We start from the raw sequence: 53,163 nt of genomic DNA on the forward strand, positions 1-53,163 counted from the left end.
AGATTTTTATGAATGTTTGTTTGTGATGTAATTTAATAGATGGCACTTGTGTTTTTTGGTTAGATACATAGATACCGACATGCAACGCCTATTATTGTAAGATGTATAATTAGAAAATTTTAAAATAATATATGTATTGCATGGCTGCTGTTTGATTAGGAAAAACTAGTGCAATTAATTATATTTGTCGTAAGACGTTACCATTAGGCCTATTATATTTCAAACACTACTTTCTCAAATCTACACATTTAGAGATTTTAAAGAATTAGAAGAATATGGTTAGAATATTGTTATTGTTTGTTTGCTTGAAGTTAAGTACAAAGCTACACAATTTTAGCTTTGTAAGTTTGTAGATATACCACTGTGCCACTGAAGGGGGGGGCAAATACTGTTATTACACTGTCTTATAATTTTTGAAAATCCCTAATGAACTAGATTAAGAATATGTTTTTTAAACATTTAATAACCACAGTACAAATCTTTTATGACAAGTCGAATTACAATCAGTCTTCACTGGCTTGTAAAAGGCGAACACACCACACCAAGTAAAATTATTTTTTTTGTATTTTTACAACGTATATCACACAGTTTGATATGCTAAGTTTTTACTTTCATATCAGTATTTTTTTTTTTATCGTGGCCTATTTGTGACAACTTTGATTACTTTTCGATTCATATGAGCGTCCTAACTGGCCGATAAAGGATACTTCGTTTTCAATCTGACCCGGAATGGGCAGGTGGGTTAAGGCGTTCAACTCGTAAACCTCGTCGCACCAAACATGCTTTAATTTAAAATATTCTTGCTTATAGCAAGTTTAACTTCGTTCTTTTAGTTACAAGTGCTACACTGTTATATTATTGTTATTCACCTAGTTAGAGTTATCTGTATGTTTGTCCTTTGAGTCATATGATCTAAGTTAGTTTAAACATAGTTTCTAATTGCGCCGCGACAGCTACGACTTTAAACAGTCGTTTCTCAGCACATCAGCCTATATGTATTTTTATTACATGGTCAAAAGTATGTGGACATCCTTTCTAATTAGTGGGTTTGGCTATTTTAGCCACACCCATTGCTAATAGGTGCATAAAATCAAACATACAGTCATGCAATTTCCATAGACAAATATTGTCAGAGAATGGGTCATAATGAAGAGATCAGTGACTTTTAACGTGGCACTGTCATTGGATGCCACCTTTCCAACGAGTCAGTTCGTCAATTTTTTGCCCTGCTAGAGCTGACCCGGTCAACTGTAAGTGCTGTTATTGTGAAATGAAAACGTCTAGGAGCAACAACAGTTCAACCATGAAGCGATAGGTCACATAAGCTCACAGAACGTGACCCCAGAGTGCTGAAGCGCGTAAAAATCGTCTGTTCGCAGCTGCAACACTCACTACCGAGTTCCAAACTGCCTCTGGCAGTAACGTCAGCACAAGAACTGTTCGTTGGGGGCTTCATGAAATGGGTTTCCATGGCCGAGCAGCCGCACACAAGATCACCAGGTGCACTGCCAAGCGTCGGCTGGAGTGGTGTAAAGCACACCAACATTGGACTCTGGAGCAGTGGAAATGCGTTCTCTGGAGTGACGAATCACGGTTCACTATCTGGCAGTTTGACGGATGCCAGGAGAACGCTACTTGCCTGAATGCATAGTGCCAACTGTAAAAGTTTGTGGAGGAGAAATAATTGTCTGGGGCTGTTTTTCAAAGTTTTGGCTAGGCTCTTTAGTTCCAGTAAAAGGAAATCTTAATTCTACAGCATACAATGACATTCTAGAGAATTGTGTGCTTCCAACTTTGTGGTAACAATTTGGGGAAGGCCTTTTTTTTTCAGCATGACAATGACCCCGTGCACAAAGCGAGGTTCATAAAGACATAGTTTGCCAAGGTTAGTGTGGAAGAACTTGACTGACCTGCACAGAGCCCTGACTTGAACCCCATTGAACATCTTTGGGATGAATTGGAACGGCGACTGAGAGTCAGGCCTTCTCACCGGACATCAGTGGCCGACCTCACGAATGTTCTTGTGGCTGAATAGGAGCGAATTCCCGCAGCCATGTTACAAAATCTAGTGAAAAGCCTTCCCAGAAGAGTGGAGACTATTGTAACAATAAAGGGGGGACCAATTCCATATTAATGCCTATGGTTTTGGAATGAGATGTTTAACAAGCACATATGGGTGTGATGGTCAGGTATCCACATACTTTTAGCCATGTAGTGTACCATCGGTAAGACACGAGTGATGTTCTCCGAGGATGTCTACTCGTGACGTCAAACAATTTATCAGCTATGATAATAACAATATTTTACAATTCGTCATCTAGATTGTGTCAGTCTAGAGTTTGATATTTTAATGATGTCCTTGAATGTAGTCCACGGAAGTAAAGGAGTGTCTATGTGTGTGTGTATGTGTGTGTACATTGGTTTATTAGTTTTTGAGATACAGGCACGGAAACACAGAATGAATCACTTTGAAGCATTTTGTTTAATGATGTGAAATAGGGCATTCTCGCGGTGTTGGGTTACTAACTCTATAAAGTGTGATCGGATTTTTATCATATTATCATGGGCACATTAAGACTGAGACACCTATCATACAACAACAAATGATCGAGAATAAAGCGCTAATCAATGCTCTACGTCCTTTGTAATCCATTCAGAACTTGTATGAAGTTCAGAGGTGGACCGAATAAAACAGAATACTGATTTTTTAACATACAGTAAAAAAAAATACGTTTTTATGTGTAGAAAGCAAAAAATAAAAAAATAATAATTTTGTTTATACTTTTGATACCACGTAAATAGGTATAAAGTTATTGTGCGTTGCACATTAAAGTTTGTGAATTTAAAAAAGAGTAACATGTGATACAATTTGGACTTAAACGCTTATTTTTGTTATAAGTAGTTGACTAAAATTATATTTACCTTTTCCTTTCCAAACGAGACGAGTTTACAGTGATATTTAACAAATATTTCTTTCTATCGAATCGTATTAAAATATTTATATGTGTATAATTATTTCAAATTTAACTTAATTAAATTAATTTAAATTAATATTAATTTACTCATTCACTTCTTGAGAAATAATGAAATTACAAATTATCATCGGTGTTTAAAATACTGTAATGATAATCTTGAAAACCGAAAGAATAGCCTTCAAGTTTGTTTATCTCTTGAATTTAGCGCAAAGTTATTCTAGGGTTATCTGCGCTAACCAGGGGCGTAGATCCTGGAGGAGATGGGGGATACACCCCCCTTCATTTTAGGTGGGGGTATGGTGCATACAATCATCCCCCCCTATAGTTTGGTTTGTTGAATTGCTTTATTGCATCACAGGCCTACAAATTGTGTGTATGTTCTTGTGATTCTCGTGTTCTTACCAATCGAATTACATAATTAGGCCTATATGTAGGCTTTTTCAGTAGCCGAAATGTACATCTTTAATACAGGCGTGGTTCTAAGCTTTTCGATCTAAGAGATAGTTCGAAAGTATCAGTCAGTAGGCCTAAGTATACATGCAAGGCTTGCAAGCACTAATACAGAATCTACCTACGTCTTGTACGCAGTGTAAGATTAAGTAAAATGTTCATCACAACAGATTGAACAGAGCATGAAATTTGAAAATATTACTCCCAAGAGTAAACTCCTGTGATCTAGATCTGGCAGGCCATTTGTAGCTTGTAGCTGCATTAATCTATGTGTATTTTGTGCGATTTTCCCACACCATTTGTTCTTATGCATGTCTAGCCGGTTTTATTGTCGAACTCCTTACTCTCCTTAGCTGCCAAACCGCTGACCATAGTGTACGTTTAGTGTACAGTTAACGACAGGTTCGGGCCGCTCGGATCCAGACGCGCCCTACATCACCCTCCTCCGCTACATTTATCTGAGCCTCGATTTTACAAGAGGGCTCATCAGACCTGTGTATGTGGCCCTCATTAATCCATGATATTTCAGATTATCACCGCCTTCTAATAAAGTGATGCTGCTTTATGGTAAAATAACAATATATTCTCTTATCATAGATAGTAAAAATATTGTATTTTGTTGTATAATTAGAACACAAAAGGAGCGATTTCAACGGCCTGAAGCCTCTACTCAAATTGTATTGTTAGTTTTTGTTTAGGTGTATTTATTTAATAGACGTGCTTATAGATGTTATATCACAACGTGTTTGCCTTTTGATGAGCTTTAACAGGAATATAATATATTTGTGATTGTTTAAGTATTTTTCGAAAAACTTGCAATTACTTGTGTTGTAACTAGCACACATTATTGTCCCAGCGATGCCCAGGTGGTCAGTCGGCTCGGTAGTCACTGTGAGGTTCGCGCGTTCGACTTAAATATATTGTACAGTTCAGTCCTACTTCCATTCTGTTCTATCTTCGTTCGTTGTACGTTAGACTTTTTTCAATAAAGACTGTATTTTAGCCTGTTGAGTCATCTGGGAAACAGATTCCAATTATGACAAGCAAGCGTCTGAAACTTTCCGATATTAGACAGTTCTGCAAGCCAGTTACTAGTACTACAAGTGACAATGGAGATGTGGATAATCCAACAACCTCAAGCAAAGGAATAGAAACTTGTTATACAGAGGAAATACCATGTTCATCAGAGGACGAGTCTGAAAATGCTTGTGTAACTATTGCACATCATGAACCACCAGATAGTTGTGAAACAAGTTTGTGCAGTAATGAAAAATCTGACACTCCACAGATACAGTGTGGAAAGCCATATCATCCAGACGCACAACTAATACCACGACAGAAAGCAAAATCTCAAAATATCAACTTCCAGGGCAAGTGGTTTGATGAGTTCCCATGGCTTCACTTCGACAATCAGACTCAAAAAGTCATATGCTTTCATTGTGCCAAGGCGGAAAATAGAGGCCTTTTTACAGGGAAATTGGAGAGGACAGTGAAGTATACCTTCATATCCACCGGTTTTTGAAAGTGGAAAAAGGCAAAACAGAAATTCAATCCTCCTCTCAGCACAGATTCGCTATATCTCCAGAAGGTTCACTTGATGTAACTCCAGTGACTGTCCAGCTACATGATGGAAAAAAGAAGCAGCAGGAAGAATGCAAAAGAAGTCTAGCCAAAATATTCAGAAGTTTACGTTTCTTACTGCGTCAAGGTTTAGCATTACATGGACATAGTGATATGGAGGGGAACTTCCTGCAGTCAATGAAGCTCCTGGAAGAGGAAGATCCTGAGCTGACGGCCTACTTGTCAAAGAAAACCACATTCACATCACAACAAGATATTTGATGAAGCTGAGAAAAAGGTAACTTTCCTAGATCTGATGCCTATTGAACTACCATTCATTCGCAGACCCCCCAAAAGGATCACAGGTGATGGCTCAGCACACCATCCCGCAACAGCTAGAGATTACTACAGAAGCCAATATTTTGAATTTGTGGACACAGTCATAGAACATCTGACCACTAAATTCAATGCAGACAACAATGACTTGAGGCAATATCTGGCACTTGAGAACATGATCACATCTGGCAAGATTGACAACTCGGTTATAAACTTCTATCCAAAAATCTCTGCACAACGGATCGAGTTTCAGTTGTCCATGCTCAAAGAAACAACAAAAGCAGTATCTCTGAAAGGTGCGAAGGATGCTTACTGTAAAATGCATGAAACAAGCCAGCAGATGTTCAGTGAAGTGTTTCTTCTCATGAAAAGTTTGCTTGTATGTCCAGTATCCAGCTGCGAATGTGAACGCAGCTTTTCTGCATTAAGATGGTTGAAGACGTGGTTAAGGTCAACTATGTCTCAGTGCCGCCTCAACCATGTGTCATACTCACAAAGAGGAGGTCAACAAGATAAATATAGAAGAGGTTATGAAAGAATTCTTAAACAGATCATCACAAAGGAGGTCTACGTTTGGGAACATGTAGACTAGAGGACTAAATGACTAAATGAGGACTTCAATAAAAAGTATGAATAATTATGTGCTACATTGTATTGATGTGTAATTTTCAAGAGTTCGCAAAGACATTTTAATTATTTTTATCAAACAACATGAACAGTTTTTCAGTAGATATAAACTTATCAAGGATAATTACTAATTTTATTAATATTTGAAAACGTAATTCATGCAATGAAAGTTATTAGTAACCTTGTCAAGTATAATGGTAATCTTTTATACTGTGTAGTGTGCAGGAATAAATTCATGTGGCAATTAATTTATGACACATTTGTCTTTTTTCTATTAACATTTTGAAAACTGTTCACAACACCTCACTTATACAAACCTACATGGAAACCTTGAAGTATCGTGGCAACAAGATTACTCTGTGACTGCATGTTTACAGCTTTCAGGTTCACGTAATCCGAGATTACCAATTTGCAAACTGAACAGTCCACATAAGTGGTTTCATAAATCATCCCCCCCATCGGGTGTAAAAAATCTACGCCCCTGGAGCTAACCATCTCTAATTCAGAAGTGATAGACTAGAGTGAAAGCGGCTGCTTGATACCCCTTGCTACCAACTTTTAGATTACTCTTTTACCACCACCAAGAACAACAAATGGACTGACTTACACTTTATTATGCCCCTACGGCTGAAAGGGAGGGAGAGTTTGTCCGGTAGTAGGTTTCGAACTCTCAAATTGCAAATTGTGATTCAAACACTTTAACTATTAGGCCCTGCCAGGCTTTCTTTGTTTGTTTTTGAATTTCGCACAAAGCTGCTCGAGGGCTATCTGTGCTAGCCGTCCCTAATTTAGCAGTGTAAGACTAGAGGGAAGGCAGCTAGTCATCACCACCCACCGCCGACTCTTGGGTTACTCTTTTACCAACGAATAGTGGGATTGACCGTAACATTATAACGTCCCCACGGCTGAAAGGGCGAGCATGTTTGGCGCGACGGGGTTGCAAACCCGCGACCCTCAGATTACGAGGCGCACACTTCTTACGCAACACGAAATATGTTTTTTTTTTAATGTAGTTGTAATAAATTCCTGTCCACTGCCACTTTGTATGGACTGTGATTATGTTTTATCTTTAATCTATCATATATGAAAGATATTGTGCAAGATCATATATGTGATTTGTTCTGATATCTGAAACTTATTTAATCTTCTAATAATTACCATCTTATCATGCAATGGCGAAATAAAAGTGTTTTACGCCCGGGGGCAAAACATAATTTGGCGCCCTATAAAAGATTAAACTCAGGTGTTAACAAAATTGTTAAATTTTCTTCCGATTATGGGATGTCAGGTACATTTTAATCAATCTAACACCGAAAAGCAATTGATTTTTCTATGGATGATATTTCTAATGATGTACTAATATCTTATGCCAGACACAGCAACGACGTTCTGATGAGACTTAGTTTTATAGTTAAACTGGTTATTAATATGGTGTCCACCGAACCTGCTCACTGTACCAACCACTCTCATGAACATTAACTTTGATTCTTCCGAAACTTTCATTTTTATGTTGCCAAAACAAAGTATTCACTCCTAACACTAAGTTAACCCACATATACTGTGGGGAACGAAGTAGGGTTAGTTTTTCGGTTGTAGTTGAGTTGACAAGGAGCAATACGTATTTTTAAAACTTCTTAATCTCCACTTCTGATGACGTCCTAGCTATTAAGTACTGTTTCCACTTCCCACGGTTTATAAAGGTCGCATTCATGTTTTATTTTATATCATAAAGTGAGTTTGTTTGTTTTTTTTTTGAATTTCGAGGGCTATCTGTGCTAGCCGTCTCTAATTCAGCAGTGTAAGACTAGAGGGAAGGCAGCTAGTCATCACCACCCACCGCCAACTCTTGGTCTACTCTTTTACCAATGAATAGTGGGATTGACCGTAACATTATAACGCACCCACGGCTGAAAGGGTGAGCATGTTTGGCGCGACGGGGATGCGAACCCGCGACCCTCAGATTACGAGTCGCACGTCTTAACACGCTTGGCCATGCCGAGCTCTATAAAGTGAGTGTGTATTTAACATTTAAAAATAAATATAAAAATAAACCAAACACACACGTACATGTTACCCAACTAAAGTAAATATATCTCACGAATCAAAAAATCACGAAACCATATACTGCTGTATACCATATATTAATGACTAACATAAAACAGACAAACAAATAACCAACATTTGGCAAAACTAGTAACAAAATATGACATATCCAGTTAATACCAAATTTATTCAAAACCAGGCACAAAACTGAGGTCTATACGTTTATGTGAAAAACTACATCTGTTCACAAACACCACACAGGCTTCTTTAATTTTGCATTTGTTTATGTTTGTTTCTTTATTTAGTATTTGAGTGTTTTCTATGGTTATGTTGTGTTTAAGATTATTTATAAAATAAAATGTGATAACTGCCACGACTTCTATATTGGAGAAACGAGTAGAAAAATGGAAACCAGATTGAAAGAACATAAAAAGTCACCTTCACACGTTTTCGAACACTGCAAGTCAAATAAACACAACATAACCATAGAAAACACTCAAATACTAAATAAAGAAACAAACATAAACAAACGCAAAATTAAAGAAGCCTTACTTATACAACAACTTAAACCCAAAATAAACCAATATAAAGGAACGCCTTTATATTCATATTAATATAATAAAATAAATAAAATTATATATTCAAACATCTAATACCGCCCTCTACATTCCGACACTCAGTTACACAACCCCTTTCAAACATGTGGTCAGCTTCCGGTCAGTTAACTCTTTCTTTGTGAACTTGACGATGACCGAAGAAGGTCGAAACGTTGTTCGCTCTTCTATGTAAAATATTTTCTCAACCCAAACGAGCCGTTTTTGCATATAAAAGTCTGGATTTATAACGCTAAAATCAGGTATTCGATCCCATTTGTTGGACACAGCAGATAGCTCGATGTGGATTTGCTATAAGAAAAACACACACACATGTTTCCAAGTTTTTCCTCCTGTGTTAAAATACTTGTCTTTATTTCGCTGTTTTTTTTTTAAATAAACGCCCAATTTTTGAAAATTAGCCATATCACAAATCTTTCTAATTATAACGTTGAAAAAACACGTAGGTTCAAGAAACCCTGATATAAATAAATAAAAACCCTTTACCCGAGCGCTTTTCAGAGTTGGACCTTTCTTCTTCAGGGGCAACTGGGTCCACCTTTTGAAAGTGCTAGGGTTATAGGGTTTTTATTCATTTCTACAGCCTTTATAATGCTATCTTGTGTATCACAAAATTCAAATTACCTTAAAATGTAATTAATATTATTATTTCCACAGAACTATATATCCTACTTATATTTTAGAACGTTTGTTCCCTCAAATTCACTTTCAAAATTTAGAATCTTCCAAACATTGATTATTCAATATAAGTTGTTATTTCATTAGCTTTTAAATTGTATTATTTCCATTGTAATAACTTCCACAGCTTAACAAAGTATCTTTCTGAAGTTCCATCGCACTCGGATATTGAAACGGGTATTTTATTTAAAATAACTTATGATTATATCAAGGTATCTTTTAGTTCGTCAGACTTGCAACGCTAAACTTCGGGGTTCAATTTTATGCAGTAGATACAGCAGAAAGATCAACGAGGCTCTGTGCTGAAATAAACTTTTCTAATGTTACTGTTAAACAGAAATATATTAAGTATCAATATCTCCAAGATTTGAGTTCCAAGTTATTGTGAATGCCGTTTTAAAACTGGTTGACCAATTTTATTGAGTTATTATCAACTTTGACACTGGAACTGCTTCTTTCTAAATGAAAACAACTTTCACAGAGCTGTATTAATTTCGTGTTTCATATAAATCCTTATATTAATATGAATCAAACACTTCATCAATAACGAAATTCGTCTATCAAACTCCTGACACACAAATTCAAGAAATGTTCAACATATATTTGTTTTATGTAGAAACATAATATGTTACTAAAAACAACTTACGAAATATCACTACGGCGTGTTATTAGATATATTATTATTTTATAACAATTTTTTGCTTGTTTTGTTTGAAGTTGAGCATAAAGCTACACAATGGGCTATCTAGGCCGTGTGATCTCCGTGTGATCGAAACCCGTGTTTTAGCGTTGTAAGCCCGCAGACATAACGCTGTGCTTCTGGAAGGCAAATATAGCATAATGCTTGTGGCATTCTAAAGTCTGTTTTTTACCGCTGTGGAACTTTCATGTAGAAGCAGGTTTTCCAATAAGCATTAGGTCAGCGGTTCTCAAACTTTAGTAACTTGAGGACTCTTTTTAATTTAATATTTTCGCGGACCTCGAAATCTGTCGATATTTTCTGTTTTGGGAAAAAACATAATCCGTGTTCATGCAAGCTTTATTTTGAAATTAAGTGTCATAATTAATTATTCAATTTAATTGTACAAAAGTAATTTTTATTGTATAAATCGTATTTAAAAATATTTTAATAAAATTTCGAACATGACTCGCGGATTCCTAGGTTCCGCTGACCCAGTTTGAAAAAAGAAAATTCGCTCAAAAAATAATGAAAGTGAAGTGGCTTTGTGGTATGATATCGCTAAAAAGTACAGGTAAAACTTTTAACGCTTAACAACAAATAAACAAAATAATCAGGATAATCAGAATCTGACAACCTGATTGAGTTTCCTAGTCTGTGGTTTGTTTAGAATTAAGCACAAAGCTACACAAAAAGCTGTCTCTGCTCTGCCCACCATGGGTATTAAAACCTGGTTTCGAGCACTGTGGCATTGGTGACTCCTAGTTTGTGTGAAATAATGATACTGGACATGTTTAACAGAATGAATGCAATCGTTATCATATGACACAAAAAGAATATGCAGTTTACACACTTTCGCACAAAAAAAGACACTTACTGCTAAAGAATTGTAATTAGCTCCAGTTCTTTAACTATCTTGCTGTATAGTTTTTTTTTTTTGTCGAACTACACACGCTGTTTAACTTTTTTCATTTTAAACAGCAGTGACAGTCACGTTCCTTGTAAATCCCTTTCGCCGCTAGAGAACGCATACAGTGTTGCTAGGACACCTATGCAAGAATTTTACCGTATTTTATAAGCTAATACTACTTCAAAGAATTTGCCGTAGTAACAAGTTTAATGCGATAATTGGCTTTTTTGACTGATAATCATACGTAGCTTAGACGCGTAACTTAAGTATGGGTTGTGAACGTGATGTCGCCTTAAGACAGAAAGGATTTATTAATAAGTAGCTGAGTACCTGTTTTGTTAACCCTACTACTGGTACTATTAATACAGAAGAAGTAAGTAACACTCAGTCATGTTAAATTTGTATTCTGTTAATGTTATACTAATATTATAATTCGAATACCTAAGTTTACACGTTAATTTTGTTAGATTAGAACTAAGAGTTAAAATTGAGCAGTACCTATGACAGTTTGCAATATACGAATATCAAATTATTACTACTGTTTCTATTATTTATAATCATACGCTATAAATTACGGTTATAAACACTGTAGTCAGTGAAGATAAAAAAGGTGCTTGTCAAAATCAAACTTCGTCATGTAGTAAATTACCAAGAGCTATGTTTACGTTGTAACTTGGCACAGTTATTTACAGTACTAATAATTTTCAACTTAATGATTGCAAGTGTTTAAAAATTGATAGTTTTGAGTAAATCTATCTGTTTTATGTTTGTACATTACCTCGTCAGTTTAGTTTATTTAAAAAAATATTTTTTTTCTATCACTGGAATGATTTAACTACTTGAAATTATAGTAGAGGCCAATAAGAACGATGTATAATGATACTGAATGTACAGTGAAACATTGTGTTACTAGCTTGTATGCAAAAAAACATAAAATTGGTAAATTGCATGACATTGTCCTGATACCCAGTAGTAACATAAAGATCACTTAATGTACGATCAGACAAACAAGATAAACAAAATGTTTAACCTGGCTAATTAAATTTTTAATTACTTGTTCTGCAGATTGGAATTATAAAAAAAGTTTTATTTATGTAACATTTTAAGTGTTCTTGATGATTAGGTAAATCTTTTCTTTTGGAAAAAAGTTATTGTAGAAAACCAATTTTACCAACATTTTTGGTAAAGTAAATGACATTAGGAGTTTGTGAAGATTGTTAATGCTGTTTCTTAAAAACATGAAAACCTTATGAGAGAAAACTATATTGGTTTTTCTTTTAAGTTTCTGTAATGATACACAAAAATATAAGAAGACAGTAGCAAATAGAAATAGGCCTAACTGAAATTTAAAATAGAATTTAAAAAAAATTGTGCTTGTGCCCTGAATTGATCAAAGGACTTTTATTTTCATGTGTTTCCACATGTTCTTAATATATTAGTACTTTAAATGGCTGATATATACAGAAATCTCTGCTACTTTTTTGTCTCAATGTTATAATTTTCAAGGTGATAAACAAATGTGTGATTTTTGTCAGAACAGTTTTAGTACAAGGTGTGTGGTAGAATACTCAAGAATCGTTGAAACAGTTTCAAGAAACTGTGTAAGAAGCTGAGAAAGGCTTAGTAGCCATCTTCTAAACTATTTTGTGGATGCTAAAATGACCTCTGAAAAGTGGTAAATTTTTAATTTATTTATGTAAATTTGTAATTTATTTATGTACGTAAAAAAATTGGGTAAGACTTGTACATTAATCAGGTATGGGCTGTAAGTGATGTTTTAGGTATATGACATTTTTGTGTCTGTTAGTTCATTATTCTGCTGTGCTGTTTAATTAGATTTGGTCTCAGTGATGAATTTAAACTTGCATTTGACATATCTCACCAGGTTTTGTTACTTTTTGAAGACATCTTGATAGTTTGTTTGTTTTAAAGTGAGAACTTAATTACATCAGGAAAATTACTTCCAAAGTGCATTTCTTTCCAAGTGAGAATCTAATTAGTTGGGCAGTTTGGTAATTATAGTTTTTGTTTTTCAAGGTGAGAAATCATACATTGTTGCATATAATTAACATCTTGTTAGAAAGAAATGGTTTTATTTCAATAAAATAATTGTCAAATACATTTTTCAGTTGAGTACAATATACTAAAAATTTTTAACAATCATTGGAAAATACAAATACGTACTTATATGTATAAAAATTATACGAACACAAAATCTATGTGAATTCAGTTCATGTAATGAAAAACTTAGAGCAATTTCCCATAATTAAAACGTTGCTCAAAACACTTGATATTTATAAAAATTAGAGACATTTTGGTTGTTGACTTTGTTTGATCACTGCAGTCAGGTCTTATAATAGTTAACAAAGTATGGATCTTACGCTTTGTCAAAGTAACATCAAATTTTTGTAAAACTCTGAATTTATGAACAGTAATGTGACCTCAAAACTTAGTTTATTTTAAAGTGAGAGTCAGTGATCACCGAGGTGGGTGAAAAATCATCCTGGATTCATTTTACAAACACTTGTATATATATTCTATATATAATTATGCTACAACATACATGTTTTCAAATTGAGTTTTTTTTTTTTTCATTCTTATAAATTTTGTGTATTAAAGCATTATGGCCATTAGGTATGATTTCTTATATTGTAGAAAATGCTATAATGTTTTCATGTAATATGTTGTTTTTCTCACTTATAGTTTTGCAAGAAAAGCTATGGCTTCACATCCTTTTCAGAGTCTACGAGGTTTTGCTGCCACACAACCCCCACTCTTTGTTTTTACTATTTGCCTTATGGCTTTTGGTATAACAACGGTTGTTTTGGCCTACATAGTTGGTGAAAATGAAATGGCCAATCCAGATGTTACCATGGTAAGACAAAATAACTGTGCTAGGTAATTTTTATTCTGTTTAAATCTTTCTAAGAAACAATATAAAGTACAGGAGATGTTTAGAAATAGTAACATCTATTAATGTTAGGAAACAATCTCAGAATACTTAAGTGTAAGCTCTTTATCTGTTAGATATTATATAAAAGTTAAGTGCAGACTGCAGACCTTGTGTACCGTAAAAAAGATATTTAAGATTTTTTATATGTTTTGAAAAATTCAGATTTTATGAGTTATATGTAATTATTAGGAGTATAGATTCAAAGGAGGTATATGTAACTATTTTTTGAGATTTATTTATGTTTACAGACCCCTTTCTAACAAATATTTTTTATGTACCACTCATAATTATAAAGAGAAAGCTAGTACATCAACAAGTTATTAAGATATTGTACATGTATTGTAACCTTGATATATAACTTTGTTTTTCATTGTTCCAAAAATAATATTGTTATTCATTTCTTGTTTTCCTTCTCATACTTTACCATTCCTGGAAAACTGTTCAATAAAATCCTGTTTTTTTACTTTAACTTTGGACTGCTTATATCCAGAATGCTAGTTTTTTTTACTTTGGCTAAGTACGTGTTTGACTGATTGTTAATAGGGGTTATGATTATTTGGTCCTCTTGGCTTAATGTAACAATAAAACTGATTGATTGAAGTACTGTTGGTTAACTACCATGTGTGAGTCACTGCTTGATTATAGATATAATACTTGAAGCTCCAACATTGTGGTCAATATGTTTATGAATATCTAAGATGACACTAAATGTTCTGGAATAAAAAAAAAAAATGCTTTTATCACAAATTTTAGGGTTACAAGAATAACAAATTTGAAATGTGTTTACAGTATTTTGGCAACAAGTAACTTATAACTAAAGAAACTTTTCATTACTTATGAACGTTCAACAATACACAGGCTTAGCTAGTGGTTTAAGGGACATTGAAACACTTAAGTTTGACCTGATAGTAGATATGATAAAATGTTCAGAAGAATTGTAAGTGTATGACATTGGAAAATAGATCCAGTAAAACAAAATCACTAATATCACAAAACTGACCACACCTGTGCTTGGTTGTTGGGTGATAGGCATTATAGGTGATGCATTAATTTGAAAAATTTGCAGTTTTGTGATTTCTATCACAAACATTAGGCATATTTGTTTGTAATGCTTGTTGACTGTAGTATGACATTATTTTTTGATCTTGGAAACTATAATATGTATGGTCATGAAAAGTACATTAAAGCCCTGATTTCACTTGTTAAAATAGCATTTAGACTCTGTTAGCTTGTGGACAGATTGTCTTGTGTCAGAACAGAAGGTAATTCATGTGTCTTGTCTCTTTGACAGAATATTTTAATCCATCGTTTTCTATCATGTAACATTATTTGCACATGACATCTTCATAGTATTTATGTGCTATAAACACTTTATTGGCACTTTGTATACTTTGTATGTTTCTTTAAATCATATCTTGGTGCCATAAGGTATTCCTCCTATCTCAATATGTGTTGTTTCTGTTTTATTTTCTTTACATAAATTTTGAGTTATGTTGTTTTATTACTATTAGTTTCTCTCTCTTAATATTTAATAAAGACTTCTACATTTCACTTAACCAAGCACGAATTTGGGCTGTCTTCCATCCCAGACTATAACCTTTTCTTATTGGTCTCATTAATATTAGACCATAGCATTCCTCTGTTACTTGAAATCCTTCTATGTCGTTCTGGAGCTTCTTTATGTTTCTTTTTAACCCTTAAACGGTGGCTATGATCAATCGATGCTGCTACCTACAACATTTCTGCTGTTTAAGGGTTAAAGGCCATGAACCTTCTTTATGCTTGTATGGTGCAGTTTCAGCACGACTTGTTTATTTTAAGAACCATCCTGTTCATCTCTCAAGGTTGCTGTTCAAGTATCCTCTTTGTTGCAGAATTGTCATTTTTAAATGTATCATTGACTCGCTTCAGGATCCTGTAATTATCGAGGCAATGTTTAACCTATCTAACCTGTCTCACTCAAGAAAGGTATTATTGACCTTTGGACTTAAGGTACTTTAGTATAAAATCTAGGCCTATCCAGGAATATTCTAATACCAGTTCTTTTATCCTGTAATTTGTCTGGAGAAGAGATTCATGACCTGGTTCAAGAAGTGTAAGATGTTTTCATCAAAAGGTGGCCAATCCCAATCCAAACCTTTAATAACATTTCTCTTGGGTTTTCAAGTTATCATGGGTTCAACTAGCTAATTGACTCGATTAAGTGGCATAACCCATTTACCCATGAACGTCTATTAGTAGACGTAAAGTAACTGATGAATGAAATTATTGCCATTATAATATCTCACTATTATTATTAAAGTTTGTTCAGATTAATCTGTTGGTGTTATGACTCGTAAAAATAATTTTATTAATGAAAATTCCTATTTGAGTTGCCACTACTTTCAATTATTTCAACTATTCTAGTAATTTAAATATTGTCAGTATTTAAGTATTTTCATTATTATTAATTTTTTTAATTAAATCAAGTTTTTTGGCATGGTGTTCTGGTTAAGATTGACAGTTACCTCGTGATTCAAGGGTTACAAGCATATTTCTTGTTGCTACTAATTGTGCTTGTATTTTCAGCTGTAGGAGTGTTATATTTGTTTCTGAATTATGCCACTACTAAGGCTGTCTCCCACCATTTCCAGCCTTGAGCTACTGATGGGGAGAGAAAGAATAATTTTATTTTTAATGTTCAAAATAAGTGAAAACTCAACTGGTATAACAGTATGGATAACCAATATTTTTAATGTGGACCACAGCTCTAAAACCATCTTCATGCAATTCTGCCACCAATAGGGTATTCATCCCAATCTTGAGCTCCATCTCAGAGAAGTTGTGTTTCCTGTGATCCTTGAAGCAAAGTTTTTGGGTCTTATCTTTGACCATAAGGTGACCTTTATTCCATGAAGCAGCTATGTTTCAGGTGTACAAAGGCACTTAACATCATCTGTGTCATCTCTTCCGTTTCTCAGGTAGCAGATTGATGTTCTATGCTAAAAATCTATTGTTCACACATTCAGTTAAAACTGGACTGTGGGTCTCTGGTCTATGACTCTGCCAGGACTTTGGCCTTGAAGATGTTGGACCCTGTTCACCATTAGAGGATCTGGCTCTGCATAGGGGATTTCTGCACTTCTACAGTCCAGAGTTTGTACACTGAGTCTCACGAGCTTCCAATACACCTATGCTGTCTGCAGCTGTCTTTACTATTGTGGTAAAACTTTGAACGTTACCACAGCATCCAACCTGAGGTTGTGTTTTCCTTCCTCAGTGGGCCATTTTTTTTCAGAATAGACAGTCTACCATTGTTTCTTTTGGCCTTTGTATCCAGGTGCAGTTGTCTGAATTGGGCCTGTCCTTGGATGACATTGCTGTCTCCACTGGTCAGCCTATCCCACCATGGGTTATTATCATCCCTAAATGTGACCTTTCTTTGAATCATCTGAAGAAGGTGGATACTTCCAATTTGAAGTACTGTCTTCTATTTGGCAAACATCTTTTGAACCATTCTTCAATTTCTATTTATACGGATGGTTCAAAATTAGGTGATTTTTGTGGGTTCTGCCAAAGTTTATTGTGGTCCTGTGGTTGCACATAGGATCCTCTTTACAGCTTCTGTGTTCACTGTAGAAGCTATGCAGTACACTAACTGTACTATTTATACTGATTTTCTTAGCTCTCTACTGACCCTGGAATTGCTTCACATCAGTTCTCACCCTGTTCTCATTGATATACAAAACTGACCAGCTTGTTTTTCTTTATCATCTATTTCTATCCAATTGTTCTGGATACTGGGCCATGTTGTTATTCGCAGTAATGAGCTCGCTGACACCACAGCTAAGAGTGTCTGTTCTGGTGCTATCAGGACCGTACCTGTCCCATATATGGACTCGGTCCTGTCTTGAAGGCTCAGCTCTCTGTCAGTTGACAGTTGACTTGGAGTGAGCAATGTGATAACAAGCTTTTCCAGATAAAACCTTCTATTAGACTTTGGCCATCTTGTTTCCATAAGGATTGGAAGGAGAAAGTTACCCTAACTGGACTACACATTGGTCAGTTTTTTAACTCATCATTTTCTTTTATCTGGGACTGGTGTACCAGTGTGTGGTCTGTGTGACACTAAAGTCACAATAGCCCACATTTTACTGTCGTGCCATCATTACAACCATGAGTGATGGCACCATTTTAGAAATATTTTTACCATGGGTTCACCCTTGACTTTGGACATTGTCATTGGCAACATTGTCCACCTCAGTTGTGTTTTTAAATTTTTAAGGGTCGTTAGCCATTTTAATTCTGTTCAAGTTTTTAATTCAAAAATTGGACTTTGTTTTAACGTGATTCTTTTCTATGTATTTTAATGATTTTATTTTTAATATTTTACCACTTATTTGGCACAGATAGCCTATTTGACTTGTGCCAATAAATACCAAACAACCAATCAACAAACAAATTTCATAAAAAATGTTTGAAAGGAGGCATTCTGTTTAAGAATCAGGATTATAATAGTTACATGTAGTTCATTTAAAGCAAAAAATGTAAATGTTTGTTTACAATAGTTTCCATTTTCATATCGATCGTCTTAATAGAAATAAAGGTATAAGCTTTGAAATCACTTTACTGAACTAATTTTATACAGTATATTTTAACATTATGTTAATTGTGTTTTACTTATTCATTTAATTAAATTGGATTAATTAATCCAAAATATTAAATTGTTATAGTGGAAGTATCGTCTCTCATGTAATTTGCCTACATTGTTTCACAGCACACTTTTATAAAGTTAACTGATATGATACTATCGCAGTAAAAATTAAATATTACGCCACCTAGTGTGGAGAACTTAAACATTGTTGTTACTTATTAATACAATCATATTACCTGCATATGCTTTCTAGTTTGATTTTCATTCACTTCCTAATGGGCTTGAAATTTTTTACAAAATATATTGATGTTATTCTAGTTTGTTTTTTTAAACTGAGGCTGTTTGTAGAATATCCAAACATACTGCTGTACTGCTCCTAATTAAAGCACCTGGATGTCTTTCAAACTGCAAAGGGGATTTGCTAATTATAATATTTGTGTGGTTCTGGATTCTGTTTCTCACAAGTGATTTGTTGGGTTCGATGGTAATAAATGTGTGTGTGTTATTTTTTAAGTCTAATTTACAGTAATAAAAGTTTATTATATGTTGGATTACTACTGCTGTCACATAAGATTTATAAAAAAAATTGGGTGGGAGAACATTGAATAGGGTAGGGTGGTAGGCTTTTACTGTGAAGTGTCTGTTTAGGTGCTTCGTTGTCTTCTCTCCAATCTCAATCCCATTGGGAATGTGAGATATTTTCGATCACATTTTCAAAGAATGCAATCTTTTATCTTCATTCTTGGATAATTTTGAGACAATAATATCTGAGGAACAAATAAAAATTAAGTATAATAAACTCCAGCAGCTCTTGCATTCTATGTCCTGTTAGTAAAACACAAGATGGTCCAACATGATATTGTAAAAAGGTTTCTAGTTATTTTTTACAAAGTATATATACATACGTGTGTATGTTTTATTGATAAATTATCGAATTTTCTGCATTTATTGGGAATAAGCTCAAACCTTAGATTCTTGTCCTTCTTAACTCTATATTAATAGTTTTCGCCACTTTTTATTGTAATGGTATACATTACATTCTGACCTTATGTTTTTTATTTGTTTATTTGATTTAAATAAATAAAGGGTAACTTGAAATGTTTCTTCTTAAAATTACTACTAATGGGATTCAAAAATGACCCTGTAGAGATTTTGTTGTCCACACATACATAAAACTCTAGTTGTTTTTAAAAACTGCTAATAAAATATCTAACACAAAATTTTCTTTCACTTGATGAAGATCGGAAAATATTTTGTAATTTTTTACAGGATTGGAACATATTTCTTCACCGTATCACTGAACTTGACAAAACTGCTAATAAAATATCTAACACAAAATTTTCTTTCACTTGATGAAGATCGGAAAATATTTTGTAATTTTTTACAGGATTGGAACATATTTCTTCACCGTATCACTGAACTTGACAAAATATTTTGTAATTTTTTACAGGATTGGAACATATTTCTTCACCGTATCACTGAACTTGACAAAATATTTTGTAATTTTTTACAGGATTGGAACATATTTCTTCACCGTATCACTGAACTTGACAAAATATTTTGTAATTTTTTACAGGATTGGAACATATTTCTTCACCGTATCACTGAACTTGACAAAATATTTTGTAATTTTTTACAGGATTGGAACATATTTCTTCACCGTATCACTGAACTTGACAAAATATTTTGTAATTTTTTACAGGATTGGAACATATTTCTTCACCGTATCACTGAACTTGACATTTGTGTTGAAAAGAAGTTATAACAAATAATAGTAAGATTTATTCACGTAAGAAACTGAACCCACTCTTGTACACAACAACAGAAGCATCTGTGATCTCCAACCTGACAAGCTCCGGGAACTCTTCAGTTTCGTTGCTGTCCAGGTTGACTGCCAAAAGACCTGTAGTCGACCAGTCAAAGAGTATGAGTGCTTTACTACCAGATATTGCTGGCTTTGGGGAAGAGTCACAGTTACCTTCCCGTGTTTCACTGTCAGTAGCAGTAACTTTCAAGCTAAGTAAGAAGTTGTGGAAGATGATGACTTCCATTGGAAGTTTTAGTGGTGTAGTAACAGGAAGGTTGATAGGGCTGCCAGGTTTGTACATAGCACATCTCTTTTTATCTCTTTGTTTATTTTACAAAATCTGCACAGCTTTGTTTGTGTAACAACTAAATTATGGTCTTGATTTACACCTCATGAACAAGAATGTCTTACTGAAGTAATTATTATTATCTAAGTTTTAAATACTGATTATTAGATATTAGTAGGGCTTTAGTTTTTTATGTCACTAGAGTGAATTCTTGACTTATTTACAAATCTTATCACTATTTCAAGTGCCTAAGTGATGAGTCATGTTGTTAGATTTTAAATACAGTATACAGCAAGTGAGGACTACTGATGTGAACAACAACTCAGCATGTTTAAAATATCCAGAATGTGCAGTCGGTGGTAGTTTCATGCAACTTAAGGAAGTTTATGTTAGAATTAGAGAGTCAGAATCAGTATTTATAGGCAAAATATAAACTCATTTAATTGAAAACAAAAATAAAGATATTAGATACAAGTTTACTGTTCAATATCTGTAAAATTTTCTCTCATCAGCTCATTCCTTCACATAAGGAAAAGAAATCTCTTTAATTAAGAACTATAGTTTTCAAATACTATTTAACATGCCTTGCTACTTCATCAAAAGTATCTACTTTGTTAGATGTACATAAAGATTTATATTCCAGAAAGAATACTTATGAAAGAACTGATCTTCGGTTTATCGTAGCAAACTTTCCTAGTAGGGAAACATGAGTTAAAGCTAACCTCTGACTAACTGCTTCATAGCTTTTGTACTGTAATGTTTCTAAGCTGTAGTCTCATGTGATTATTATAAACTGTTTAAGTTTAGTTCTACTGTTTTGTCATGGACATGTAACATACAGAAGTCTTGCTGTTTATCAGGCAGAGTTGGATAACAATCTCTCCCTTTCAATGTTTAGTCTGCCATCCATTTGATAATCATTATATCAGCAGTTACTAAGTTATTATGGCTCTCCTTTCATGCTAGAACTCTATCCAAACTTCATTAATTTATGTTTCTCTGTATGTATGATATCGGTTTGAGATAACTGACCATTTTCCACCTTATCAATCAGCTCTGATTTCTATTGTACATGAACAACCAGGTTGATTTAAAAAGTTACTTTTCATTGTACTTCACAAGAATGTTTGTTACTGTCATTTGCGATAAAACCTAGAAACATTAATTATATCTGACAAAAACATTCTATACTATCATCCTCCATGTAAGTACACTTTTGCTAAGCCTCATTTCTTTAGTTCCTGACTAACTTTAGCTGGGGAGTGTTTAAAATGTTCAGATGAGCTTCCAGTTTTGTTTTCTGAACATTCATATGAGATTTAGTTAATAATCTTATCAGATATTAGAACAGTTCCTCTCTCATTTCTTTATCAAGTGTGGAATGTTACATATGAAAACCAGATCATGTCCTCTTCTAGGCTAATCCAGTTTCCACCACTTCTTTCCACTGCAATAAAATGACCTGCAGGGTTAATTATTATAATAATAATAATTATTATTATATTTATTGCACATACATTTTTCTTCATTTTGTTTCTAAGGTCTGTTATGTTTATTTGTGTTTGGAATATACAAAGGAATTGTTGTTTTTTTACTCCTGTTACCATGATGATTTAATTTTCAGAAGTTTGTCTCAGGTTTCTTAATTTCTAGTATTGTTCTTTGAACTTTCTGTTCTTGTCAACTGCATTTTCACTTGTTATTACTTTCAATGTGGTGAAATAACAGTTTCCAAAAAATGGAAATTCAAATATCTTTGGAACAGAATATTTTATTGATTTAGGTTAAAAGTTCTAATCCCAAGTACAATGTTTCTTTAATGATAAGGTCCATGTGACTGTGTAGGTCAGTTTGTGGTCATTGATAGCTTGGTGCTTTTGTTTCTGAGTGTTTTCATCAGCTGTGCTAGCCGATGATTAGTATAAACATTTTTCCTTCTGTCTCCAGAGAAAATATTTTAAGTGAACTAGGTTATGACAACTTATATCCAGTTTTGTTTCTTATTAACATTTATTATTCATTATAAAATGTCAATAGATTAGGACCTTGTCTGTCAATAAAGCTGTTTTGGTGTTTTGACATTTATTTGGTTTGGAAGGAAGCCAGTTGCCTAGATCTAACTGAGTATACTTGTGTTTTATTTGGTCATTATAGTTTTAATGTCTGCATCTTTTAACTGGCAGTAGCAGTTTTCTGGTATTGCCTGCTCAGAAACATTCCCATCCAGGAAGTGTCTTCAGTTCGTGATATAAAGTTCTGTGAAACGTTTTTTGCCTACAAGGTGAGAGAGACATCCATTCTACATCAGGAAGCATAATGATTGAATGTTTGACTTGAACTAATAAATTAAACTAAGAATTTGTCCTTGTATGTACAACTTATTTTACACATAATTTACTAATGAACTGCTTTATTACACATTAAATAAATAGTGTTACAGTTACTTTATTATTTTTACTTATTCCTTTCTACAATCTCAGTGTTTGTTGTACTTTTTTGCCTCTTGATAGACCACATTAGAAGTTTCTGTCTTCCTTTTCAAAAATAAAGATTTCTTGGTGATTCCAGCATTGAAATGAACATGTTAAATCAAGGTCTTACTTTTTGTGCTTTGATTGGCATTTTTCATGGAAAAAATATGAATGCTGAATATTTTTAATGAAAGACCTCAACATTTTACTTGAAAAAAAAATTAAATTCCAAAAAAAAATAATCAAAATAAAGAATTTTAAGAATATAAATTGGTCCAATAATTTGGGGTCATCAGCTAAAGAAATATATTTTTGCTGTGTTTGACCCAGGGTGGGTGAGACCAGGTGATAACCACACTTTGTCATCAAACATACTGTTGATGTGTTTGTGCTTTATAGTCACTATGAAAAAAGTTTATACACTGGACAGGTGAAGTGGAAAAAGTGTCATTAGTTACTAATCAGTTCTTGATAGGTGAAGTAGAAAAAGCGTCATTAGTTACTAATCAGTTCTTGATAGGTGAAGTAGAAAAAGTGTCATTAGTTACTAATCAGTTCTTGATAGGTGAAGTAGAAAAAGTGTCATTAGTTACTAATCAGTTCTTGATAGGTGAAGTAGAAAAAGTGTCATTAGTTACTAATCAGTTCTTGATAGGTGAAGTAGAAAAAGCATCATTAGTTACTAATCAGTTCTTGATAGGTGAAGTAGAAAAAGCATCATTAGTTACTAATCAGTTCTTGATAGGTGAAGTAGAAAAAGTGTCATTAGTTACTAATCAGTTCTTGATAGGTGAAGTGGAAAAAGTGTCATTAGTTACTAATCAGTTCTTGATAGGTGAAGTAGAAAAAGCGTCATTAGTTACTAATCAGTTCTTGATAGGTGAAGTAGAAAAAGTGTCATTAGTTACTAATCAGTTCTTGATAGGTGAAGTAGAAAAAGTGTCATTAGTTACTAATCAGTTCTTGATAGGTGAAGTAGAAAAAGTGTCATTAGTTACTAATCAGTTCTTGATAGGTGAAGTAGAAAAAGCATCATTAGTTACTAATCAGTTCTTGATAGGTGAAGTAGAAAAAGCGTCATTAGTTACTAATCAGTTCTTGATAGGTGAAGTAGAAAAAGCATCATTAGTTACTAATCAGTTCTTGATAGGTGAAGTAGAAAAAGTGTCATTAGTTACTAATCAGTTCTTGATAAGTGAAGTAGAAAAAGCGTCATTAGTTACTAATCAGTTCTTGATAGGTGAAGTAGAAAAAACGTCATTAGTTACTAATCAGTTCTTGATAGGTGAAGTAGAAAAAGTGTCATTAGTTACTAATCAATTCCTGATAGGTGAAGTAGAAAAAGCGTCATTAGTTACTAATCAGTTCTTGATAGGTGAAGTAGAAAAAGCGTCATTAGTTACTAATCAGTTCTTGATAGGTGAAGTAGAAAAAGTGTCATTAGTTACTAATCAGTTCTTGATAAGTGAAGTAGGAAAAGTGTCATTAGTTACTAATCAGTTCTTGATAGGTGAAGTAGAAAAAGTGTCATTAGTTACTAATCAGTTCTTGATAGGTGAAGTAGAAAAAGTGTCATTAGTTACTAATCAGTTCTTGATAGGTGAAGTAGAAAAAGTGTCATTAGTTACTAATCAGTTCTTGATAAGTGAAGTAGAAAAAGCGTCATTAGTTACTAATCAGTTCTTGATAGGTGAAGTAGAAAAAACGTCATTAGTTACTAATCAGTTCTTGATAGGTGAAGTAGAAAAAGTGTCATTAGTTACTAATCAGTTCTTGATAGGTGAAGTAGAAAAAGCGTCATTAGTTACTAATCAGTTCTTGATAGGTGAAGTAGAAAAAGCGTCATTAGTTACTAATCAGTTCTTGATAGGTGAAGTAGAAAAAGTGTCATTAGTTACTAATCAGTTCTTGATAAGTGAAGTAGGAAAAGTGTCATTAGTTACTAATCAGTTCTTGATAGGTGAAGTAGAAAAAGTGTCATTAGTTACTAATCAGTTCTTGATAGGTGAAGTAGAAAAAGTGTCATTAGTTACTAATCAGTTCTTGATAGGTGAAGTAGAAAAGTCATTAGTTACTAATCAGTTCTTGATAGGTGAAGTAGAAAAAGTGTCATTAGTTACTAATCAGTTCTTGATAGGTGAAGTAGAAAAAGTGTCATTAGTTACTAATCAGTTCTTCACATTACATAGCCATTCAAACCAACAGTATCTTTGATACATTCCACTGTGATATAGGTCCAGCTTACCTCTCTTTAGCTAATCTGTGTTTAGGGTTACTGATGAGGAGTGGAATTCTCTGAAACTTGTATAACACAATAACACTTATTTATCAAAGTATAGATTGAACTGGACATTTTTTGAACTTAAACTTCAAAATTAAACAGTTTTTAGAAGACTAAATTTATTTACTTGACCACTCTGTGACATATTTCTAGGTCCATTGTATGATCCTATAAGGTTTGGATGAGATTAGTTCAAAGGCAACAGGACAACTCATTGTCAAACAAAAGGATCTGAAAATTCTCAAAATATGCTGGAATTTTGGTTGCATCTCTTAGTGGTTTTAACATTAAAAATGATAGAAGATTTATTTACTAATTTCAGAACTGTTCAACTCTTGCAGATCCTTTTGTGCTGTGTTTTATAATAATATGACAATATGTGTTATTGAGAAAACACCTGTAAGAATGAGATAAGTATGTTCTCTTGGAGGATTATCACCTCTTCATCCTGTTCCATACCTTCCCATATGTTTGTATTGTATTTGATGCATTTGTGTTGGGATAAATTATTGTGGACTATTTGTTTAATTTATAGGGAGTGAACACATCTTGGAAGGATAAAATGAAGGATTTGGAAATTTGTTTCACCTTAGGGACAATCATCTTTTAAAAATCCTTGTAAATGCAAGGAGCCACACTTCAAAATGATTTAAACAACTTTCCAGTCACTTGTAACAGAAGATTCAACATTTACTAGCTTTTCAATAGTTGGTCTAGTACAGAGTACAGCCACACTTAATGGATGAACACGATTATTTTAAAACATCTATTTGGGAAGATAAGAGATATGGGAATTTAAAATATATTGTGACAATTGTTTTACTGCTGATTAGAAGACTTGTATCATGTTACTTTGTTATGATGGCTGCTGATAAAGAACTTGTATCATGTTACTTCATTATGACAGCTGCTGATAGAGAACATTTATCATGTTACTTCATTATGACAACAGCTGAAAGAGAACGTGTATCATGTTACTTCCTTATGATGGCTGCTGATAGAGAACTTTTATCATGTTACTTCATTATGATGGCTGCTGATAGAAGACTTGTGTTATGTCACTTCATTATGACAGCTGCTGATAGAGAACATTTATCATGTTACTTCATTATGACAACGGCTGATAAAGAACTTTTATCATGTTACTTCCTTATGACAGGTGCTGATAGAGAACTTGTATCATGTTACTTCATTATGACAGCTGCTGATAGAGAACTTGTATCATGTTACTTCATTATGACAGCTGCTGATAGAGAACTTGTATCATGTTACTTCATTATGACAATGGCTGATAGAGAACATGTATCATGTTACTTCCTTATGACAGCTGCTGATAGAGAACTTGTATCATGTTACTTCCTTATGACAGCTGCTGATAGAGAACTTGTATCATGTTACTTCCTTATGACAGCTGCTGATAGAGAACTAGTATCATGTTATTTCATTATGACAGCTGCTGATAGAGAACTTTTATCATGTTACTTCTTTATGACAGCTGCTGATAGAGAACTTGTATCACTAGATCATTTCTAGTTGCTGTGCACTATTACCCAACACCATAGTTTACATTGTAACAGAATATTTTTACATTCCTTGATCTTGTATAGTTGCTGTGCACTATTACCCAACACCACAGTTTACATTGTAACAGAACTATTTTTACTTTCCTTGATCATGTCTAGTTGCTGTGCACTATTACCCAACATCATAGTTTACACTGTAACAGAATAGTTTTACATTTTTTGATAATGTATAGTTGCTGTACACTATTACCCAACACCACAGTTTACATTGTAACAGAACTATTTCTACATTCCTTGATCATGTCTCGTTGCTGTGCCCTCTTACCCAACACCATAGTTTACATTGTAACAGAACTATTTTTACTTTCCTTGATCATGTCTAGTTGCTGTGCACTATTACCCAACATCATAGTTTACACTGTAACAGAATAGTTTTACATTCCTTGATCATGTATAGTTACTACACACTATTACCCAACACCATAGTTTACATTGTAACAGAACTATTTCTACATTCCTTGATCATGTCTAGTTGCTGTGCCCTCTTTCCCAACACCACAGTTTACATTGTAACAGAATTATTTTTTCATTCCTTGATCATGTCTAGTTGCTGTACACTATTACCAAACACCATAGTTTACATTGTAACAGAATATTTTTGCATTCCTTGATCATGTATAGTTACTACGCACTATTACCCAACACCATAGTTTACATTGTAACAGAACTATTTCTACATTCCTTGATCATGTCTAGTTGCTGTGCCCTCTTACCCAACACCATAGTTTACATTGTAACAGAACTATTTCTACATTCCTTGATCATGTCTAGTTGCTGTGCCCTCTTACCCAACACCATAGTTTACATTGTAACAGAACTATTTCTACATTCCTTGATCATGTCTTGTTGCTATGCACTATTTTCCAATGCCATCATTTACATTGTAAAAGGTTTCATTGAGGTTACTTATAGATGTACACCTTGATGGACATTCCACTGCATGTAGATGTCAACTTCAAAACCTATGCTTAAGCAAATACAGAATATTCCTTTGGTGTAACATTAGTTAAATAGCTTGACACTTGTGTGATTTCAGTTTATTTCTGACTAATCCAGTCATTGGTTCCAAAACTTGCCAGCTTCAAATCCTTGTTTATTATCTTGTTTGGTACAAAGTTGTTTGTCCATCCTTTTCTCAATGACATTTTGAGTTTGAAGGCTCTCTTTTGTAACTTTACATCTGAGAGTGTTGTTTTGAGATGGGGTTTTGTACCATATTACTGTTCTGAATACACTATTGTACAAGTATTAAAGACTCCATTTTTCAAAGTGTTATGTTCTTATCAACACACCATTTGTTGGTCTAGCTTTTTAATACCTTTTCTCCATTATCTAGTCACACACTGTTGGATTGCAAGGAATCAACTTTACAGGTGTAAAATATCCATGGCCACATGGTACCAAATTAGTACACAGAGATTATTATTCTTTGTAAAGTTCATCATTTGAATGATTTATCTCTCTTACTGTGGTTTTAAATGTTTGTCAGACATAGTGTGGCAGTGAAATTTTATGTTTTGGTTGTAATAGATGTATTACCAAAGCCACTTTTATGGCCGTTGATAATTTGAGGTTCTAACCCTTTCAAATTTTTGCAGAACTAGTATGTAAATGTTAGGTTTTCAAGTGTATATCTCTAATCTACCAATAATTTGTTTAAATGAGATTCTGCTTGCTATCTCCTATAGGTATAGTTATTCATGTTCTTTCTGTACTGTAATGTTTTATTATCAACCTTCTGTCTCCCTGGTATTTCATCACAAGTGTTCATTTTTCATTCTACAAAGCCTAATTATTGACGTTTCTTAAGTCTTTAGCTTGCTGTGCCTTTTTATCATGATTGTTTGAATGACCATAAGATTTTGTTTTACTGTTTTGCACAACACTCTTTGTGTTAAAACTGTAAAATTTGATGTTGTTTGGATTTTAGAGCAAGAATGAACACGAGTTTTCAAGATAACTGAAGTATTGTATATTTTAAGATGCCGAACTTCACATTCAGAATGTTTTTAATATGCAGTAAAATTCAAAGAAGTATTAGTAGCAGTATTGCCACCTGGTTTTTATTTTTCTCTTTGTTGTGAGAGAATGTGTTTCTAGGAGGTTTAATGATTCTGATAAAAACAGGAAGTCATGTAACAAATGTATCTCTTGCTAAAGGTTAATAAAATATTATATCATTGTTGAATGTATGTACAGATCAATCCAGCCATGTTTGTTGAGTATGACAGTTCTTTTCCTCTAGGTAAAGCTGCAGACCAGAATCTTAATGTAACCATTAATCTACCAAATAATGCAAAGCACAAGTGTAGAAAACAAGAATGCAAGATTTCAATGTGTCTAACTTTTCATGGTTCTTCTATGCTAATTCCTCAGACGAGGTAAGTCTCTTACTTGATTGTAAATTAAAGCTCTTTCTTCCAAAACATGCTTACCATCTGCTGACACTACATCTGTTCTTCAACATTAGCATTGCTTGCCTGAGCATTAGCATTGCATGCTCCAATCTTCTATACTCCACTCAAATATCCTTGCAATATCTAATTTGTAAATCTCTCCACCCACTTCAATGTATTATCTATCCTGGCACTGTCTATAATTAACTCACTCAGATAATACTGCACAATGTTTTTGAAAAGTTTTTGCTGATTGTAACTGGTACCTGGTGGGTATGCACAAATATAGTTTTGGTTTTGCTTCATCACGGAGGAACTCTGAGAAATAGACAGTTAACTGTTTACCAGCAGTAAGGTATTTAACTTGCATTTATGTTTCTAATATGCTATTAAGTTCAACATAATTAAAAGTGTTTTGCTCCTGATTTTCATTTGTATTCAATGTCCAGTGCACCATGTTGCAGTGCCCATCAGTAGTCAGCAAGCATTGACGGATTCCAGTTGCCTTAATATTGTTTTTCCACTGTAGCAATGTCCTGGTGAATCCTTTTACTGTGTTCATTACGACAGTACTGAGATTTGCAGGGAAGAAGTCCAAGTGTGAGTGGAGGAAATGAATCTTGAGTGACATGTTGCACTTCATTGTTTTGTATGCTTTGAAAAGTTTGTCTACCAGCTGAATGTAATGTAGGGCTCTGTAATTTCGAAGAAAATTGTCAACAACGTCTTTGAAGGCTTTCCAGGCAATCTTTTCTGACCCAACTAACAGATCTTCGAACCGCTTGTCACTCATAACATGTCTGATCTAAGGGCCAACAAAAATGTCTTCTTTGATCTTGGCCTCAGTTATTCTTGGGAACATCTGTCTTAAATAACGAAAACCTTCACCTTCTTTGTTCATCGCTTTCACAAAATTCTTCATAAGTCCCAATTTTATGTGAAGAGGAGGCAAAACAATCTTTGGCGGGTCAACAAGCAGTTCATACGCCACATTTTTCTGTCTTGGAACTAATTTTTTACAGAGTGGCCAGCTCTGTCTAGAATAATGTGACTCTTTGGCACAACTGTCCCATTCACAGATGAAACAACAGTACTTTGTATAGCTGAGCTGCAGTTCCAGTAACATAGCAACGACTTTCAGATTTCCACAGATATTCCAGTTGTACTTGCTGTACTGGATGTGCTTCAGCAACATTTCCATGTTCTTGTAGGTTTCTTTCATGTGTACTGCATAGACAACAGGTATTGAAGAGTGAACATTATCATTGTGTAACAGAACAGTTTTGAGGCTTAACATTGATGAATCAATAAAGAGATGCCACTCTTGTGGGTCATGGTCACAACCCAAAGCAGAGAACAATCCTTCGATGTCAACACAGAAACAGAGATTGTCAACTTGTGCAAAGAATTTGGTTATATCATCTTGGTGGCTTCGAAAAACAGAAATTTTCGTACCTGGTGACAGCAAATACCATTCCTGCAGTCTTGAAACCCAGCTATTCAGCTTTTGCTTTTGACAGACCTAAATCTCTGATCAGATCGTTTAATTCTGGCTGTGTTATGAGATGTGGATCACCTGAGGAGCACGGTTCAAAATCTGGATCAATGTCACTGCCAGTTCCCTGTATTGCAGTTTCTTCATCTGGTTTGTCTAAGGTACATTCTTCTGGTGGTTTCGGAATTGGAAGACTGTCATCATATGGCACGGGTCTCATTGCTGAAGGCAGATTAGGGTATTCAATTGACTTCTTGTTTTTGGCAGAGAAACCAGACACATTAGTCAAACAGAAGTAACAGTTCATCACATGGTCTTTCTGTTCTCGCCATATTATCAGGACAGCAAATGGCATTGTCTTTCAAGTGCATCTGAGCCAAGCTCTTAGATATACAGCACATGTCACACAACAAATGTGAGGTGCCCATTGGTCTTGATCATCAATTTAACAGCCAAAGTACAGATGATATACTTTCTTCACAAGAGCAGTCATTGAGCATCTCTAATGAACAAGTGTATACTTGCCACAAATATAGCAGAATGTATCGCGGCTGGTACGACATTGATGAGTCATATTGACCGACACCAATCATCCTGTAAAACGTCTATAACATCTAACTTACTTGTTACAGTGCTGCTGAGGCAATGCTATATTCTGAAACAATACGTACACACTATAAGGTCTATATTAATCCAATGAGCAGCATCTGTGTATGCAAGCCACTTTTATAGCCTGCTGAGACAGTGTCAAGCTGGCTCTGGCATGCCCGGGCTGCATACTTCCACAGAACAGCTTCCAACCTGGCCTGATTTCATGATGGGCATGCCCAGATTGCACAAAACATTGTTCATAGGTCTCTTACAGAAACGAAAATTTTTGGACACAAATATGAGAAAAAGCATAACAAAACTGAAGATTTCGATGAAATGGTACATGATGGGCAAATTTGGATGTGATTTTCGTGATCAGCAGCCAAAAATCTATGAGGAACACCCAACAGTGTTCAAGAAGTAAAAACTTTGTTGTGCAGTGTAATGTACTGGTCACTGTTTTTCTGACAAGGTGTTACACCTAGTTCCATTATGGATTGCAATTTTTTGCATTACCTTGTGGATTTCCATGTAGTTATAATTTCCTTATGGTAAAAAAAAAATGGTGATATTTTTAAGTAAATATTCCTGTATTACTGTTGTCAGCATGGAATCCAATCTCCCCTATTCTTGGTTTGTTATCTAGTATCTCTTTACGGTCGGGTGTTTGTATTTGTTTTGATCTTGTGGGAGATAGAAATGTACATTTTGCTTAGACGTGCTTTCTTCTTGGGACTCTGAAGTTGTCTTTTGTTGATTCTGGGGAGAATTGGACTCTGTTTATATGACTTTTTCTTTACTAAGTCAGCTTCTTATGAGTCCAGTTTGGATCAAACTCCTTTTCTCTTGTTGGTGGAAAAGTTGTTGAAGAGTACTGTTTAGTTTTTTCATTCTTCACCTGTGCTTGGAGATTTATTGCTTTATTACATGATGGGATAGATAAACCTTGTACCCTCATTTGCCTGTTTGCACATTTGGGCCTTCCACATTCTTGTGGACATGTATTTTGATTCTACAGGATATTTCATGTGATCACTTTGGACAGATCACATTTTCCTTGTATTTGTTTGATCCTCACGCTTGCTCCATTATGTTGCTTCTTCCCTAAAATTGTTGGCAGCCTATCAAAGGATCCTACATCAACTCGAGAATGAATGGGGTCTTCTATACATTTTTATCTTGATCAGGTAGATTGCTTTTGTTCCCTCTGTAGAGAAACTTTGATGGAGTGGGTTTGTCTACTTGTTGTAGCCTCTGGGTGTTACATATGGCTTTTATTCATCACTTGATGCTCACAGGTGTCCTAGAAGCATTTGTATCACCCGAGTGCTTTTTGTTGACCTCTAGATCTTCTTTGGCTCTAGAAGCTGATTAGATTCAGACCTTAGTTTCAGGGCCCCTCCATTCAGTCCAGTCCATGTCAATAACATTGGTATGTGCTTAAGTGGAGAGGGTCAGTAAGAGTGAGTTATATCTATTGATGGATATTTGTTACTCCTTCACTGAAGATCCACGAGCACTTTATGCTTTGGTATTAGAGTTGGTCTTTCATTCAATTTTCCACCTGTGGTATTTTAAGCCCCACCTAAACAGTGGGGTGTGGAGCTTCACGGCAGTCAGAGTTACTGGTCACAGGGGTGGTAGTGTCAGTTGAACTTGTTCTGCCAGGATGTTATTCCTGTTTCTTTGTTATTTCAGAGACAAGGAAAAATTGAGATGATTATTGTTCTTTCTTATTTCAACCCTTTCTTTGATCCTCACATTGGCATTCTTCATCAGGTCTTTAGATGCCCAAATTTGAGGTTGCTAAGGCATTTCTTCATATTCTCATAGTGAATTCATTTTGCCTTTAGCTATGTTTTGTGTAAAGGGATAAGGCGTTACAGTTCAGAGATATAGCCTATGATCTGGCATCAACACCGTATGTCTTCTGCTGTGTTGTACAATTTTCACCTTGTTTTCAGCCACCTCCCATCTAGGTCCTGGCTGTGGAATGGGCAGTCAGACTCTAACTTACAGGAATGGCTCTATTTCTGCATTCTTGAGCTTCCCTCAAATCTTGATGTTTTTGGGATAAGAACACATGCTATCCTTACAGTAGTTCCAGGGATCTACTGTGGTGAGGTGTCTGTATTACAGGTTAGATAATCTAAGGGATATGAATGGAGGATGTATTGTCATTTTACATCAGGAACTTAGATTTTTGCTGTTCAACTGGCAATTGTACAAGGTCTAGATTTCTTGCACACTTTATCAGTTCCACAGTGTACTCTTCAATTTACTATCATGGAGACATGCATATTCAGGGCTATTGTTTTTGAAATTTGGTTTGTTCTCTACTGGGCTTATTTAAATCATATCATCCTCCTGGCTTAACATTTGTCTTAGTTGATAATTTTATTAGCAGATTGTCAGTTTCAGCCCTCACTTTCTCCTGATCATGTGGATTCTCCATTGCAAGGTTTTTCTTCAGATTTGCTCTCACTTTGGGTCTCTAATGATTGCTTTTACCACTCGTGGATACTCTTGGTTACAAGTTTTGGAGTCTCTGGTACCCCATCCTTGGGCTTGGGTGATATATGCATTCAGTCCTGATTAGATGGGGTTGCACATCTATGCTTTTCTCTCAGTTCATCTGTTATTCAGAGTTTTGGCAGCATGTTGTCCCTCTGTTTATAATCTATTGCTAGCCCCAAATTGACTGGCCTAATCATGATTCCTCATCTACAGTAGCTTAAAATAAGTGTATCTTCCTCTTTAGCTATCTTTATTGAGACATCTTTAATCCTAGGTTCTACATCAAGACTTTATCAAGGTTGTTGAGGTTTGACATTTATAGTTGTCTGGGGTGTGCTTCACTTGTACTCACTTTACAAAACTTGTCCACCATATCTTGTTTTGACCTGATTATCACTTGGATCTAATTTTGTCTCCTGTTGTTTAGGTCACACAACTTTTTCAACTACTCTTAGTTATACTAAACATTTGAAGGTTTGGATCCCACAGTGCTGTCCAACATTCTTCCCAAATAGTCTTTTCAGTTACTTAACTAGTATATTAGAGTAGTATTACATGCCTTGTCTGAACAACAATTTGAGCCTTTATCCTCATGTATCATCTTTCCCTTAATGGATAGTTTTGTTGCTGATGTCATAGGTCAGAGATGTTGACATGTTTGTAAAACTGTTTATCTCTCTTCCCGTAGGTCCTGCTATATCCTGATTGCTCCTTTCTAAGTCCCTGGTAACCAGTTAAGGTGATACATCTCTCCACAATTTTTTTACCATGTATTTCTCACCTCTGAAATCAGTTATAATGCTGATTATATGTTTTGTCCTATCAGGACTGGAGGTGTTATGTGACTCACTGTACCTCTGTTTGTAATATTCTCAACTCTATATTTGTTGGGATCTTTTGGTTTTTCTAGATTTTCCCCAGTTCCTTAGAGGTAAATTTGCAAATATCCAGATTGCATGTTCTGATCTTTATAGGTGAGAAATCTTCTGAGTTACATATTGACAGATTCAGCACATTTGATTTTTGTTGCCCATTTAATTTATCCACTGGGGGAACATTTTGTGGGCTGGTATTTGGACTTACCCAATGCTTTTCTCTCGCATTCTTTACATGATCATGCAGTTTTCTTATGGGTGTTTTTCACTACCCCCACATGACCGATTTACCAGCATCTGTGTACATTTGTCATTATTTTGTCTCTTCATTTTCCATGACCCCTTACATCTTGCTTTGACTTTTTGCTGAGTGTTGCCTAGACAGGTGTGCTTTTATTAATTCAGTTCTACACTAGCAGCCTTGCTCTGGCTCTGTAGAAATGGGGTGCTTACCAAATGGTGTTAGAGTATTGTCATGGGCCATCACTCATAGACTATCATGAGTAAAAATAAGAGGGATTTTCCTATCCATACTGATCATCGGATTGAATGAATAGGGGACGGTTTACATTTAAACATTTAGGGAACTTGTTTCACCTGTTGCATTGTTTCTCAAGACTAATGCACATTATTCTCCAGATTTTACTGGTGGAGCGAAGGAGTCCTTACAACATTCAGTTTCCAGTCACAGGGGTGGCATACAAAGGCTTTTCATCCAGTGTTAGAGTGTGTTCCTCCACCCTTGGAGATGAGTGTGAAGTTTGGAGCCCTCCTATGTGGGTTCCTGGATGTTTTCACAGTGGGAGCAGCAGTAGTCTCCATGTGAGCCTTCTCATGTTAGCTGTTTAGATTTTACACTGTGTTATCCATTTATGGTGTACATGATTCTTCTTTTTGATTAGTTTCAGTTTAGTATATTGTTCATGGAAGAGGTCCACTATCTCCTCATAATTCTGAATGCAAAATGGTCTCATCCAACGTTCTTAGTCGAGTACAGTATTCCATACCTTCTACATAATTCAGGAGTCAAGTGGTATGCTCTTTGTTCACTCAATTACAGACTGAATATGAGTGTTCATAACTGCAGACAGGATGAGTTATATTTCCTCAGGTTGAGTAAGACATACATAATCCTGTCATTATAAGCTTGTGATGTTATCTTTCAAACTTCTTCAGATTGAGGAGAAAGTTTGTCTGCTTTGTTGCTTATTTTGTTCATCATGATTCTGGTGTTTTAGAATGTTTCACTCAGTAGCTACTATATCTAAAATTGATCCAATTGCCCTGTCCACCAACATGGAATAAGGAGACAAAGACTCCTTAATTGCAGTTTGGAGTAGTGAAACCTTGGCTATCTGGTTGGGGCTCACTTATAGTGATAATCACTCATGTACTGTTTCCATCCTTAATGCAAGAACTGTGATCCAGGTGAAGAGCATACTTGTTGTGGATGCTGTGTGGTTCCCCCCACTCTTATCGTGGTACACTCTTGATCTATGAAAATGGTTTCTATGTGAGATCATGCCCTCATTGGATCCTCTACCTTTTTAGTGTAGGATTCTAGCTACAGCATCAGTGGATGGTAAGTATGTTTTGGAAGTTAACAAATTGAAATGTATTTCCAATAATAATTTCCTCTGGCGAGTTTCTCCCATTCTTCCTTCCCACTAAGAGCTGGTGTTAGTCACCGAGATGGTGGTTACTTTATCTGAGTAAGGTACTTATATACGGTACCGTAATAGGAAGTGCACTGATATAGGTAGAGAGATTTACAAATTAGATATTGCTAAGGGTATTTGAATGGGGTACAAAAGACTGGGACATGTAAGACCCATGCATAGACAGGCAAAGCCAATACTGGGGAATAACTGTAGTGTCACCGGAGGTAACTGTTATTGGAAACACATTTTTAATTTAGGGAAAAAGTTAACTTCCAGTGCTACCTGTATGCATATTTGTAGAGAAGGTTATAAAGTGTTGGATAAGTGAGAATTTTGTGTTACTTGCAGTAATTTTATGACAAATGACATTATAACATAACATAAGACCAGTGACATCTACATCCACTAAAAAATTATAAAGTAATCTTACAAATGATGTTAAAATTTTCTTACTAAAATAAAAATCTGAATTTAATTATACCCTGATAATGAGTAAATTGAGGTCATGACCTTTGCTTAAAAATCAATTTTCTGATATTGTGATTTATTGAACACTTATTGTTACACGTGTATTTTGAATTATTAACCGAAAGTTTCATTTGGACAAGATTGTGACATTACATTTAGTAGGACAGATTACATTTCATCTGAAACTGGTATGATTGTGACATTACATTTAGTAGGACAGACTACATTTCATCTGAAACTGGCATGATTGTGACATTACATTTAGTAGGACAGACTACATTTCATCTGAAACTGGCATGATTGTGACATAACATTTAGTAGGACAGATTACATTTCATCTGAAACAAACATATATATATTTAACCAAAATTAATTTCTCAGAATTATTTCACATGCAAGGACATTTAAATTGCATATAATGTTCTAAATAATCCTGTGTGTGTTATCATGAGGTAGTTTTTTAAAAAATGAAATGGATTTGAATCAATATCTTGAAATTAAATGTTTTTTAATTAGACTACCGTATAATGTTTTTTCTTTTTTTTGCACAGCCATCCACCCACTTGTCGGCCTTCACCTTTTGCTGTTTCCATTCCATTGTTACTACTACGTTCAGAGGATACGGAACTTGGATTAGTCTCTTGTTCGCGTGGAACACGAATTGTTTTACAATATATCGAGGATCCAAAATTAACTGTTATGTTATCTTATGTCAGTATCAGTACTCTTTTATTGATTTACTGTTAGAAATGTTAATTACCTTTCACCCAACTAACCATTCTGTGAAGCATCCTTAGAAAGCATGTTTTGTAAGAATATGCTAAATTCCAAGTCAAACAATTTTGTATGTGTAGAAAAAAATTACATAAACAGTTTGTGTGTTTGTTAGCATGCTTCATACAGTTATGCATGAATACTGTTCTTTTGTTCTTCTTTAGATGGACCGATCGATGGTGAACCTTCATTTGATGCATACTAGCTATTTTCTCTTTTTCATGGTTATGACTTTGTTATGTTGTGGTATAATTAGAGGGCGCTATCGTAGTATGAAGTCTCACACTTCAGAAAAGGTAAGTGAAATCTTTTCCTTTTTGTATATATGTTCTAATATGTAACTTATTTTTCTGTTTCTCCTTTCTTTAGATTCTCTTTTTGAACTGGGTATCAAATCTTTCTGTTAATACTGTCGTTTCAGTGATTTATCAGTTAGGTAAATTCTGTAAATAGCAGAAGATTCGAGCAAGAATGAAGGATAACATTTTGTATTTGACAATTTGGCTGTGACAAACCAAAATGAATCAACAAACAAATAGAAGACACAGCATGAATACTTGTACAGACAGTCTATTCTACTGGACTATGTTATATTGTACACTTATTTCTGTTCAACTAAACATGGTTGTCTTTAGGTATGTTCTTCGATCTGCAGTATACTAGTAGAACTGTTAAAAGAAAGCATGTCTGAATCCTACAGGTAAACTTAATTTCTTTGACCAGTTGAAGCCTCACCTCATGACCTTTACTCTCTTACAGCATTTACATTTACTCAACACCAGCTGGGGCCAGCAAAAGCTATTACAGTGTTATTTCTTTCAAACCAGGTGTTATAGGCTACCGAAATATCATATTGGGGAAAATAGACTGCATATGATAAAAGAATAAAGAAGTAAAACAACCAGAATGAGGTAGCTATAAAGCCTATCTAGACCACATTCTGTTACTAGTACAGCTTGGAAACTTAATAATCAGAAAACTTCCTTAAGTTTAACACAGGTATAAAACATTATATTCCTGTGCATCACTTGTACATTTGTAAAATATATGCTTGTTCCATTGCAATGCTTGCAAATCTTTAATTTTTTTTTATGAACAAAAATCAGTGGTAAATCTATGGATTTGCAATGCTAAAATCAGAGATTTGATTTTCCTTGGTGGACTCGGCAGACAGCCCAATGTGGCTTTGCTATAAGGAAACACACATGGAACAAAAGTAATCCACTTTGTCTCTTAAACTAACATTTTGGAACATTCACAGTCTAGTCTGTTTGTCAGTAACCACAAATAACACACCTTGAAACTATAAGTAACAACAGTTCCAGTCACACAAACACCTGATATGTTTTCGTACTGATTATCCTCGTGCCTTTCTTGAGGTTAAAAATTTGCTACAGTTGAAGGTAGCTTAGTCTTTTTTATGTAGGCTTACTGCGAGGGCTGTAAATCTACAAAAATAAACTTTAAGAAACTGATACTGGAATTCTACACATTTTAATGTATTCTGCGAAGACTGCAGCTAAGAAAAGGTAATGAATTTGATCAAATATTTTAAATTAAAAATTACAAGTTTTTGTGATATTAGACAACAAAAGATTCACTGTTATACACTGCATTGGATTTCTCTGTGTTGTATCCCACATAAAATACAGTTTACCTTCAAGAATATAATCCACTAAAACAATTTGGATTTTGTAATGATATAAACTGTTTATTATTATGAAAATCTTCTGGATGTGCAGTGTATCAGAATCCTGAATGTTCAACTTGTTTGTTTAATTGAAATATGCATTAAAAATGAATGATACAGGGCCTTGCTATAATGTGCAGGAAGGTGCTAGCTGCTTACATATAATATACAGGAAGGAGCTAGCTGCTTACATATAATATACAGGAAGGTGGTGGCTGCTCACATATAATATACAGGAAGGAGCTAGCTGCTTACATATAATATACAGGAAGGTGGTGGCTGCTCACATATAATATACAGGAAGGAGCTAGCTGCTCACATATAATATACAGGAAGGTGGTGGCTGCTCACATATAATATACAGGAAGGTGGTGGCTGCTCACATATAATATACAGGAAGGTGGTGGCTGCTCACATATAATATACAGGAAGGTGGTGACTGCTCACATATAATATACAGGAAGGTGCTGGTTGCATGCTGTTGTTGTGATGGCTATGTAGAATAGTTGTGAGAAACTCATATAATATACAGGAAGGAGCTAGCTGCTTACATATAATATACAGGAAGGTGGTGGCTGCTCACATATAATATACAGGAAGGAGCTAGCTGCTCACATATAATATACAGGAAGGTGGTGGCTGCTCACATATAATATACAGGAAGGTGGTGGCTGCTCACATATAATATACAGGAAGGTGGTGGCTGCTCACATATAATATACAGGAAGGTGCTGGTTGCATGCTGTTGTTGTGATGGCTATGTAGAATAGTTGTGAGAAACTCATATAATACACAGGAAGGTGCTGGTTGCATGCTGTTGTTGTGATGGCTATGTAGAATAGTTGTGAGAAACTCATATAATACACAGGAAGGTGCTGGTTGCATGCTGTTGTTGTGATGGCTATGTAGAATAGTTGTGAGAAACTCATATAATACACAGGAAGGTGCTGGTTGCATGCTGTTGTTGTGATGGCTATGTAGAATAGTTGTGAGAAACTCATATAATACACAGGAAGGAGCTGGCTGCATGCTGTTGTTGTGACGGCTATGTAGAATAGTTGTGAGAAACTCATATAATATACAGGAAGGTGCTGGTTGCATGCTGTTGTTGTGACGGCTATGTAGAATAGTTGTGAGGAACTCATATAATATACAGGAAGGTGCTGGTTGCATGCTGTTGTTGTGACAGCTATGTAGAATAGTTGTGAGAAACTCATATAATATACAGGAAGGTGCTGGTTGCATGCTGTTGTTGTGATGGCTATGTAGAATAGTTGTGAGAAACTCATATAATACACAGGAAGGTGCTGGTTGCATGCTGTTGTTGTGACGGCTATGTAGAATAGTTGTGAGAAACTCATATAATATACAGGAAGGTGCTGGTTGCATGCTGTTGTTGTGATGGCTATGTAGAATAGTTGTGAGGAACTCATATAATACACAGGAAGGTGCTGGTTGCATGCTGTTGTTGTGATGGCTATGTAGAATAGTTGTGAGAAACTCATATAATACACAGGAAGGTGCTGGTTGCATGCTGTTGTTGTGACGGCTATGTAGAATAGTTGTGAGAAACTCATATAATATACAGGAAGGAGCTGGCTGCATGCTGTTGTTGTGATCTGACTATGTAGAATAGTTGTGAGAAACTCATATAATATACAGGAAGGTGCTGGTTGCATGCTGTTGTTGTGACTGCTATGTAGAATAGTTGTGAGAAACCCATATAATACACAGGAAGGTGCTGGTTGCATGCTGTTGTTGTGACGGCTATGTAGAATAGTTGTGAGAAACTCATATAATATACAGGAAGGTGCTGGTTGCATGCTGTTGTTGTGACGGCTATGTAGAATAGTTGTGAGGAACTCATATAATATACAGGAAGGTGCTGGTTGCATGCTGTTGTTGTGACGGCTATGTAGAATAGTTGTGAGAAACTCATATAATACACAGGAAGGTGCTGGTTGCATGCTGTTGTTGTGACGGCTATGTAGAATAGTTGTGAGAAACTCATATAATATACAGGAAGGTGCTGGTTGCATGCTGTTGTTGTGACGGCTATGTAGAATAGTTGTGAGAAACTCTAAGCAACATTAGATGAAACTACAGATTCTTTTATATACATAACCATCAACCTTACATGCAGGCACATCACAAGGTTTTACTCATTCATTTAATTAAAGTGTGTTATTATGGCATCAAAACATAGATAATTATCCATATTTTAATTAAGTTCTTAATTTTACAAAGCAATATTTTAAAAAATATTGAAGTAGGTTTAATCTTTCCATAAAATAATAAAATATAGTAATAATCTCAAAAGTAAGGACTTATGTTTCACCGACTCATAACTGTTACCTTTCTTTTTGCTTTACATAATAATTTATTATTTTTCCTAATGAGATCTTTTTCAACAGCATATTTCAGTTCTTTGTTCTAATTATACCTCATATATATCATGAATTGGAGAAATAAAAGTGCTTCAGGAGTTTTTGTAACCCTAAATTTAAAATAATTTCAAAAGTTTGGGTAAATTTCACCCTTGAAAAAAAAACAGCTGAGAAGGTGAGAAAATTGGTAAATTTTAGCAAGCTGGCTACACGTAAAAGAATGTGATTTGTTTTATAAACAAATCCAGTTTTAATATCCCATACAAAGCATTTATTGACTCTTATATTATATAGATATTTGTTCATGAGAGATTATATGTTCACGTGTAGTTGAAGTAGGATTTATATTACAGTTTAGAAAAGGTGTAATGCTAATTAGGTGCATTTTAAAAACATATTTGATGTTTTCCAGAACTGGACCATGATGTGAGTAGTCTAATAGTTAGTTGAGCATATACTGATTCAAATAAATTTCATCTCAAATAAATTAAACTTGGAGAACACTTCAGAGGGTTCATAAGTAATGTAACAACCACAGCTGACATAAGATTGCAATGTGTAAAAACTAACTGTTTGGTGTTTCATAACTAGTGTGTTGCTTTATAAAAATATTGTTGAATTTAGGAAGGGTGTGTATCCACAAGTTACAAAATATTCATACACTTAGGTCATAAAGGTTTGTTTTGATTGGGTATTCAGACATTCCAATATTCCTTCTACTTATTGGCACTGGATAACAATATAATAGGATCAGTTTTGGGGATTTAAGACCATCCCAAAAAATATCTATGACGGTTTTGTTTCTTCCAGGTAGGCAAAGAATAGCATAACCTTGCATGTGTCCTTTGTAAAAATACACAGCATAACCAAGAAGTGACTGGAGAAATGAAGTGTCATTTTATACAACTGGTTAAGTTGCCAGGTGCTGTATCAGTGTTGAAACAACCACGAATAAAGTGTTGTTCTTGTACACTAGATGGATTATGTAAAGCATGCAGGGAAAGGTGGGCATGATCTGGGAATGGTATTCTTACAACAGAGCCTTTTGTAATAAAAAATATGCTTCAGAGCTGTGTTGTCAGGAAGCATGGTGATCAGATAGTGTGTGACAGGATGTAAAGATATGGATGTACTTGGTCTTTGTATGCTGTTGAAAAAAAGGTATATGTTACACTAATGAAGACATTATGTATTCACCTAAGATGTATCTTGACAATAATATTCATATGTGATGTTTGTTTATTTCAGGTTGTGTTAGATGCTTGAAGTAAGGCCTTCATATACAGATTGTTTCCAACAGGATGTATGAAAGAAGTCTAGAAAGACTAAATGATTAGAGACATGTTTAACCTTTTATTTACCAAGAACTGTTAACGTCAGCTTACAGGATGTATTAATATCACGAACATCAGAACTTTTTCTTTATGCCTCAGCAGTGGAGACTTCATTGTAGATAGGGCAGAACTGGAGACTTCACTGTAGATAGGGCAGAACTGATTTACTGTTTGTAATTTTGTGGGTGTTGGTTGTTAATTTGTGTGAGTCACTAATGATGTGTTGAAGCACTGATATGCTCGCTGCATGTGTCTGTGTTCAGGAGGGTAACCGGGCATTTATGTACGTACGTAACTAACTAGTAACATGAAAACTGACCACATTTAGCATTTTTCTTTTCTTTGTGTGATAACAAATACATACTTGGCACCTAGAAACTGTGCCTTTTGTTCTCTAGTTGGATGAATATTTATGCATTATTGTTAATACTTTGGAGAGATTTAATAACATTATACAGGATTGTAAGGATAAAGTATAGTTTTATATGTTTGGTTTGAAATGAAAGTACAGTTATTCATTGTTAATTATCTGAAGAACATTTGTCATTATCAAATAATTTGAAACTGAATAAGTTGTGGTTTTCTACATATTACTGTAATGTGAGTGAGGAAGACATGCAATTAGCAGGATATAATTACTGAAATGTGAGTGAGGAAGACATGCAATTAGCAGGATATAATTACTGAAATGTGAGTGAGGAAGACATGCAATTAGCAGGATATAATTACTGAAATGTGAGTGAGGAAGACATGCAATTAGCAGGATATAATTACTGAAATATGAGTGAGGAAGACATGCAATTAGCAGGATATAATTACTGAAATGTGAGGGAGGAAGACATGCAATTAGCAGGATATAATTACTGAAATGTGAGTGAGGAAGACATGCAATTAGCAGGATATAATTACTGAAATGTGAGTGAGGAAGACATGCAATTAGCAGGATATAATTACTGAAATGTGAGTGAGGAAGACATGCAATTAGCAGGATATAATTACTGAAGTATGAGTGAGGAAGACATGCAATTAGCAGGATATAATTACTGAAATGTGAGTGAGGAAGACATGCAATTAGCAGGATATAATTACTGAAGTATGAGTGAGGAAGACATGCAATTAGCAGGATATAATTACTGAAATGTGAGTGAGGAAGACATGCAATTAGCAGGATATAATTACTGAAATGTGAGTGAGGAAGACATGCAATTAGCAGGATATAATTACTGAAGTATGAGTGAGGGAAGACATGCAATTAGCAGGATATAATTACTGAAATGTGAGTGAGGAAGACATGCAATTAGCAGGATATAATTACTGAAGTATGCGTGAGGAAGACATGCAATTAGCAGGATATAATTACTGAAGTATGCGTGAGGAAGACATGCAATTAGCAGGATATAATTACTGAAATGTGAGTGAGGAAGACATACAATTAGCAGGATATAATTACTGAAATGTGAGTGAGGAAGACATGCAATTAGCAGGATATAATTACTGAAATGTGAGTGAGGAAGACATGCAATTAGCAGGATATAATTACTGAAATATGAGTGAGGAAGACATGCAATTAGCAGGATATAATTACTGAAATGTGAGGGAGGAAGACATGCAATTAGCAGGATATAATTACTGAAATGTGAGTGAGGAAGACATGCAATTAGCAGGATATAATTACTGAAATGTGAGTGAGGAAGACATGCAATTAGCAGGATATAATTACTGAAATGTGAGTGAGGAAGACATGCAATTAGCAGGATATAATTACTGAAGTATGAGTGAGGAAGACATGCAATTAGCAGGATATAATTACTGAAGTATGAGTGAGGAAGACATGCAATTAGCAGGATATAATTACTGAAATGTGAGTGAGGAAGACATGCAATTAGCAGGATATAATTACTGAAGTATGTGAGGAAGACATGCAATTAGCAGGATATAATTACTGAAGTATCGTGAGGAAGACATGCAATTAGCAGGATATAATTACTGAAATGTGAGTGAGGAAGACATACAATTAGCAGGATATAATTACTGAAATGTGAGTGAGGAAGACATGCAATTAGCAGGATATAATTACTGAAATGTGAGTGAGGTAGACATGCAATTAGCAGGATATAATTTTTCTTCAAAATTTATTTTAATTTTTCTAACGATAAGTTGCTAAGTTAACCCTAATTTATTTTGTTTCTGTTCCTTTAACTTGAATAATCTAGAAGTTTATCACCAGTTAAAGTACAAGCTTTTCTATCTCCAGTTGAAGTTATATTGAATAAAATTAGTTGTGTTTATGTTGTAAATTTGAACTTAAATGTTTGCAATCAGTTCTCTGAATGTTTTTCACTGTTCTTTAATTAAAGCAACTTGCAGACTGTGATTAGCAGACCTTGTATGGTAAAAATATGATCTGAAAACTGCACACAACCTTCTATAAATATAATACATGTTACTAACAATTAATTAAGGTAATATGTTAATTCCATACAGTGACACTATTTACAGTAGTAGTATTTTTTGTATGTGTATAAGGTAAAAACACAAATCCATCTTTTATTTATGTTTTATAAATATATTTTCATTTAACACAATATTACATGTTCCAGTATCTTTACTGTGTCTGTCTCAGGAACGGAGCTACAAAATATAGCATTGTAAACCTTCCTGTTTATCATTGGGCCTGGTATGGCCAAGTGGTTAAAGTTTTCGACTCGTAATCTGATGGCTGCGAGTATGAATCCCCGTCGCACCAAACATGCTTGCCCTTTCAGCCATAGAGGCATTATAATGTGATGATCAATCCCACTAAGGAGAAGCCCAAGAATTGGCAGTGAATGGTGATGACTTGCTGCCTACCACCTGGTCTAAAGTAGGGACAACTAGTGGAGATAGCCGTCATGTAGCTTTGAGTGAAATTCAAAAAAACAAACACACCTAACTTATGATTGAACTACATGGGGATGATATAAGGATGTTAGTAAAGACTGGTTGAACAGAAGAGTGAACTGCTATTTAACATTTTCTGTGTGACCACATACAGTTTTAATTTATGAAAGTAATTTAAATTTGACATATGTGTGTATTGAACCTGACACTATGCTGAAACTGCCCATGTAACATTTCTATAAATTTTATCACAGCTACCTTCTGAGATCTTGACGTATATAGGTACAGGATATGGACAAACCAATTGATTTTCATGATTGAACGTATAAGACTTTATCACCACAGTAAGGTTCTAGTACTGGGACTGTGTTAACTCATGATTCACTGGTACCATAATAATATGGGGCTTTCTGATGCCATGTTAATTCAGGTCTTTTTGGTTAACCCAGGGTTAACTCATGAGTGAACAAAGTTTTCCTTTAGACTAACTACAATGTTAAATTTTACCTGAATACATTCTAAGCAACAACTAGCACTGGGTCTTGGTTATCCAACACAGATATATTAATGTTGTGTATTGAACCAGTTCATGTGTAGTCTACATCGGTATTCAAATGCTACTTTTGAGTTTCTTGTATAGAAACATTTTATACAACTTACAGATAATTTGGAAAGAAGAAGTAATAACCTTACCATAATGCATTTTATATTTAACATAGCTTTTTAAACAAATACTTGAATATACACATTAACTAATATACATAATATGACACATCCACAAAGAGAAAACCTTGATTTAAACAGAACTCTAATGGTGAGTTCAGAGAGCATTCTAGTATTGATTCTTTTATGAGTGAAGAAATATAGCCAAGAACTTCTGATGTTATAACTGGACTGAAAATAATCTATGTTTTGGTTTTTTTTCATTGCCGGTCCATTGACAGACTCGTGTTTCAAACGGTCTTATGAATTTCCATAAGAATTTTTTCATGCACAATAAAAACATGCAATTTATATAAATTAAAAAACAAACAGAGCATAGTTATATGATCTGACAAGTTAAGGAGTAGCACAATAATATATGAAGAAAGAAAACAGTGTAGTTATGTGTCAACCACTCAGTGTATGATATATTCTGTGCCAACCAGACCTTTCACTCAAACCATGTCTCATCAAATGTATATAGTATTGGTAGAGATATTATTTATATTATCGGTTTACTTATCACTTTTGGAACTTTAATCAATTAATTACTGTCAGAATTCTCTACCATTTCTTTTGGCCCACAATAAAACAAATACAAATTCGTTAGGAACGTTTATTCAATATTTTTATGTTTTGTCTAGATATGGGATGAATTCGGGAAATACTGTTTTTTACTGGGACTGACCATTAAAACTCTCCTTAAAACTAAAATATAAGGTACTTTTATTTCTCCAAGTAGGTAAAATGCATGTATGGTGTTGACATCTAGCCTTGAAGCTAGGTATTATTGAGAACGAATTACCTCGTCCGTGGCACTGTGTTACCGATCGGCTTGGACGAGTTATCTCGTCTACTGCACTGAACAGGTTAACCAGTGTAATCTGCTATTTGTTTGTAGTTAAGCACAAAGCTACACAATGGGTTATCTGTGTTCTGCCCACTACGGGTATCGAAAATCGAATTTTAGGCATACTGGTGAACAGAAATCTTATAGATCTATATAAATATAATAGAACTGTCTGTTGTAGGCCCACGTAACTACTTATCTATATAAATATAACAGAACTATTTCGCCCCATGTTGATGGGTTTTTACCAAATTTTGCATGAATTTTTGTCTGACTTGTGCATAGATGCATGCGAACTTGCGGTTTCACTTTTTGTGTTTTTCACTTTTATGGGCGTTTTTCACAATTACATATAAGGGGAGCAAATTTTAATTCCTAAGATAACCGTTTGTTAATCGTGAATTTACGTAACGTCCGTCCAGCTGGTATACTCTACTGTTAATCGTGAATTTACGTAACTTCCGTCCAGCTGGTATACTCTATAAAGTTTCTTCCAGCACCCGTTCAGGGCGTGTCCAAACTTTATGTGTAATAAATACTTGATTTTAATTTATAACACAGCTAGTAACGTTTCAGATGTTTCGTAGTATTCCAGCTATCCGGTTTAAACCTGTTATAATAATGTTAACATGTGTTGAAATATATTTAAGATATCAATAAATAAATATACCAAGCTATATGTATTATAAAAACTTTTAATAAGCAGCAATATCTTTACTAGCATTTATATATTAACAGTCAAGTAACACTCGTCACGTTGTATTTTTCCTAACGTTACATAATAACTGAAGAGTACATATAACATAACCTGTCTAAAAAGTTGTTTTCTTTAAAGTTAAAACATAAATACGTTATAATACCGAAGTTTGAAACCCTTAATCCCTCAAGTACGTAAATATAATTTCCTGGTTTTAATAACTGCTCGTATCGAAATTTTATGATGACGTCTAACCTTCCCCCCTGTCTGGGGCTACGTATTTCGAGAGTTGGTTTTCCACCCGTGCTGACGCTACGAACCGTAACTTTGTGGTTACGTAGGTTACCAATGAAGCCTTGGAACTTGGAATTTCTGATAGGACGAACGTTAGATGGATGCAGGGAAATGAAATATCGAAAAGTATAAAAAACAAACTGCCAGTTTTATTATATTGGTGAGTTACTCTATCGGGTTTAGAAGACACACGACCCCGTGAGAAACTCCGAAAAAGGAACCGCCCAACAGAGAGCGGCAATCGTACAATAGCAGCTACACGTTTTCGTCTGGTAACGTTCTTGTTCAAAATGGCTTTACCAACTGGAATGTCTGTAAAAAATAGAGGTTCCTTTACATCGAATAACTAGCAAAAGAAACTCTCTACCTGTCTGATTTAACTAGTTTATTTTATCATACTGGTGGGTAAAGTCATTTTGGGTGTTAGAACTTTAATTAAAATAAAGTACAGAACAACGTTTCGACCCTCTTCAGGTGAGTACCTATACCAGAGGTATTGATAACACTCGATACTTCCAAGATCCATCAGCTACTTAACGCTATTTGATATTTTAATAAGTTCAGCAACGATAACTTCACAAGTCTATCATGGTAATGATAAAGTGAAACGGTGAAGACAGTGACAGTGTTCAGAAAACTTAATGACAGTGACTCTTCAGAAAACTTAATGATAGTGAGAGTGTTCAGAAAACTTAATGACAGTGACTGTGACTCTTAAGAACACTTAATGACTATGACTGACTCTTAAGACAACTTAATGAGTGTGACTTAAGAAAATTTAATGACAGTGACTCTTAAGAACACTTAATGGCAGTGACTTCAGAAAACTTAATAACAGTGACTCTTAAGAAAACTTAATAGCAGTGACTTCAGAAAACTTAATGACAGTGACTCTTAAGAAAACTTAATGACTGTGACTCTTCAGAAAACTTAATTTCACTGCTACAATTGAAAGGTTGCACGGTGATTTTAAACATGATGTAAATTCATTCTAATCACGATTACACATAGTATGTACACTAAATAATATAAAGGTTTAAATAATATATGTTCAATTAAAACAATTTTCTTTCTGATTGGTCGAACTTATATACGTACTTAATGTGTAACTTATAAAAGTTATACCAATTTGTAAGCTATAATTTCTGCTGTGCACATTGGTGTATAGAAGACATTAATAGTTAAAAGTAAAAAGACTATAACACCAAAATGTTGTTTTCATTTATTTAGACACCCAATATTTCGCTTTTCCACTTTCTCGAGAACATTCCACTGAAACCGAAACTGACAGAAGAAAGCTTGGAATGGTTTAAATAATAAATTATATTTGAATCTATAACGTGTATTTGTACTGTGTGTTTCTTATATATTAAATAGTAAAACTTATTTTTGAAAGAAAAATATTATTAAAATAACTAATTGTTACCTATAGTAAACAAAAGTTACACAGTAAAATAATAAGAAATTAGGGTAATAATAAAATTAGAAGCGCCATCCACGGATGAATAAAGACAAAGAAATGCGTCTACAGTTTAATTGAGTGATTAATTAATTAAAAACAACATTTATAAAGTGTTATAAGGCCATTTATTTTGAATGCTAATATATCCTTTAAATTTATTTTTACAACAATAAATCAAAGCGTACAAAACACGTAGCAAAATATTTTTGTTTTTGCGATTATAGGTAATTATGGTTTAATACTATAAAGTTAATTTTTTTTTTTTTTTTTTAGTATTTTAGTCTGTGGGTTTTACATTGATATACATCCGGGATATATCTGTGGTAATTCGAAAAATAAAAGTAAATATTCACCCAATTCTCCTGTTAAACTTTCATCTTTTGCATCAGCCAAAGCGTTCAGTTCTTCATCATTTAGTGTGTTTAGATCTATGTCATCATCCACAGCAGACGATTCTACGTTCGGAAATTCAAGTCGTTCGTCGGTTCCGTAGGCCTTGGAACATTTACCAAAGATAGGGCCAACAAACATGCAGTGATGGGGTGAGGGAAGCGCTTCTATACCATCTTATAAGAGTTCTTACAGTGGATAGAATGGATTTGTTGAAGTGGGCAAAGGCGAAATTAGTCGTGTTAATATGGAGAATGAACAAGAAATTAATCTGTTTTATCGTCATGTGGTCGAAATTTCACGTTCTTAATAATCATTGTGAACATAGCTTTTCTGTGGAAATTACGAGTTTCTCTTCGTTGCGCAAAAGCTTACGAAGCGTAGTTTTCATTGGTTAACAACTTCATTAAACTGATCTTGTTTTCGATACCTATTATTCTGTGTCATTCATATAGAGTTACACCTTCTGTCTGCCTGAGGTTAAATATAATCTAGAGTAGCACCTCTTGTCTTATTGTGGTAAATAACAACCTAGAGTAGTATCTCTTGTCTTCTTGCGGTAAATATAACATAAAGTAGCAACTTCGTCTTATTGTGGTAAATATAGCACTTTGGTAAGTCTGATATTAATAAGTGTCAGACACTTCAATGCGGCAATATTAAAATGATTTCACATCAAGGCAGAGAAACCATTTTGTAAATAATAATAATAATAATAATACCTGTATTCCACGAAACATATCATTCATTACACATCAGCTTATACCACAAATCTGAAATACAGAGTAACCAAACCCTCACCCCTTGTTAACAACTTCGAATCTAGAAAAACAACACACAGATGAAAAACAAAGACTATATTGCCAAAGAACCTGAACCCTCACTGGGTCTGGAAATTCCGTTGGCCATCGTTATCATTGGTTCAAGACACTAAAGGTGGTATTAATCCCTAACAGAGTCCTCCAGAGAGACTATCACCTGTGTTGCGTGTTATAATTTATTTCGGACGAGTCTCCGATTCATTATATTACGTAAGTTAACGTATTACTGTTTCAAATTATCTGGAATTTGAGTTTGGTAGCTAATTGACTGTTAATATGTATCACATTTATGCTATTTGCCAACAAGTTTGATTCAGACAGTTTCTTTTTTCAACACAAACATATTTTAATATAAAAACGAAAAAACAATATAATTTATAATAACGAGTATTACTAATAGTTATTACACATGATGATTCATATACAACAATTCACAAACTTTCAGATAATATTGAGTGTTGTATCTAGTCTGAAATTTAATATTTTACCGATAATCCAAATCCATGACGAGCAAATTAGTTCTGAGTGGATACTGTTACGCCTTTTCTAAGCTGACATTGTCTTTTTCTTGGCTAGCCTCACGCTGGGTACAAGCTGACTCCTTCCAGTAAAGATATTTAATGTCCTCGTAGAAATGTTGTCGTCCGAAGTTATTCACTGAAGTTGAACGGTCTGTAATGCTCAGCCCCCCGCTAGTCCAGCGATATGTCTATGGATTTACAACGCGAAAATCAGGTGTTCGATTTCCCTCAGTGGCCTCAGCAGATAGCCCGATGTGGCTTTACTATAAAAAAACACACACTGTAACGTTCGAAGTCTATAAATGTTCCTGGTCCAATTCTGTAATTTTCCGATTAATACATGTTAACAACAATTATAGCTTCTTAGGCCCGAAATACACTGACTATATCTGTTCAGTAATATTCTCCTTCTAGTTATTTTTATACGAATCACGCGAGTTTCTCGAAGTTTTAACAAGATTCGAAGACTCGCTAACATTTTCGTAAAAAAAATATTGTTGATGTTTACTTCCAGGAATATTCTACAACTTATGCAATACACATCAAACAATACACACCAAACCTAAACAAACATAGGTATCAAAATAAATGTATAACGGTAAGTCTGTTACACCTGCCAAACGATAAGAATTATTTTCCGAAGTTCATAGACTTCCTAATTACCTTGTTTGTCGTTTCCTCCACTGCCTCACTCTCTAGATGATATACACTGTTGGCCAAAATCTTAAGGCCAATGAACATAAAGAAAATATGTGCATTTTGCGTTGTTAGACACGATCACAATTTAAGTAGAGCTTCGAAATATAAAAATAAGAAAAGGGAAAATAAAAATAAAAAACTTACAGCATTAAATAGGGAAAATGTGAACAATATGAAATTAGCCTAAATACCAGTTAGCCAAAAGTTTAAGACCATATTGAAACTAAGCGTTAATCGGTAAGCACTTAACGAAATTTAGTCATTTGTGTTCAAGCATTAGCTTGATTAGCACTAACATCTCCTATGTTAAATTGAGTAAAAACATGGCAAAAGCTAAAAAATTGACAGAGTTTGAACGTGGCAGAATTGTCGAACTGCAAAAGCAAGGTCTCTCTCAACGTGCCATCGCTGGTGAGATTGGGCGTAGTAAAACTGCTGTTGCAAATTTCTTAAAGGACCCTGAAGGATACGGAATGAGAATTTCAAGTGGTCGGCCCAAGAAATTTCGCTGGCGTTGAGCAGGATGATTCGACGGGTTGTCCGGCAAGACACCACCGATCGTCGAACTAGATTTAGGCCCTTAAAGACGCAGAATGCAGCTCAAGAACAATAAGACGGCATCTACGAAAGAAAGGCTTTAAAAACCGTAAACGTCTTCCACATCACGAAACAGCTCGGTTACACTTTGCTGAGAAGCACCAAACATGGGATGTAGAAAAGTGGAAGAAGACTGTGTTCTCTGATGAGAAAAAAAATTTCACCTGGATGGTTCA

The 53,163-nt window shown here is 34.6% G+C and overlaps 1 protein-coding gene across 3 annotated transcripts; it reads left to right on the plus strand.

Moving 5' to 3' along the window:
- The first annotated feature begins 10,966 nt into the window (after positions 1-10,966).
- On the plus strand, positions 10,967-49,836 carry LOC143256232 (transmembrane protein 248-like). Of its 3 annotated transcripts, XM_076513151.1 has the most exons (8): positions 10,967-11,245; positions 12,413-12,547; positions 13,576-13,747; positions 20,161-20,556; positions 29,132-29,267; positions 37,441-37,600; positions 37,828-37,959; positions 49,728-49,836. In XM_076513151.1, the coding sequence occupies exons 4-8, from the start codon at positions 20,385-20,387 to the stop codon at positions 49,812-49,814; spliced, it is 687 nt and encodes a 228-aa protein (XP_076369266.1). In that variant the 5' UTR covers positions 10,967-11,245; positions 12,413-12,547; positions 13,576-13,747; positions 20,161-20,384; the 3' UTR covers positions 49,815-49,836. The 3 variants fall into 3 exon arrangements, with proteins under 3 accessions (XP_076369266.1, XP_076369265.1, XP_076369267.1); XM_076513150.1 differs by lacking the exon at positions 12,413-12,547 and having other exon boundaries at positions 10,968-11,245; XM_076513152.1 differs by lacking the exons at positions 12,413-12,547; positions 49,728-49,836 and adding an exon at positions 42,989-45,446 and having other exon boundaries at positions 10,971-11,245.
- Positions 49,837-53,163: the final 3,327 nt, after the last annotated feature.

Source organism: Tachypleus tridentatus, chromosome 7 (genome assembly GCF_004210375.1).
Source record: "Tachypleus tridentatus isolate NWPU-2018 chromosome 7, ASM421037v1, whole genome shotgun sequence".
In the NCBI taxonomy this organism is placed as follows: Eukaryota; Metazoa; Arthropoda; class Merostomata; order Xiphosura; family Limulidae; genus Tachypleus; species Tachypleus tridentatus.

Coding starts and splice junctions, on each gene's coding strand:
- LOC143256232 (XM_076513151.1), top strand. CDS start 20,385: ATGAGTGCTTTACTACCAGATATTGCTGGCTTTGGGGAAGAGTCACAG. Junction 29,268..37,440: donor ATGCTAATTCCTCAGACGAG/GTAAGTCTCTTA, acceptor TTTTTTGCACAG/CCATCCACCCACTTGTCGGC. Junction 37,960..49,727: donor AGTCTCACACTTCAGAAAAG/GTAAGTGAAATC, acceptor TCATTTATTTAG/ACACCCAATATTTCGCTTTT.